General features: G+C 43.8%; 2 protein-coding genes across 3 annotated transcripts; both read left to right on the top strand.

Annotated features, from left to right (window-relative positions):
• Window positions 1–1045: 1045 nt before the first annotated feature.
• On the top strand, window positions 1046–38879 carry DENND2C (DENN domain containing 2C; the record flags this gene model as incomplete). 2 transcript variants are annotated; one of them, XM_080915953.1, is made up of 18 exons in its annotated part: window positions 1046–1842; window positions 3093–3223; window positions 3616–3728; window positions 5544–5714; window positions 8587–8683; window positions 15869–15913; window positions 18524–18711; window positions 22720–22829; window positions 25840–25909; window positions 26721–26798; window positions 28207–28347; window positions 28966–29114; window positions 29794–29971; window positions 33108–33149; window positions 34092–34197; window positions 36016–36252; window positions 37432–37518; window positions 38789–38879. In XM_080915953.1, 18 exons carry the CDS (start codon window positions 1046–1048, stop codon window positions 38818–38820), a joined length of 2772 nt encoding a protein of 923 aa, XP_080772079.1. In that variant the 3' UTR covers window positions 38821–38879. The 2 variants fall into 2 exon arrangements, with proteins under 2 accessions (XP_080772079.1, XP_080772080.1); XM_080915954.1 differs by lacking the exons at window positions 1046–1842; window positions 3093–3223; window positions 3616–3728; window positions 5544–5714; window positions 8587–8683 and having other exon boundaries at window positions 15875–15917.
• Window positions 38880–42725: 3846 nt separating this feature from the next.
• BCAS2 (BCAS2 pre-mRNA processing factor) lies at window positions 42726–51044 on the top strand. The gene is made up of 7 exons (XM_080915597.1): window positions 42726–42864; window positions 42947–43039; window positions 44358–44428; window positions 44912–45073; window positions 47555–47605; window positions 49147–49227; window positions 50310–51044. The coding sequence occupies exons 1-7, from the start codon at window positions 42772–42774 to the stop codon at window positions 50434–50436; spliced, it is 678 nt and encodes a 225-aa protein (XP_080771723.1). The 5' UTR covers window positions 42726–42771; the 3' UTR covers window positions 50437–51044.
• Window positions 51045–71710: the final 20666 nt, after the last annotated feature.

The raw sequence follows: 71710 nt of genomic DNA on the forward strand, positions 1-71710 counted from the left end.
TATGGAGCTGACTGAAGCTCTGCGGAAGGAAGGATGAGAAAAGTGACTTCAGATCTGAGTCAAGGGTGGCAGATGTGGGAAACCCAGCCAGGACAGGATAATGGCTGCCTCTGTCTTTGGACTGAGTCCCTGTAGCAGCTTGTGTGAAAGCCTGTGTGCTAATAGGCCAGCCAAAATAAGTAAGGATACACGTTCGGCTGATGTTACCTAGTAACAGAAGACAGGAGGAGGGAACTAGCTACTGATGTGTTTGTGAACTGGTTCCTGTCTAGACTTGTAAATATACTTTTCAATTATGGGGTGCTGTTCTGATTGTTTGTTTGTTTGTTTTTGAGACAGAGTTTCACTATGTAGCTCTGGCTGTCTTGGAACTCACTACATAGACCAGGCGTTGAACTCACAGAGACCCTCTGCCTCCTGAGTGCTGGGATTAAAGGAGTTCACCACTATGCCCAGCCTTATGAGTGAATTTTGTAATATTATATTGTTTCTTGTCTATTCATAAAGACTAGATTTGTGGGCTGGAGGTTTTGTAGCTCGGTGATAGCGTGCTTGCCTAGCACACACAAGGCTCTGGGTTTGGTCTCATACCTTATACACACACACAAAAAAAGAATTGATTCATTACAAAGTAATGCATATATTTTGCAGAGTATTAAATACAGCAGAGAATTAGAGCTGACAGCCTGAGCAGTAGCACCAGGAATGTTTTCTTAGCTTGACTTCATGGAGCTAAATTACAGGCACAGTTTTTACAAATGCCATGTAAATTCCTTAGTGGTGGGTAGGCAGTGTTCAGTGGAGTTTAAAGTAAGAAATCACAAAACTGAGTTAATATTCTTGTCTCATTTTGATAGGACTGTTCATGATACAACTGTAGCTGTTTCCAACAAAGTTCGGTGATGAAAATTGCTATTTTTAACAAGATAACCACCAAGTTAAACATGAAAGGAAAACACTGGGGCCATTTCCATTCTGAGAAGGTGAAGAGTACAGCGTTTTCCAGCTAACTTGTCATGGCACCTTGCTAAGAGTGACTCTTGTCATGCACCCCACCGGGAACATGGATGTCGGCTTTACACGGTCTGCTGTTCAGACCCTGTCCAGAAGCCACTGTAAAAACATCAAACAAAAGATTTCCCAGTGGGAAGGAAGAGCTAATGGTGTCACTAGGCCAGCTAAGCTTCACCCAAAGGATTTCGGGGTGGGGTACAGTAACTGCCACCAAGAGAGTCCCCCTCATAAGCGTCCCACTGCTGAGGAAAGGAATGGGGGTTTACCCAGAAACACAGATGCCAAAAGCCGGGATCAAAGTGAGGATGAAAGCGAGAGTCGAGAATGTAAGAACTCCCACCCCGTGGAAGCTGAACCAGACCCCAGCCGGGTATGTGCTCGGATCAAACAGATCGAAAGCTGCCAGCCTGTTACCGTGGATCCAGAGGCTTCGTTACCTCCAGGAAACTTCTATACCTCCCAGATAACGTGGGAAAGCATAAAAGGGCTTCCCCCAAGTAAAGTCTTAAATTTGACCTTAGCAGCGTGTGACTCTACAGAGAAAGAACCGGATTTCAGTGTCCTGGATAGTTCTTATGGAATAACCAAGAGCTTGGAAAATATTTATTGTGAACCTGAGGGGCAGGAATGTGGCCCCTCTATAAATCCTTTGCCCAAGCCCCGTAGGACATTCAGGTATTTATCTGAATCTGACGGTGCGCCATACAAAGAAAGGAACTGTGACCAAAAGTACTGTGAAAGTATTTCCTGTGCGGACTCCTCTTTAGCCTCCTCTCAGGATCCGGAACCAAAGAAATACGGTGGAAAGATCAGAGGGAGGTCCAAAAGGTATGTACGTGTGTTTACCTTACAGTCCATGAGTCACTGAGCTGCTTTGCCCTTCAGCCTAAGCTTCCTTTCCTTCTGTGGAATCTGGGCTTCAGCTGAGCAGAGATATGGATAGCGTGAATCAAAGTAGGAGGAGAAAGCAGACGTGTTGAAACATACATAGGTCATACCTGTGACATTCTACCACGGAAGAGCACGGGAAGACTGTCCAAGTGGCATCTTAGAATTCCTAAGGTTGGATAGGGTGGTGCATATCTGTATTCCCACCACTGGGAAGGCCGAGGCAGGAGGATCAGCTCAATTTTGAGGCTAGTCTGAGCCACATAGCGACTTAGAAATCAGGTTGAGCCCCATGGCAAGACATTATCTTATCCCCTTTGCCCAACCACCCACAGAGCTCTCTGATAAGCAGATCCATTCTTTGACATCATTTGGGACATGCTGACCTCAGCTTCACTTTTTTTTTTTTTTTTTTTTTAAGATTTATTGGGCTGGAGAGATGGCTCAGTGGTTAAGAGCACCGACTGCTCTTCCAGAGATCCTGAGTTCAAATCCCAGCAACCACATGGTGGCTCACAACCATCTGTAATGAGATATGATGCCCTCTTCTGGTGTGTCTGAAAACAGCTACAGTGTACTCACATATAATAAATAAGTCTTTAAAAAAAGATTTATTTTATGTATTTGAGTACATTGTAGCTGTCAGACACACTAGAATAGAGAGGACGTAGGATCTCAGTCAGCGCTCTTAACCACTGAGCCATCTCTCCAGCTGCACAGCTTCACTTTTAATTAGGGAGTATTTCATGGGGCTGGAGAGATGGCTAACCATATAAGATCACTGGATTCTCTTCAGAAGGCCCAGGTTCGATTCCCAGCACCCACATAGCATGTCACAACCATTGTAACTCCAATTCCAGAGGCTCTGACACCCTCTTTTGGCATCTGTGGGTACCATGCACATAGGCATGCATGTAGACAGAACACAACCATGTTAAATAAAAACAATTTTTATTATTTTGGGCTTTTTTTTTTTTTTGAGACAGAGTTTCTCTGTAGTTTTGACTGTCCTGGCTGGCCCCCAAACTCACAGAGATCCACCTGCTCTGCCTCCTGAGTATGATTAAAGGTGTACACCACCACTAGCCACCTTTGTAATTTTTACACACAAGTCTTTTCAATTTCTGTCTTATCATTTAGAGATCAAAGTTTTCGAAGGTATAACTTTAAAATATATCTTCTTTCTTAAGGAAATCCTTCGAATTTGAAGATATTCAGCACTTTCGGAACTCACGGAAGATTCATGAAGAACTTGGAAGAAATGCTGGTTCAGCACTTTATTACACACAGTCCGAGGATAATATCTATGAGGATATTATATGTATGTATTCATGCTTTGAAGTTAAATTTAATGCATGTTTGGTGGTGCTTATCATTGTATGGGGGGATCCTTTATAATCAAACGTATCTTGTTTAAACTTTGTTTTTCTCATATGAAAACACTTGGTGTATGCATTCTTTCATCATTAATGAATTTTACAGCTAGTATTATAGATATTCAGTTCTAAAGTAAATGTTTGCAGTATAATGTTTTGAAAGTTCTTTGGCTTGGATGAACATTGGAGTGATGTATAAATTTAAATCACCATTGGTCTTACAACCTTACATCCCCCATGAGAATGTAGAAAAAGAAAATCAGTTTTTTCTTTATCTATAATCACCATTCCCACTTAATTGTGTTCCTCTGATTAGTGTTTATATGATTTTTTAAAGATCCAGCCAAGGAAAATCCCTACGAAGATATCCCAGTGCAGTCCTTCCCCATTTGGAGATCCCCTTCAGCATGGAGGCTGCCACCTGCTAAGAGTGCCTTCCGAACACCCAAGGTATCACCAGAGGTCTCACCGAAGAGCTGACTCACATGTATGGTCGCACAGAAAAGGTTACGGTGGTTTAGCTTAGGCCCAAACTAAGAGGCACTGAATATAGATTTTATTGTCAGTGGGAGTGTTTTCTTTTAAAGATGGTGTACTGGTTTCTTTTAAAATATCTTTGCTTTGCTATTGGTTGGGTAATCAGTATTTAAAACATAACTTAATAAGAATAACATTGGTCCAGAGCTCCTTAAATTTTTCTATTGGCAACTCCTTTTCACCCAAGAGGGATAATTGAGATAGGTCTCACTATGTAAACGCCCCCCCACCCCATGGTCTAGAACTCATTTTGTAGACCAGGGTGGCCTTGAACTCACAGAGACCTGCCTATCTCTGTCTCCAGAGTACTGGGATTAAAGTTGTGTGCTACCATGCTCATCCACCCAAGAAATTTTTACATGACCACAGATATATAGGTATGTAATTGTACTTGTAGACAATAAATCATAAAGAAATATGTTTTATAACTATATATATAGTTATTTATTAAAGACAAAAGCAAATATTTATACTAATGAAATGGGTGTGTTTATTTTTACATAAAAAAATTGAATCTTGGCTGGGTGTGTGGTAGGTGGATCTTTGAGGTCAGCCTGGACTACATAGTGAACTCCAGACCTGCCAAGGCTACATAGTGAGACCTGTCTCAACCTTGCCTCTACCCCAACCTCCGAAAAAAGATGAAATATTTGCTGCATATTTGGAACTATAATACAGAATGATAGAAGTTTACGGCTATCTTTCCTAATCTAAAGCCAACATTTATTACGTGATGTTTACATTTTTGTTACGTATATATGTGTTTATCATTTGTTCATGGGTATGTGCACGAAAGTGCAGTGTCCTTGGATGGCAGCAGGAGGTACAGACTGTTGTGAGTTCCCCCGACACGGGGTGGGGGGTGGTGAGAACTGAACTCAGGCCCTCTTGGCATCAATAAGCACTCTTAGCCACTGAGGCATTTCTCCAGCCCCATCATTTAATAACTTTTGTAAAACTCAAGTTGTTGACTCAAATAGGAACTTTTAAATCAAATATTTTAACATAATAAAATCCACTAACGACACACACTGAGGCACAAAAGCAGGAATATGTTAAAGGCTTTGCTTTCTGTAATTAAACCATTATGTTTGCAAAGGCAGAAGGAACACTGAGTGTGTAAAATGAGAACATTGCAATTTATGACAGGCAGTCGTCTCAAGTCTGAGCCAGGTGTGTGCTGTGTGCTCAGAGCAAAGGCTGCAGGACTGTCACCACGCAGCACAGGTGAGCTCTGCCAAACTCAACCCAGACTCTTCATGGCCGGGATTTAAATTAATTTTGGTTGCTCAGAAACTTTTTACTGTTAACTGATTTTTTAATGACTTCCCCCATTTGGTCACATTATTGTCACAACCCATGGCTTAAGTAACTGTGCTTCAGACAGGCCAGGCACTTTTCCCTTCTCTTAGTTCCCAGTGCTATTGAGCTCCTGTCAGCTGGGCCTCAGTTACTCAAGCCACTCCCTGAAACTCAGAGCCATGGTTTTGAGTTGGTCAAAGGGATGAGTTATTATCCCTTGAGAATTTGGTCATGGCACTGGGTAGAATTTTGGGTTAGAAAACAAAAAAAAACTACATTCCTATGATGAGAAAGAATTGTAGAATCGCCATTTGGGATAAGTTTAAAGGAAAGATAAGCATTTATTTTCCAGGGGAGCTGTGACTTTGTTTGAAAGCCTAGGCATTACCTAGACGTCTTATTTTACCAGTGTGTCTCCTGTTTCAGCTTCCCCCCAAGCCCCAGTTCCTTCAGCGGAAGACTATGGAACTGAAGAACTCTCAAGCGTATTTGCGATCAAAGTTCACGAAGGACACTACTTTGCCTGTCACCTTAACGGAATGGAAACTTTTCCGAGCTGGAGAAGTGGCTAACAGGAAAAAGAGGAATCTCCCACCGGTGAGGGGTCCAGCACACTCATCCTCAGATTTTGCCCCAGCATTTTAATACAGGGGAATGACTAAACATTAGGACAAACTGAATAGTAGGTTAGAACTTACCTGATGGCATCAGATGTGGAAAGGCTGTCGTCTTGGCTGTGGTTGTTAATCAGCTGCCTTTCTCAAGGGAACACCAGACTCTCAAACACCGGGAGAGTCTGTCTATGCCAATCCATTTATGTACCAGAGTGAGTGCAGCCTTGTGCCAGGGTTTGCAGGGTTTCAGTAATGATGAAGTATATGCCTTTTATTAGGATGAAAATAGCTACTCAGAGGTGGAAAAAAGGAAACCAGACTGTTACTTGTATTGGAGATTATTAGAAACCATGTGAAGTAAAGGACCTTGCCCTCAAGGGAGGGGAAAAGAACTATTATTAAGCAGAATATTTTTTAATGAGATTACTTGTAGCTCTATCTTCTTTTAGGAGAGACTTTTATGAGGTTACATGAAGATATTTTCAGGATTGGCATAATAAAATAGCAAATGAATACATAATGAAGAAATCAGATGATGGAAGTATGTTTCCTTCCATGATGAAGGTGAATTAGGTCATTTATTCAGTTACCACACACATGCTGTACCTGACTTTCAGATAAACAAAAGTTGAACCTGTTTCTTGGGTTAGTGACTACAAACAGATTGGTCCCTTGGTAAATCTGTGTTTCATAATTAATTTAATCCTTCTGGTCTGTTTCCTGCTAGGCTTTTGAGCAGGCATCCTGCAGGAGCTTCCTCCTCAGGAAGATGGCTCTGGCACCCTGAGGCCTCCCTGTGACTCCAGGGGATCCTGTGTTTATAAAGCAAGGGTGCAGACTCTGAAGGCCTTCTGCTCAAGATTTTCTGACCTTGAAATGACATTAGCAACTGTTTCCAGAAGCTTGTGGGCCTAGGGTCAAAGAGACAGAAGGTGGTGGAGTGTGGCTCTGAGTTAAAGCTTTTGTCCCACTTGTGTGAGGTGGACTGAGTCTTCTGCATCACAAAAGGACAAGCTGGAGAGCAGGGAGACTGGGTGCTGTTTTAGTTGCATTGCCAAGTCTGTTACCAGACTTTCCCCTTTCCAACAGCTTTGATAGGATCCCCTCTTTCAACTTTGGTCTCCAGGTCACTTTGAAGATGAGGTTTTAGTTTTGTTTTTGCTTTTTGTTCTTTTGCTTACAGAGTTTCTCCGCATAGCCCTGGTTGCCCCGGAACTTGTTCTGTAGGCCAAGCTGGCTTCAAACTCACAGAGATCCACCTGCCTCTGCCTCCTGCACCACCATGCCCTGCCAAAGCTGGGTGTCCGCCACAGCATACATACATTTAAAAATGACGAAGGCAGAATCTTACAGAAACATTGACGTTCTCTTAGGATGTCCCATGTGCAATCCAAATGTTGGTGTTATGAGCATCTTCAGGAACATTCCACAAGAAAAGCAGTTTTCATTTATGTCCTCTTTGATGGCTCCAGCTGTTCCTGGAAGGGAAATTGCTTTCAGATCTAGTCCATATGCCTGGTCCCACCCTTCCTTCCTGCCTTTGCTCTGGAAGCCTGTGTGCACTGGCTAGTGTGGCTCCCTGATGCTGTAGTGTGCGTGGCTGCCCAGTAGAGCCGCTGCCCGTTATTCCTTACAGCATTCTTTCGCTGCAGCCGCAAAGTAAGCGTAGGCCCCTACTCCTGGATCATAACTGGAATTTTAGGTTGCGACTTGCACTGATAATATTCCCAGAACAGTAGTTTCCTTCAAAGCACACGGGCGTACTTTTGATTCTCCTTTGCAAATCCACTTAACGTGTCTGCTACCGTGGGTGTTGCTGCACCTAAAACTTGTTTGCTCCCAAAGGTCTTCTCTGTACTCTTTTGGGTTCTCCTGCTTGCTTTTGTAAAAGCAACAGTGGAGAACACTGACAATGTTACGTGAATGGTGGCTACAGAAATCCTGTAAGAGAACAAACCCATCCGCAGATGTGGGGAAGGTCTGCGCATGCCTCCCCCAGGCCTTTGCTTTAGCCGGAGCGCGCTCTCCTCAACTTAACAGTTCTTTCCCAGTGTGCTACCTCAGGATGAGTACTTAAGAAAAAAGAAACAGAAGTTACTCAGCCCCTTGTTTTAAAATGTCTGCTGTTGTCACACTCTGCTCTTTCTATTTCTCCTCAGTCTGTATCTCGGTGCCACACACACACCTTCTCCCCAGCATTAGGAAAGAAGTCTGAGTCTCACATACTAAATAGAAACTGCGACGAAACAGTTTAGACATAAATAATCGAGTGCCGATCGATGAGCGGGGCGGGAGGAGACATAGCTTTGTGTGGAGTAATTTGAATCCCTCGTTTCTATGACAGCTCTAAAATTAGTGGCAGCGTTTATACCTACACTGGCAAAGAGTACGCTCCTTTTGACAAAAGCTCCACGAGCAAGATTATCTCCTCTTGGGAGAAACTCCTGAGAGCAGAAATAACTAAGCCCCACCCTGCAGTGGGTGACTGTTCCCCTTCCTGCTCTCAGCAAGTGAAAACTTGAGCAGTCTTAATCACAGTAGGGAGAGCAGGAGCCGCATTCCCTGCATGTTGTGGCTTGGAGTGACACAGAATCTCTCCGTGAAGCTGTGCTGGGTTCATCTGGGAGGGTGGGGTGCTCTGCACCTTTCTTTCCTGGGTTGTAGACATTGGTATGAGAACATATATCATCTCTTGGTACCATCTTAGTCCAAAATTGAAAATGTAAAGGATTTTATTATTCAGGCTCTTCCCTCTAAAGGAGAATTTAATGTATTAATGCTAGTCATCCAGACACCACAGTGCCATGGTGGCGGTGGCTTTGACTTGTAATTTTCTTTCTTTTTTTGTTTAACAGCTTGTTTTGAAAATAAATGATACATTTGAATCTAAGAGAGGGAGGAAGCGGGTAAAGTTACAGCCTTACACTGGAAAAGAAGCCCCTTCCTCAAAAGGTAAGAATGAAGATACGTGTTCTTCAGTTTGTAGCTGTCGGTGTGTTAGCTTCCTACTGCTGTGACCAGCATATCCGAGAGGAACAGCTGGGGATGGGAAGATTTGTTTGGGCTCATGGTTTCAGAGGGCTGTCAGTCATTTCAGCTCATGGTGGTGGGAGCATCCGGCAGACCAGGAAACAGCAAGGCAGCCAGGGCTGGGGTTCTAGCCTGCTTCTGTCAGCTAGGCCCCTCCTCCTAAAGTTCCCAAAGCTCTCCAAAACATTGCCAGTAGCCTCAGAACACTGATTTAAAACATGAACCTCTTGGGACATTTTGGATTCAAACCATAACAGTCCATTGCTACGTGACTTGTTTGATTGACCAGAGTCTCACTCTCCAGTTCTAGTTGGCCCGGTACTTACCACGTACCCCAGACTGGCCATGAGCTTGTGATGAGCCTACTGCTTGAGGCTTCCAGATAACAGCCACTACACTCAAACCAAGTGCTTCAAGGGCCATTTTCAATTCCATCTTATTTAATTCAAAGTAAAAACTTTATGTAAATAAATAAACAAAACAATTATAAGCGATGAGACAGAAGTAATTATTTTGTCTTTCAACGTTGGCTCTTGTTTGCTCCTTTCTTGAGATAGGATCTTGGTCTGTAGCCCAGGCTGGTCAGGAACTTGGAGTCCTTTGGCCTCAGCGTCACAGATGCTGGGGTACAGACATGGCATCAGTGTAGGTCAGCAGACATGCAGTACCCAACTTGCACCGCATCCCTGAAGTTCAGTAGTTTATCATGCAGGTGGCTAGAAAAACAGATACTATAGCTTAGTTCAGAAAGTTCAGTATTTACAACAAATTGGAAGTGTTTCCATAGAAACTCTCAAGAGAAAGGCTGGGTGTGGCCGTGCCACTTGTAACCCTGCCTTTAGGGAGGGTGAGGCAGGAAGATGGACGGTGCAGGGGCCGTGCTCCCTAGGACGGTGTTATTTCTCACAGACCTACTTGCCTGCCTCCTGGGATTCAGACCCAGCGCTGCCACAGTGAAGTAGCCTTGTGGGCTCTCAGCTTGGTTGTATAACAGAAATATGTAGAACTTAGCAATTTCAGTTTCTGCTTACACAGTTCCTAAGTAAGAAGGCCCTATTTGAGGACAGACAGATTTAAAGAGAAGTGCCCTACATTCACTTACAATCTGCTCTACATTGAAACAACTTAATTGTGTAACAATAAAATCATCTGGGTTCCAAAGACTGTATTCTGCTGGGTAAGAAGGATTTTGATACAGAACAGCACAGTGAACTGGTTACCATGTTTAATGTGTTTTCCCAGGTCTTTTCATATATGTGTGCTGTGTATGTGTGTTCATGTGTGTGGGGAGCACATATGTGTACATTCAGGTGAAGGCTGGAGATGGATGACTTTCCTCTGTTCTTCTGCCTTTCTCCTCTGAGGCAGGGGCTCTTAATCCCGCCCAGACCTCTGATGCATACTTACAGGGGTGTGCATCTGTCTCTGCCCTCTGAGGCTGAGTTCCAGGGGTTCTGGGAGCCGGACACCAGGCCTCTCGCTTGCATGGTAGGTGTTTTCAGCACTGAACCAGCTCTCAGGCCCCTGTTTTCATATTTCAAAGGGAAATATTTACACATTTCATTCTCCTCTGGGTATGAAATACCTTTCGCTATTATTATCAGTAACACCTACTATCTATTTAATAAAATAATTGTTTAATAAAAGGATTTTATCTAGTCTGTGCCATCTGTAGTGGGACATGAGGAGTTAGGCACTACCTGTGACAGAGAAGCTGAGCCAGAGGAGGAAGTGTAGGTTTGAGTCAAGAGCCATGACTGTAGCTCTTTCTCTCCTCTGTGGCAGTCTCTCTCCAGTGTCCCCATTAACACTGACTTTCAGACAGCTGTCTCTTGTGTTTGCTCATCCCAAGCAAAGGCCTCACCAAAGGGTTTCTCATTAGTACAGTTCAGAGCTAGATACAGAACATGGGAACTGAGACAAGACATGTGTTAGACTTTTTCTAATGCGTTACTGTTACTTTTCTAACATTTCTAATATTGACTTATAAAGGAAGTAAAATTTAAGTTGCAAGTTTTATAAAATTTGAAGACACTGGGGCCAGCATGAGTGCTTGCAAACCATCGCCATCATCCCTGCCCAGGGAGATGCTTTAGTGTAAGGCAGAAGTGCTAGCCACACAGGCCTGGTGGCCTGGATGCGACTCCTGGAACCCGCATAAATAAAAGGCTGGGTGCTATAAGTTGACTTATGGATATTAAATACAGGGTCTCTCCATAGCCTCACCTGTCTGTCCTAGAGTCACTTTGTAGACCAGGCTAGCCTCAAACTCACAGAGTTCTACCTGGCTCTACCTCCCAAGAGCTGGGATTAAAGGTGTGTTCCAGCATGCCTTGCTGAGGCTGGCTGCAGTGGTGCGTGTCTGCAGCCCCAGCATTCTGACAGTGACATGGGAGGTGGGGAGACAGGACAATCGGTCAGAGCTAGCAGTGGCAGTGGAGTATACAGTGCAGTGACAGGAAGCATGAGAGACCCTGTCTGTCCCCAAAGAACAAAACAAGGTAGAATGAGAGAGAGTTCACAAAAACTCATTCTTGACCGCTCGCTGCCTGAGTGCCACAGCATACAAACTCACACACACAAAATAATTTCTTTTACAATTTAATTAAATTTTTAAGTTTTAGCGTAAAACTTATTTAACTTAGAAATGAAAATGATTGCCATTCACATTAATAACAGTCTAAACTTGATAACTGCTTTCGGCATACAGCATTCTGAGTAGATTATCTCTTTATGCTTTTGGGATTTTAGTAAATTTTGACTCTTCAGATAAATTTGGCGTGTCGAGATGTAGCTCTCTGTGTTGACCATGCTGCCTGTAAACTCTGAGGCTCGAACAACCCAACTACACCACACCTGCTGAGGACAAGGTCCTGAGGAATCAGATTTTGCTTTTTTATTTTAAATTATATTATTGGAAATTTTTTTCGGCAGCTTAAGTTGCTAACTTCTAGCACCCAAACCGAAACCAAACAGACTGACAGTCCCTAGATGTCCCATGGAACCTGAAGAAAGTTAGCAACCCCCAGCTTCTGTGACAGTCCCTCCAGTGATGTGAGTTCCGTGGGAGGAGCTCCTGACTGTCAGCACAGCGCTCTGGTTTGCTTTCCCCTTGTCTGTGTGTCAGCACCACCTAATGGACCTGGAGAACTGTATATGCCGTATATGCCAGCTCTGCGCTTCAGAGGTGCCTTTACCTCCAACCCGGGCATTTCTTAACTCCCAGTCTCAGTTACAAAACGACACTGCCTTTCTTCGACTTTGTTATAATGGCATGTGTTGAAATCAAAAGGAAGACAGCCCAAGGCTTTTCTTACTCTTGAAGGTTCTCGGTGCTTCATTCATACAGCTCATGTATACATACTCGATGACTGCAGGTCTTCAGACCTCTAAGTGACCTTTGACAAGACCTCTGGCACTTGAGTTGCTCTTTCTCCCCTTTTGGCTTTCTTTCTATAAACTTCACAAGCTCACAAGAATACTTGATTCTAAGGATAACACTTTAAGCTGAACATGGTAGGGTTTAATCCCAGGCAGAGGCAGGCTGATCTCTATGAATCTGAGGCCAGCCTGGTCTACTTGGTGAGTTCCAGGACAGCCAGAGCGAGATAGTGAGACCCTGTCTAAAGCCAACAAAACAAAACAGACTTTATTTTTAAGTATGTGCCTTTATGTGTGCCACATATGTTTAGGATTCCGAAGGAGAGCAAAGCGGGTGTAAGCTCTGCTGTCCCTGAGTTATAGGAGCTCGTGAGTCACCTGACATGGGTGCTTGGAACCAAACCAAACTCAGGTCCTTTAGAAGAGTAGAAAGTGCTCAGAACCACTGAGCCCTCCTCAGCCCCCAACGGCCTTTTCTACTCAAGTGGTTTTATACTGTTCAGACTTTTATTCTGTGCTTTTCTTTTTAAAGGACTTCATTAGTACACCTTAAAACTCTCTGTGTCAACACAGAGACCCTGAAAGCGCTACTGTACTTCATAGTGGTAAATAGGACTCCAGTGTGGATGACTGTGCTGCTCACTGGGACCCTCACTCAATCCCCAGCACCTCAATTGTTAAAAATCTAGGTGATGGGCATTTTTGATGTTTCTAACATACTTCACCTGTGTTAAGATAAAACTGTAAAGACACACACACACACACACACACACACAGTATCGCAGTGCTCACTCATGTGCTTACTTGGTGTATTGCATTTGTAAACTAAGTTCCTTGTAGTAGTCTCACTTGACCAAAGACTCTATGGACTTAAAACTATCCTGTCACTGAGTGAAGCTCATGCCTGCAGTTCTAGAACTTGAGAGACAGAGGCAGGAGGATTATGCAGACTCGGGGCCACCCTGAGTTACCTAGTGCGTTCCAGAACAGCCTGAGTCACAGAGTGAGACTCTGTCTCTAAAGAAACTAAAATAAAACATTTTATAGCTATTGTCCCACAAATGGCTGGTAATAGCTGGTCTAGCAGTTTTTTGAGACAGTTTCTGACTGTTCTAGAGCTCATCGAATAGGCCGTGCTGGTTGGCTAGTGAGTCCCCATAGTGGGATGATAAACACATAGCACTGTAGCTGGCTTTTTATATGGATTCTGGGAATGAAACCCAGGTCCATGTTTGTGCTGTAAGGACTTTATGAATTGAGCTATCTTCCTGGACCATGTGCCCCTTTCCCATTTGACTTGTAATAGCTATTTGAATATCAGGAAACTTAGTTTTGAGTCAGATAGGGTGGCATATGCCTTTAATCCCAGCACTCAGAAGACAGAGGCAGGAGGATCTCTGTGAGTTTGAGACCAGAATGATTTACATAGTGAACAAAGTTACCTTGGCTCAAAAGAAAACAAAAACAAACCAAAAGAAGAGGGGAACTTAGCTTTAAGTTGCTGATCGTAGTGGCCATGTCTGCAGCCCCAGGTTTGGAAGGCTGAAGCAGGAGGATTGCTCCAAGTTTGAGGCAGCTTGTGCTATATAATGAAATTCTGTGTTAGCCTGGGCTATCAAACGAGAACCTGTCTTTAAAAGCACAAAACAAAAAAAAAAAAGAAAAAAGAAAAAAAAAAAAAAAGAAGTTCTTGTGTCTTCAGTAAACAAATTTCCCAGTTTCTTTTTCAGTTTTAAAATTTACTACTGAGCTTTTGTTTTGTTTTGTTTTTTATTAGCTAGTAAACTTCATTTCTTCCTTTCTGGTTTTTGAAATAGGTCATGTAGCCCTGGTTGTCTTAGAATCACTCTGTGTAGCTGAAGCTGGTATTAAACCCCTGATCCTCTTGGGTCAGCCTCTCATGCACTAGGTTACAGGTATGGCTTCCAGACCTGACTGAATTTCAAAAAAAAAGTTAATATGTATATTTTAAGGGTTTTTTAAGATTTATTTTTATTTATATGATTACACTGTAGTTGTCTTCAGACACACCAGAAGAGGGCATCAGATACCATTACAGATGGTTGTGAGCCACTAAGTGGTTGCTGGGATTTGAACTCAGGACCTCTGGAAGAGCAATCAGTGCTCTTAACCACTGAGCCATCTCTCCAGCCCTCAAAATGTTTTATAATCAAATTTACATGTTTTAATTTAATTTTCCTGATACATTTAAAGATTTTTCTTTGCTTTTGCAGTTTCTAGTTTGCTTTAATTTTTGTAGACTTAATCTAGAATTTTCTTAAAAGATTGCATTACATTTTATTTATTCATTGCATTGTGGGTGGGTGATGCGTTGGTGCTGTGGTATGAATTTGGAGGTTAGAGGACAATTGAAAGCAAACAGTTATCCATATGGTCCTGGGATTTAGATCACAAGCCTCTCTCTCCCTCTCTCTCTCTCTCTCTCTCTCTCTCTCTCTCTCTCTCTCTCTCTCTCTGTCTCTCTCTGTCTTTCATTTCTTTTTTCTTTTGAGAAAGAGCCTTACTATACATAATGAACAATTTCTTGCCTGGCCTGGAACTCTATAAAGACCAGGTTGGCCTGGAATTCACAGAGACCTGCCTGTCTCCCAAGTGCTGGGATCAAGGGCCTGACCCATCATACCCAGAGAAGAGTTTTAATTTACTTATTTAAAATCCCCTTTGAGGATCTATGTGCACACACTCTGCATACGGGCAGTGCTCTTCCTGAGTCTCTTGCCATTTGATTGGATTTCAAGGACAGTTGAAAGTGGCGCTGTCCTGTGGACTTGAGAGCAAAAGGATAGAGCAATGTGCTCACAGGTAGAAAAGGTGCCTTTCACTGCCTAGGCCCTGGTCATCTCCCACGGCGACCACACTGCATGTTTAAACTTATGGTATTCAGTTCTTTGCTTTTCATCCTAGTGTATTTAAAGCTGCTCAGAGATGTCTGAGTGGAAAGTAGACCTCTCTCTGAACCAGACTCAGAATTGTCCAGAAAGCTGGCTGATCCTAGGGCTAAGGCCGAGAGCACCCGAGACGAGCATGGGAAGGAGGGAGAGTTCAATTCCTTCCTCATCACAGTGCGGGCCGCTCTCTACAGCTGAGAAGAGTCTAGAAAAGCGTTGAGAGGCTTTAGGCTAAGCGCTGTTGTAAGCACATGGTGCAGTTGCCTCTGTCCTGCTCCTTCTTGCTCAGGATGTGAATCAGGCCTTTGTCTAGCCCTCTGCTGTGTGCCGCCCCCTGTCAGCTTCCCTGAGTCACAGAGCTTGTGTCCAAGCCTCCCTTTCGTCATAGCCTACAGCATCCCTCAGCGCCTTCTCCATCCCTCACGTCATGTCAGGACATCCCCTCAGTCCCAAGTCATCCAGTGCACGGTTAAAATATAGGAAGAGAGACATGCTCACAATCACACAGTGCACAGCTAAAGTATCAGGAGAGACATGCTCACAGAACCCTCCTCTGTGCTGTGTTAAACTTGCTGCATTTTGACATAAATTACTAATTTCTTACTGTGTTTAATTTATAAATAATGTCAAACACTCACACTTAGAGCAAAAACCCCATTGTGTGTGTCAGATTTGGTGCTGTTTCAGATCCTATGTTCTTTCAACAGCTAGGCTAATTTGACCTTTGCTAACTCTTTGGGGGGCTGGGGGAGTAGACTGTGGCAATTTCCACTGGGAGACAATACCAGTGAAGCTCTCCTCTCTTCCCTTTCTCCAGGTGAAACCAGTGGGAACGAGAGCGATGCTGAGTACCTGCCAAAGAGTGAGTGAGTCAGCGCGCTGCTCCCTCCCGTGATGCTGGCTGCGGGTGGAGCAGCGCCTGCCTTTGTGATTAAGAGTGTTTTCTCCATGTGAAGTTCACGTTGTAGGCCATTGCTTCATTCTCAGACCCTGTTGAGATTTGCGGAGCTAAACAGTACATTCAGCTGTTTGACAACATGACAAATCTCTCCTAGTGGAGTGAGGTAAACCAGGATGGTTCTGAGGACATCTGAGGAGAAAGCAGGCCAACACCACATGCCCAGGCATGTGCACACGCTAAGAGTGTGCGAATGATCCTCATCGGCAAGCCTGATATGGCTGGTTTCTCTTCAGTAACTCAAACACAATTATTCAGTGAATTTTCCATCTCTGACATTAAGAAAGGAGATAGGTATTTCCATATTGCTGCTTCTGTTTCAGATTATTCAGCTCCTATTGGGGTAGAGAATCCTTGCATGTCTGGCTCTTGCTTGTACAAGCACTTTTAATGTGCTGTGCGTCTTCGTGAGATGAACTGTCATAGCAGGTTTCGTTTTATTTCTTGTTTAACTGGCTGACATACAGCACCACAAAGAGGAGTCACAAGGTATCAAAGCTGAGCCAGTTCTGACGCCCTGGCCTCATGAGTAACCGCCTTGTGCTCCGGTCTGGCCTAGGCTGCTGCAGGTTTTGGATTTTGTAGCCTGACTAAAGATGAAACTGGGAGCATCCTGGGGCTCAGTGCTGATGTGGAAGGATGACTGATTTATCACAGTTGCTAATGAGAAGCCGAATGTGTCTTGACTTGAGCTCAGCCCTTTGGGGGGTCAGCGCACTTTTTCCTAGAACATCCAGTAAACTGTGTGTTTCTATGGAACCATTCCTGGCTGGACGTGTAAAGATTTCTTAATATTTGATTCACAGTGTAACATATTTAGTGGCAAAAGTCACCGTAGCTGGTGGAGGGGCTAACGGTTTCAGTGTGGTTGTGATTTGTATATTTCTGATGTTGAACATTCTTTCACATACCTTTTTTTCCGCCACACGTATTTCTTGGCTTGAAAAGTGTCTGTTCGGTCTATTGCCTGCTTACTGGTTGAACTGTTGTCTGTTCTCTCCTGTGTTGTAGGGATCACTCTTCTGTCAGATGAGTGTGAGGCAGGGCTTCTTTCTGTTCCTGCCTTCCTCCCCACCTTTCCCTTTGCTGCTCAGAAGCTTTCTGATGTCTCTCAGTCCTTTATCCATTCTTGCTCTTACTTCTGAGCTGTCCGTGCTCTGTTCAAAAGCTATTGTCTGTGTCATGGGGTGTTTTCCCCATGTCTTCCTCTAGCAGACTCAGACTTTGTTTTTGTTTTTCTCTGTGTAGTTCAGGCTGTTTTGGTTTCACTCTGTAGACCAGGCTATCCTCAAACTCAGAAATCTGCCTGCCTCTCCTCCCAAGAGCTGGGATTAAATGCATACACCAGCACTTCCTGGGCAGACTTTGTTTTACCTTACAGTCTTTGATCTATTTGAATTGGTTTTTATGGAGTGGTAGGTCTAGTTTCGGACTCTCTTATGGGATGGATAGCCCACAAGTTTTCCCAGCATCACTTGTTAAAGAGGCTTCTCTCCCCCACCCCCCAAAGAGTGTTTAGTTCCTTTGTCGAGCAAGAATCAGGCAGTTGCGGCCTCTGGCTTTACTGCTACAGCTTCTGTCCCAGTCTGTGCTCTGTGCTTAGTTCCTAAAAATCGTTTTAGATTTGTTTTTGTCATTTTTAATTATGTCTGTCAATGTGGACGTGAGTGCATCTGAGCACAGGTGCCTGCTGGCCAGAGGTGACAGGTCCCCTGGAGCGCCTGACATGGGGCTGGGGACCAAACTCAGGCCCTCTGGAAGAATGGTATGTGCTCTTCACCCCTGAGTCATCTCCCAGCCATCATGAGTCTTTTTTGAAGAACTGTCATTCATAAAAGCCACACCTCTTAGTAATGTGTCCAAGGAAAACAGGGAAAGGATGGCTTCCTTAATGGAAGGCTGCCTTTGGTTTTGATTTGTCCTGCCTGTACTTAGTCTCCATGTAGGACCCTGTTCTATTAAATCTTCCCTCTTTCATGCTTTCACAACATGGCCAGAAATGCCATCTATTGTCAGTCTAGTATTTTTCCATAAACATTTTGTGTGTGTCCTGGTGCTCTGCCATGAGGGATATATATTTTTTCACACAAACATGCATACATATATATACATACATACATACATACATACATACATACATACATACATACACACATACATATATACATACATACATACATACATACATACATACATACATACATACACATACATACAAACATACATATATACACATACATACATACATACATACATACATACATATATATATATACATACATACATACATACATATATACATAGAGTGTGCACTACAGATCTACAGTACACCAGTTGGGACATGGATGTGAGTCCCAGTGCTTACTAGAGGCGGAATAGGACCGCTGAGCATGTCCTCTGCTATGTCATAGCCCAAACTGGGATATTTGCGTAGAAGACATTATCTGCTCATCCAGCGAACGACCACAGAGGATTCTCCCAGTGAGAGCCATGACTTGTGTGACCTCGTTGCAGATCGCCACAAGCGCCTGGCACAGCTGCAGCAGTCCTCCAAGAGGAACCCCCACTACCAGACCTTGGAGCGGGATCTTATTGAGCTGCAGGAACAGCAGCTGTTTGAACTCTTCGTGGTGGTTTCTCTGAAGAGGAAGCCATCGGGGACAAAGTACATTCCGCAGGTCATACAGCAGTTCCCCAGCAAGGTAGGTGCGAGGTGGCCGAGGGCCTCGGAAGGCCCTGTAATGCTTGTTCTCTCGTTTACCGTTGCCTCTGCCTGCCTCCACCAACACTGAGACAGGATCTTACCCGGGTTCTCCCTGAATGGGCAATCCTCCTGCTTCAGCGGCATCCCAGGTTTGGTGGCCACCAAGCCAGCCTTGCAGTTGTTAAGTCTCTTCTTTGGTCTGCTCTGCCTGTCTCCCAGCGGTGTTTGTGTATTTCATTAGTTACTGCAGCACTGGTGGTCTGTACGGTGTCCGTGGTCTGTACTCGACCTCCTTGGGCTCTGGGCATGTGACACTAAAGGGCACGTGAGGCTCATAGCAGTTCCCGGAGCACACAGGAAAGGAAAAGGGGTTCTTTTCATCTCTTACTCTTGGTATCCTTTTTTAGTCTGTTTGTTGGTTTCTATTGTTGCGTGTTTTTGAGGTGAGGGTTAGTCAGCTCTTCTGTCATAAGATTTCTAGGGGGGTTAGCCTCGGCTCACCAGGCAGCAGTAAGTGCCCTCACCTGCTGAGCTAGCTCACTGGCCCTTAAAGTTATTTTTTATTTTATGTTTAATTTTTCTCCCTCATTGCACAGAGACCCTCTTTGAGAGTTGTGTACTCAGCTGAGGGACTCTTCGGAGCTCTCGCCCTCCACTCTCTGTCACTGCGGCACGGCACTTCTTAGGGTTGTTTGTTCTGAGACAGTTTTGTTGTGTAGCCCAGTCTCTCCTGGAACTTACTATGTAGCTTAGGCTGACTTTGTGCCCCGACTTCCCATACACAGGGAATTTTAGACGTGAGCCCCAGTGCCCTGGTAATTCCTCTTATTTTGGATGACGACTTGGTCACTGTAGGACTGGGGCTCTCTAACCCTGAACTGCGTGTTTCACCAGAGCCAGGGAAGCCCAACCGTACTGGATCTAAGAGACATTTCCTGCAAATGGCCTCAACAGAGCCAGGTAGAGTGACACACCTGTCATCCTGGCACTTAGGAGGCAGAGGCAGGATCATCAAAAGTTTGAGGCCAGCCTGAGATACATAGAAAGACTGTGTTTCAAAGAAGAACCAGGAGGAGAAGAGAAGACCTTAGCAACATCCCAATAGTGAATAACCACACAAGTCAAATTTTTATAAAATTCTTCAGTATTGCATCTGCACCATGTCTGAGCAATAGTCAAGTAATACTATTGTGATATAAATACATATCCTTTGAATAATCAAACTTCCTATCGAGGATCTTTTTTTCCCTTTTAAACGTTCTTACACTGTAATCTAGGTTAGACTTCAACTTCATGTGTAACTCAGGCTGGCCCTGACCTCATGACCCTCTGCCTCAGCCTCCTGAATATTAGGAAGACCTTCACTTCCCCCCTCCTAAGTTTTAATTAATATTATAGCAAAGCTGAGCCTGAATTAATAGGTGTCGTACCAGAGAAGGGCACACTTATGCGGGCAGATGCATCAAGAATGCCTTCAGTGGGGCTGGAAATATGGCACATGGTTAAAAGCAATCACTGCTTTTGCAGGGTACCAGAGTCCAGTTCCCAGCACCCATCTCAGGTGGCTCACAACCACCAGTGGGTCACCCCACTATCCAAGAATCCAATGCCCTTTTCTGGCCTCCGCAGACAACTGCACTCCTACACATAGCCACATGGGGATACATAGGCACATACATACCTAAAAATAAAAACAAAATAGAAAAAAGGAAACAGGTGCCTCCATGTAAATTGCTTGCTGTTTTTGTGCCTCGGATGCTGTCAGTCAGAGGGATGGAGAGGGGCCTGCGGAGCCCTGTCTGGATTGTTGTGGAGCACGTTAGCTGAAGATAACTGAACACATTGTGTTACAACTAATAAGTTATGTTAGAAGCATGTTTTCAAGTGCTGGGATCAAGGCCACCTGCAGGTGCTCTGGAAGCCAAGCCCCCAGTCCTGCTGCTGTCCTGAAGCTGTCCTGCTGTCCTGCTGTCCTGAAGCTGTCCTGCTGTCCTGCTGTCCTGAAGCTGTCCTGCTGTCCTGCTGTCCTGAAGCTGTCCTGCTGTCCTGCTGTCCTGATGCTGTCCTGACACTTTCCTGCTGTCCTGCTGTCCTGACACTGTCCTGCTGTCCTGCTGCTGTCCTGACGCTGTCCTGCTGTCCTGCTGCTGTCCTGCTGCTGTCCTGCTGTCCTGAAGCTGTCCTGCTGTCCTGCTGCTGTCCTGAAGCTGTCCTGCTGTCCTGAAGCTGTCCTGCTGTCCTGCTGCTGTCCTGCTGCTGTCCTGCTGTCCTGATGCTGTCCTGCTGTCCTGACGCTGTCCTGCTGTCCTGCTTCTGTCCTGCTGCTGTCCTGAAGCTGTCCTGCTGTCCTGCTGCTGTCCTGCTGTCCTGACACTGTCCTGCTTCTGTCCTGCTGTCCTGATGCTGTCCTGCTGTCCTGCTGTCCTGAAGCTGTCCTGCTGTCCTGCTGTCCTGAAGCTGTCCTGCTGTCCTGCTGTCCTGATGCTGTCCTGACACTTTCCTGCTGTCCTGCTGTCCTGACACTGTCCTGCTGTCCTGCTGCTGTCCTGACACTGTCCTGCTGTCCTGCTGCTGTCCTGACGCTGTCCTGCTGTCCTGCTGCTGTCCTGCTGTCCTGAAGCTGTCCTGCTGTCCTGCTGCTGTCCTGCTGTCCTGAAGCTGTCCTGCTGTCCTGCTGCTGTCCTGAAGCTGTCCTGCTGTCCTGCTGCTGTCCTGCTGCTGTCCTGAAGCTGTCCTGCTGTCCTGCTGCTGTCCTGCTGTCCTGCTGCTGTCCTGCTGTCCTGAAGCTGTCCTGCTGTCCTGCTGCTGTCCTGAAGCTGTCCTGCTGTCCTGCTGCTGTCCTGCTGCTGTCCTGAAGCTGTCCTGCTGTCCTGCTGCTGTCCTGCTGTCCTGACACTATCCTGCTGTCCTAATGCTGTCCTGCTGTCCTGCTGCTGTCCTGAAGCTGTCCTGCTGTCCTGATGCTGTCCTGAAGCTGTCCTGCTGCTGTCCTGCTGTCCTGCTGCTGTCCTGACACTGTCCTATCCTGCTGCTGTCCTGACACTGTCCTGCTGTCCTGATGCTGTCCTCCTGTCCTGATGCTGTCCTGCTCTCCTACTGTCTTGATGCTGTTCTGCTGTCCTACTGTCCTGCTGTCCTGCTGGTTTTAGAGTGGAACATCCTCATGACATAGGATAGATGCATGTTTTTTTAAAAAAGAATTTGACATAGAACTTTGATTTATTCTCTTAAAAGCAATATCCCAATGAAACTTCTGTTTTTTCTAGATGGTTCTACTCATCTCTGAATGTTCTTTTGCTTAATTAAGTTTAGATTACCTTTTGAAGTACAATATCGCTTCGCTTTTTTGTTTGTTGTTTTGAAACAGAGTCTTACACATCCCAAGCTGATGTTGAGCTCTCTGTGTAGCCAAGGTTAGCCTTGAATTCCTAATTCTCCTGCTTCCATCTCCCAAAAGATGGGGGTGCAGGTGGACAGCACCATATCAGATTCACACCACACTTTTGTAAGAGTCTTCTGTGCTAAAAAGTTACAGGAAGTTACAACCTATAATTAGGTAGTAAAGCTAAGGGAATGATTATAACAGGGTAACATTTAAAAATAGTATCTCTAAATAACACCTGTTTTTTCTAAACATCTTTGATTATTAATCAGATAATGATTTCTGCTGGCTAGGTTTTTGCTGTACAGTAAAAGGAATTTTTATTTACCTTAAATTCCATGATTCATAAGATACTGGCCTCCTACCTGTTGGAGAACTGAGTCTAGATCCTCCTCTGGATGAGAAACGTCAGCACTGCCTCCCTAGGTTATGGTCCTCGCTGGCTCCTTCTGTCAGGTGGGGTTCTTAGCACCTGTCCTCGGTGTGTGTGAGAATTGTTGGTCTTCTGTGTTGTGAAGCGATGCTAGCCTCCCTGAGAGAAAGCTCTGCATGGCTCGTCGGGCTCAGGTCGTGAACTTCCGTTCCCTGTTTCCATAGGCTAAGGTTCTGTACTTTGTCTTTCAGAGTGACCATGGCTACAAGCAGTCCAAAGACACTGAGGAGAGGCTCAAAGTCATCCCCAGATTTTGTTTTCCCGATTCAGAGGACTGTGCACCAACCTTAGAACTCAAGAGGTAAATTGGCTCCTTCTGATTTCAGTTTACCGGAGCCATAAATAGAATCCCTTTCCGACAAATGGCCCGAGTCAGGAGCCACACAAGTAAAGAGCAGGTCAAGCTGTTATGGAGATGGGGGAGAAAAACATTAGTTTCAGTGTTAAAGAGAAACAAATTTGTGAGTGTCCTTAGTTTACCTGTCCTGCAAAGTGGGTTCACATCACCTTCAGTAAGATGATGGCTCAAAATAACCAGGATTAAACCTAGAGTTGTCTTATTTTTTCTTTAAGTTGACAGAAAATAACACAGCCCAGATTCTATGTTCCTGTGTAGGGCATTCCTTTGTGTGTCTGGTACAGAAGGAGACCCCCAGCCTGATAGCTATGGGTAACTGAAGCATTAAAGAATCCTGTGGGACAGGAGGGATGGCTCAGTAGTTAAGAACAAGCACTGTAGCAGAGGACCTGAGTTTGGGTCCCAGCACCTATGGTCCAGTGCCTCACAGCTGGAATCACAGCTCCAGGATGATTCCATGCCTCTATTCTCCAAGGAATTTATTTAAGGTGTCTAGAGGAAATTATCAGATCTTTAAAAATGAATTTAATAGAATCATAGAATTTGAGGTGTAGAAAAACTTTGAATTATTTACAATCAAAGAGAATAAATTCACCCGTGTGAAAGGTTACTCGAGTTAGTGGCAGATTTAACATTGGGACCTTGGCGGTCTCAGGTCTCTGGGTGAGGCTGTCACACACACACAGTATGCAGCAGCAGGCAGGTCTGTCTCCACCAACACTTAGGAAGCATCATTCATGGACTCTCATGGTCCTCACTGTGTAAGCATTTTCACAGCACCATCTCCTCCACCGGCCAGCTCACAAGTTATAGTCACACTCAGTGCTGCCACATGATTGATGTGTGTTACCAAGTGTGCTGCCACATGATTGATGTGTAGCAGAAAGACTGGAAATTTACTAGTGGAACTTCAACCAAAGCCTGCGATCCTGATCTTGAGGCTGGGAGATACAAGTTTCTGACCTGGATCGTGGCCTGGAGATCTTGAGGCACAGTGGCTACGGATCCCATGACACTTGGAAATTACCAATTTTAATTTCTAAAACCATTATCACTTCCAAATCCTACTTGGTTTTGTTTCGTTTTTGAGACTGAAAAAAAAATGTACTTGGCCTGGAACTTGATATGTAGACCAGGGTGGTTTCAAACTGGGAACTCCACTAGCCTACATCAGTAGGCTGAATTCTGGGATTAAAAGCATGTACCACCAGGTCTAGCTCAAATCCTGCTTTTATAAGTAGGTATCTTCATTCAAACTGTAATCTGAGCACATTAATTAAAACAAGTCTGTACTGTGCACTATTAGCTACTTCGGGGTCCGAAGACAAGAGGATCACTTGAGCCTAGGAGTTGAAGACCAGGCTGGGAAACATAGTGAGACTTTGTGTACAAAACAAGCAAAAGGCAGGAGAGATGGCTCAGTGGTTAAGACCAGAGGTCGCAGGTTGGATTATTGGCACCTACACGGCATCTTATAACCAGCTCTACCTCTAGTCCAGAGGACCTGATGCTCATCTCTGGTATCCACAGGCATTGTATGAATGTGCCTCATCTGCACACATTCATCTATACACATAAAAAACCTTAATAATGAATTACGAGGAAAACTAAATTGCCATCATTAATTATGTCATTTAGGGGAAAGCGTCTATAATGAACCATTCCTCTGCTGCTGACATACAGGCTGGTAGTCTCCTCAATTGCCCAGTGCCCCGTCTCACCTCCTGACTTAGCTGAGGCCTCCCAGAACCAACTGAGCCGAGTCACAGCTCTCTCTTAGCTGGCAAGGCTGATGCTCCCATTTGTCACCGCTGTCTGTGGGTGCAGAGTCTCCCGTTGGCCTGGGTGCGCCATGGTTGGCTTCTTCCTCCTGCGTTATACGTATTCTAGAATGTTTAAGAAATGTAGAAGAGGAAGTAAAAAGCAAAGGCAGTCTGTTGCTCAGAAATCACCACCGTAAATACTCCTTTGCAATAATTTCTAGCATATTTGAATATAGATTCATCACTGCTGGATACTTGGCTCAGGTTAAAGAGCACTCGCTGCTCTTGCACAGGATGTGGGTTTGATTCTAGTACCAACATAGGAGCTCACAACCATCTAAAGTTCCAGTTTCAGTGAATCTAGAACCCCTATCTGGTCATAGTGTTACACAGACAAATATACAGGCAAAACACTTACACATAGAAAATAAAAATAAGTTAAAACATTGATTTATATTTTTTTCAGTGTTTTTACTTATTTATTGTTTTTGAGTACACTGTATAGACAGACCAGAAGAGGGCACCAGATCCCACTATAGATGGTTGTGAGCCACCATGTGGTTGCTGGGATTTGAACTCAGGACCTCTGGAAGATCAGTCAGAGCTCTTAACCACTAAGCCATCTCTCCAGCCACGATTCATTATTTAAAGCTAAGGTTCTTTAATTATTAATACATTTTGTTTGGTAAATCCTTGGGTATTTTGTAAGTGATGCTTATTTTTGACCCATATTTATAATGAGGAGTTAATATTTTTCTATGATTTGTATGTCCAGGGCATAGTAGCGTGGCAAGCGATTTATCCAGTGAGCCATCTCCCCAGCTCAGGATGTAATCTTTTTCTGTTATTGTTCCATATGTCCTCTCAGAACCAAACTGAAGAATTTGCAAGGGAGAAATGACATTATCAAGACCCTTTATAGCTTGTTTACCTATATGGATGGCTAAATTAAATGTTCAACAAAAGGGAAACAAGGTTGGTTAATAGCTAGCAAGCATAAATGAGAAAAGGGGGAAGGGATGCCAACAGTTAGCGATGCTGACCCTAACCACGCACTCACCAGGACGAGGCCTGGGCCCTCTGCAGGGAAATGGGAAATAAAGGGGTATTTCTGTTTCCTCCTGGACCACATGTCTCCTTCCACTTGCCCATGAGTCACGCCTTAAGCAGCTGTGCTTTGTTTTGTACAGTGAGACGTTCTCCTTCGTGTTGACTGGGGAAGATGGAAGTCGGTGGTTTGGCTACTGTAAGAAGCTTTTGGTGAGTTCTAGATTGGTGTCACAGAGTTGGTTAAGGAACAAGAAAGGTGGACTAGCAACTTGAAAAGTACTGTCTCTACATAGCTTTAAGGGCTCCTTAATTATTTGCACAACCAAGAAACTGCATTAGGCTAGAATGACTCAGTGAGTAGAAATCCTGGTTGGTCTTCCAGATGGCCCAGGTTCCACTCCCAGCACCCATGGGGAGTGGTGGCTCAGGTATCTGTATATAACTCCAATCCCAGAGGATCTGGTGCCCTCTTCTGGCTCTTCACAGGCACTGCACATACAGGTCCATAGACATACATGCAGAAAAAAACACATGTACACATCAAATAAAGTTTTAAAAAAAGAAGCTATGCTAGCTTCACATAGTAAGAGCAAGGTGAAGGTTGGCCATAGAATGATCCAGAATAGAAAGGCTGTGGGTTTCACTGACTTGTTTCTTTGCAGTATAGGAGGTAACATAGAGATTCAATGTCAGTACAGCACATTTGAAGAATCCTGACCAGAGAGGCAGATGAAGAATTCGAGTTCCTCATCACCTATCTTGCTCTTTGCTTAGGCACTAAGCCTGAGTAAACACATGCTTTCCTCCTGAGTACGTCTCCCGCCTTTAAGCTCACTCAGGACAAAAGGTTCAGCTCCTGTGCTCTGACTTAAATAGAGAAAGAAGCCTGTGCACCTTGTAGTCAGAAGTAAAAAAGAACGTTGCTTGATCCCAGAAGTTCGGAGCAAACATCAGCCATTGAATAAATATTAATAGTTAAAATTCATAAATCCTTGCTCTGTTTGATTTTTTGTTTCTGTAGCCAGAAGGCAAAGGAAAGCGGCTCCCAGAGGTATACTGCATGGTTAGTCGCTTGGGCTGCTTCAATCTTTTCTCAAAGGTGAGTGAAGCGAGGCTCTGGGGAAGAGTGGTGATCCTCCGGGTCTGAGGCGGCTTTGTTGCTGGCGGCTTCACCGGAGAATGCTGAGAGACACAGACTTTAGTGGACTACTCGAGAAAGTTCCTCCCTAGTAGGTTAAGAACCACAGGCTCAGACTCTCAAGATGGCTCAACAGGTAAAGGAACTTTCTATCAAGGCTGATGGCCTGAGTGTGACCCCTGAAACCCACATGCTGGAAGGAAAGAAACGTGTCCACTCCCTACGTGTGTGTACTGTGACATGTGTGTGTCCTTCCCCTAACACATTTAAAAATGAATAAAAAATAGACTTGAAGACTTAGACTTGGACCCCTTATTAGATTCCTCCATTATGGTTTTAGTTTGCAAAAACTTCCAGGTCTGGGTTTTTTTTTTTTTTTTTTTTTTTTTTTTTTTTTTTTTTTGTCTTGTTTTGTTTTGTTTTTTTTTTTCAAGACAGGGTTTCACTGTGTAATAGCTCCAGCCTGGAACTTGCTTTGTAGACCAGGCTGGCTTCAAACTCACAGAGATCTGTCTGCTTCTGTGAGTGCTGGGATTAAAGGTGGACACTCAGACACCGGCTAGGGCTTCTCTCTTCTAAAGATTGATTTATGTTTATTTTGTGTTTACGTGGTGTTTTGACTGTACACATGTCTATGTGCAGCACTTATGTACGGTGCCCATGGGGCCAGAAGGTGTCAGATCACCGGAGAGTAGAGTTATAGCTGGTTGTGAGCTGCCATGTGACTGCTGGGATTTGAACCCAGATTTACAAGAGCAACAAGTGCTCTTAACCACTGCGCCAACTCTCCAGCCCCCAGACTCACAGTTCTGGAAGAACCTATCCTGACATGTTCTCGCTTTTCTGTAGACCAGCTCACAGGACATCATTGTCCTTTCGTGAAATAAAAATGGTCTCCAGAGGCTGGTGAGACAGCTATGTGGTAAAGGCACGTGCTACCAAGCCTAAGAACCTGAGCTCAATCCCCAGGACCTACACAGTGAAAAGAGAGCAGCTAACTCTTATGAGTTGTCTTCTGACCGCTACACCTAAGCCATGGCATGCCACACCTACACACACACCTACACACACACACACACACACACTCTCTCTCTCTCTCTCTCTCTCTCTCTCTCTCTCTCTCTCAATAAATGTAATAAAATTGTTTTTTTAAGATAGAAAAAATAGTTTCTAAGTAAGTTGACATATAATTTAGGGTGTAAAGATACCTCAAGATGTGGTGCTTTGTTTGAGCTTTCATGAGGCGCAGAGCTTGCCTGTCTTGAATCCCTGCTATAATTTATTTACAGGAGGATTTCTTTATGTTTCTGGTCTGAGGCCTTAATAAACTGTGGGATGTGTTTGTCTCTGTGTGTGTGCCCATATGCAGATTCTGGATGAAGTGGAGAAGAGGAGAGAAATGTCTCCAGCGCTTGTTTACCCATTCATGCGAAGTGTCATGGAAGCTCCTTTCCCGGCTCCCGGCCGCACCATCACAGTTAAGAGCTACCTCCCTGGGGCTGGAGATGAGGTGAGTTAATTTCATCTCATGAGGTTTAGTAGCCACTTCATAGCAAGCCTTGCAACTGTAGGCACAGTTGCCAGAGCTTGTTTGTGAGGAGGAATCGCTTTTCCCTTCCAAGGGAATGTCCTAGAGACCCTGAAGAAACACTGAATGTGTGTATGAGGTAGTTAGTGGATCTTCTGTCCCAGATTTTCTAGATTAGGTCCCTCTATGGTGGCAGTCTCAACATGATAAACAGATGCACACACACACACACACACACACACACACACACACACACGTATGTATATATGTATTTACAAATGGAATGATTTTAACAGCAGCTTCAAAACTCTTTGTGGCAGACCTCCCTGCCTGTCCCCCCACCCCTCCCCCATGGTATCACTATGTTACCCTGGCTGTCCTAGAACTCTCTGTAGTCCAGGCTGGCTATGAAGTCTTAAGAGATCCACCTGCCTGTGCCTCTTGAGTGCTAGGATTGAAAAATTAGGAGTGTGCCACCATACCTGACCCCAAAACCAGACATTTTTAGACTAGAGACTAGAGAAAGAGCAAGACATTCGGTTAATGCTGACATTCGGGGTAAGGTCCAACATCAGCTCTTGGGTTTTCCTTGCCTTCCAGTCAATTGAACTCTGCCGACCACTCGATTCCCGACTGGAACATGTGGACTTTGAATGTCTTTTCAAATGCTTGAGTGTGCGTCATCTCATCCGGGTCTGTGCCTCTCTCCTTTTAGAGCGGAGGGTAATCTTTGTTGCCAACAGCCTAAGGTAAGAAATGAATGGAATATGTTACTTCATGCTGGTGTTTGGCTTGCTTTTATTTTTTTACAATGGAAATATATTTAAAATATCCAGAACTAGGGCTAGAGACCTGGCTCAGTAATTAGAGTACTAGTTCTTGCAAAGAACCCAGGCTCGGTTTCCAAGACCCAAAAGGAGAAGAAAGAAATAGAAAAGACTTGTACAAAATCACAAAGATGGCTGGGTGTGATGGTGCACACCTTTAACCTGAACACTAAGGCAGCAGAGTTAGGCGGATCTCAGAGTTTGAGGCCAGCCAAAGCTATGTAGTGAACCTCTGTCTCAAAACAAAAAGCAGACAACAAAACGGGGAAAAGGTATTTCTAGCTTTTGGTTCACACTCGTGGTCCCTACCCAGGAGGCCTGAGACAGAAGAGCCCAGCTGAGCCCAGGAGTTAAAGGACAGCCTGGGGTTGCCCCCATATCTTTTTAAAAATACCAGTATTGTTTTTCATGTACACGTTGTTTTTTTTAGCATACTATATTGTAGTGAACCAGACTGAGATGACTCTGCTAAAAATTACTGCATGTTTACAGGGTTGTTCTGTGAAAGCCAATGTGATCACTGTGTCATTCTTTGACAGAATATCTGAAATTCATTCTCTGTGTTGCTTCACCTGTGACATCATGTGCTTTCTCTGTCCAGCACCCTTTCTAAATGTGGCCATGCTGTGGTGGCTACGCTGTACCCATTCACCTGGCAGCACACCTACATTCCAGTGCTGCCAGTGTCCATGATTGACATTGTGTGCTCACCTACTCCGTTCTTCATTGGGATCTTGTCTTCTTCCTTACCCCTGCTCCGGGACCTTCCCATTGAAGAGGTAAGATGGCGGGAATTGTGCCTATGGGGAGCACTAGAGTATCAGCAAAGGGAATCAGTCTTTGAAGAGGGGCAGAATTTTTATTAATTGAGTGATTTTATCACTTGGGCTTCAGAATTGGCTCAACAGTTAAGACCTCTTGTTCTTGCAAAGGACCAAGGTTCAATTCCCAGCACCCACATGACACTCACAACCATCTATAGTTCCAGTTCCAAGAAAAACTTTCTTAAAATGAAAATGATTCCATGGTACATTTGCATCTAACACTCTTTTTAGTAGTGAGCAATAGACTCATCTATTTATAAAAAAAAAAGTTTCCTCTTTTAGAAAATTTGCCTTGCTTCTTTGTGAATTTCACATCATGCATCCGAATCCCAGTCATATTCATTTGTATGTGCTCTCTGCCATTGCAACCTCCCCTTGACAAAATATTTCTTTAAAAAGTCTTGTCATGGGTGCTGTAGTGTGTGACAGTGTGCCCCACAGTACAGCCCTCTGTCCACACATCTTCACTTGCAAATGTTCAGAGTCATTGCTCTGCTTTAAGGTTTCTGGCTTCTACTGCCTTTTTCTAAGCTGGGTATTGGTGGCTCATGCCTTAGTCCCATCACTCCGAAGGTAGAGAGATCTCTGAGTTCAAGGCCAGCCTGGTCTGCAGAGCAAGTTCTAGGACAGCCAGAGCTACACAGAGAAACCCTGTCTCAAAAAATAACAATTAAAATTGTGTGTGTGTGTGTGTGTGTGTGTGTGTGTGCAGTATGGCACACATATGAAGGTCAGAGGACAATTTGGTGGGTCAGTTCTCTCTTTCATTTTTATGTAGGCAACAGGGATGGAGCACAGGTCATCCAATCTTGCTGACCCTTGTTTTCTTTTTTAAAACCAACACAAAATTTCTCTGGGTTTAATAAAAAAAAGTTGTCTCAAATTTAGCACGTGTGTAGATAAAGTGCTGTGAGCAGAGGTCGTCTCCGGGAAATGTTATTACCAAGTGAGTACTTACATCATTCATCATTGGATTATAATGGGACATAACAGCACAAGAGTCAAGGCTCCTAATCTCAGGGTCCCTTCCCCATGCCCCAGAGCAGGTCACACTGTCTTAACTCTTACAGTCTACTCATCTGTGCTGTGGTAAATATTTAATCAAGGGTTTCTACCCTGCCTTAGATCATTTAGTTCCCAAATAAAGACACCAAACCTTTACACCTGTGATAAGCCTTACACACTAGAGCTGAGCAGACACCAGCCCTCTGTGCTGTTTAATCTGCTTCCCCAGCAGGAACCCTGAGATATCCCTTGCCATGGTCTGCCTGAGCCGCCCCTACTTCAGCTGGCCCTCATGGCCACGCTCTCTCTCAGTCCACCAACCCCATGACATCCTCTCTCTCTCCTTCCCAAGCCTGGCAACTGAAGCTCCTCCTACCTCTCTGTCCAACTGTAGGTTGTAGACATCTTTATCCAACCAATAGTTTTAAATCAAGGAGCATGGTTACTTAGTGTCACTTGGTGTCTGTGAGAATTTCCTTATTTCCGGGGGCAACCCAACCTCAGGGGCCAGTATTTAGCATCACAATATATGACATCAGATCAAACTTTAACAAATCTGTTTGTATTTCTTTATCATTTTATTTCCAAATATGTGTGGTGGCTCAGCAGGTAAATGTGCTCTAACCTGACATCCTGAGTTCCAGCCAAAGGTGGAAGGAGAAAACAGACTTCTGCGAGTAGTCCTCTGTGTACCATGGCATGCCGTAACACACACACACACACACACACACACACACACACACACACACACACTGTAGCACGTCTTTAACTTGAGTAAATGAAATAGAACTTTTTCACACTAGGGCCAGTTTAAACTTCTCTCAACAGTATGGGAGAGGAACTGTGGCTTCACATGTCACCAGCACAGTTAACTTGTGGACCCTCCCCTGGATGGTCACTGCAGAGCTTTGTGCTCGCCGTTGTGTAATTGGTGTTCCCAGATTGCTTCTGAGGTGTGTTTATTAGCTACTGAATGTCATCTATTGCAAATCATTTTCTATCTTTCCCCTGGATTATTTATCCTCCATAATTTGTAAGATGTCCCTGTTATTGTTTATTTTGTTTGATGGTTCTGAGGATCAAGTTCAGGCTACCTAGCTGAGCTCAACCCAATGTTCTTATATTCTAGGAATCAGCCTCTTGGTTTGTTTATTTTATTTTATGTTATTTTACTTTGGAGAGGGTCTCAGGAAGCTCCGGCTGGCTTCACACTCATTTTATAACTATGCATGAGCTTGAATTTCTGATTGTCTGACTCAGCCCTCCTAGTTCTAAGGTTGCCGGCGTTAGACAGCACGCTTGGTTTATTCAGTGGGAAGGATCAAACTCCCAGCAGGGCTCTGCATTTGAGGCAAGCACTCTGGGGCTTGGCCTTTCATTTTCCAAAACAATGTTCTGAATTTGTTTTCCGGGGTGTGTGTGTTTTTGTTGGATTTGGGGGTGAAGGTCATTATATCTCCAGGGTCTCACTCTATCTCCAGGCTGGGCTAGAACTTGGAAGCCATCCTGTTATGGCATCCAAACTGCTGCTTTTATCTTGCACCACCATACCCAGCCCAGAATGACATTTTCTTAATGTGAAGGAATTGTTCATTTTGATATGGTTAAGATGCCAACTTTTAAATTTATGACTGATGCTTTTGTGAGCAACTTACATTTTCACATTAACTTAATGAAGAGGAAGATTCCCTCCTCTATTATCTCCGTTAGTTTGCTTGTGATTTTGTCTCTGACTCCATCTTGTACTTTGATAGTTTGCAAATAGTATGGTGTAGAGATGACGTAGGGACTTCCCATCTCTGGCGCTCCCACCTCTTCAGTATCTCCAGCTGAAAAGGCAGTTCTTCCTCATTCACCACACTGACCCAGTAAATCCATGTAATGTGTAATTGTGCACACCTTTTTCTTTTTTAAATTCAGTAGTTGTTTTGATGGATTAACTTTAAAATTGGCTGCAAGGTTAAGTTAATTTTGTTTGAGACTATTCCCATGGCCTGAAAGAATCAGAAAGCCCATCCCGGCCCAGCGGTGCCAGGTCTCTCTGTGAGTATCTCTAGTTTAACCTGCCTGCGCCTTTATTCCACAGGTGCTGATAGTTGATCTCTGTGCAGACAAGTTCCTACAGGAGGTGAGTGACAAAGGAGATGGTTACATAATGCTTGGGGACATAGGTGTCTCTGTAGGCAATTACAATTAGACAGAAAATACACGAAAGTACTTAGAGAGTGTGACTCAGGAAGAACTTCCAGTTCATACCCATATCTGAGTTGACATTGCAGCTAACCATACAAGATTGTCCTGAATATTTTGGCTTGGGTGTGTAGGTGTCCATCCCAAAGGAGGAAGGAGGAAACAGCATAAATGTCATTCTTAAAAGAAATAATCACCCCTTCAACTCCAGAGAGGTTGACATATAAGCCTCTAAGTCAGTAAAATTTATTGGACTGAGAAGCAGCTCAGTGGTAGAGTACCCATCTAGATATATAAGCTCTCATGCCCAACTCAGCACCAGAGAGAGAGAGAGAGAGAAGCACTTGGGAACTCTGGCTCTTTGTAGATACTCAGCAGTTAGAATATAAAGATGAGTAAACCAGAGTCTGGGAGTCTGGGAGATAAGGTCCGTAGGCATTTCTGTAATGCGTTAGAGGTGGTATAATAATGATCTGAACAAGGATTGTCGGCTCTGAAAGAGGTGGTCCTATCTGATGGATGCTCTGAAAGAGGTGGTCCTATCTGATGGATGCTCTGAAAGAGGTGGTCCTATCTGATGGATGCTCAGGGGAAGGGAGATTTAGACTACCATTTGTTGGGGAATAGCCTTGGAGGCAAGGAAGGAAACTTGTGGGTGAGAGATTTTGTAGAAAAGCAGAGAATTTTACAAGATGTTGCTTGATTTCAGAAAGTAAAGCTAAAATACACTGTAAACATCATGCATTTTGGCTGTATGTAGGTGATAGAGTTTTAAATGACTCTTCAGGGAGAATATCCACAAAGCCACCTGTGACGGGGGCTGAAGCTTGAATGTGTTTGACCCTCTCATAAGGCTCATGCAGAGTTGCTTCTTTCTCAGGTATCTGACGAGGATGAAATTATGCCACCTAAACTTCAAGCTGCCTTGGTGCAGATTTTAGAAGATCGAGATGAAGTCTTGGCCCAGGAGCGGCATTTTTCACAAGGTGTGAAACTTATGGGCTGAGGACTAAAGGTTAAAGCAGTGAGCACTCACCACAGACCCAGCACTCGGCTAAAAGATGTGCCAACGTAGTGCACCTTGAAAATTCACACCCTTTCTTACCGATCCCCAAAGTGTTAGCCCTGCTTCTGTCAAAGGACCTTTGAAGATTACATTTGTAGAATGCTTTCTTCCTATAGGTCTGTCTCATAGGGCATCTTCTCTTTGAGGTAGTCCTTCCTTTAAAAAAGAAAAAGTCCTCCTTCACAAGCACTTGCTCATTTCTGCCCTTCCCCTCCTCATGGCTCTTATAAAGTATGTGTCATTGACATAGTCACACTCGCCTTTAATCTCAGCGCTTGGGAGGCCGAGTCTGGGTCTCTGTGAGTTCCAGGCCAGCCTGTTTTACACACTGAGTTCCAGGCCAACAAAGGCTACACAATAAGACCTTGTCTCAAAAAAACGAAACAAGAAAAAGTGGTGTCATTATGGGCATTGCAGATGGCACTGGGGCTGTCTACTGATAGGAGCAGGGTAAAGGGGCAGAATTAGAGGTTGTGAGAAAACTGAGGTTCTGAGGTGCAGTGTGGTGACAAGCCTTTAATCCCAGGTGGATCTACACAGCGAGTTCTAGGCCAGCCTGGAGAAAGCAGGTCTTAAAAACACCCCCCCTCCAACTGAAGTGTTATTTTGCCAGGCACAGACGTTCAGTCCTGTAGTCTCAGCACTTGGGAGGTTGTGAAGGATCTGAAGTATGAGACCAGACCAGCCTGCTGACACAGAAAGAGCTGAGAGAGAGGTGCATGTGGCAGTAAAAATGTCTGCACAGACAAGTAGCTAGAGAGCAATGGAAGTATTTCTGATCATTATCTTTTAAAGAGTTCTTGGTGTAGTGCCAATGCACTTAATACTCAATAAATTTTTACTGCAATAAATCATAGTGCAATATGAGGTGAAAAAGTGGAGAAAGCAAGTAATTTGTAGAAAAATATAATACATTTGTGTTTTGACATCTTATTTTAATTGGCTCATAGCCTACCAAGTTTTGTATGTTTTCTGACCTTTAGATGGATAAAATTTATGCACTTTATAAAAGTGATGCAGTTTATAATGGAACAGCCAAATGATGACAGCCATAGACAGCCTGGGAACAGAAAGGGTGACGTGCCGGTCTCGTGATCATGACTGGGAATGCACAGCCTGCTCTGTCTGCCAGTTGGCTTTGTTTGTGCTGCTGCTTCTGCATGACACGGGATCTCGGGCAGCCCAAACCCGCCTCAAAGTTCAGCATAGGGCTGAAGATCTTGAACTCCTGATTCTCCTTCCACCATCTCCCAAGTGCTAGGATGACAGGGTTGAGCCACAGACCTGACAGGCAGTTTGAAGAAACAGAATAGAATGTTGAAGAGACGTGGTCAAAGGACTGCACTCTGGAGGATGAAGAGAAAGAGAAAACCAAAGAGTCCCTAGTCTTACGGTCGAGACAGGAGCCGAGACCGGGAGAACACAGCAGCGCACAAATGCAGCAGGACTGAGAGAGGCCCAAGTGGAGAAGCAGGCTGCCGTGGAAGAGTAATGAGGCCATGGTGTGGAAGCCAGACTGCAGGATGCAGTGAGAGTATTGAGGGAGGAAAATGAAGGTCAAGACAGAAGCCATTTTCTTTTTGCATGCTATGGGCTGTGTTGCAAGCTAGGAACGCGCATTCCTAAATCTAGACTCAGTTTTTCATGACTCTTTAGACATGGCTTCCACAACTAATGTCAGGATTCCTACATACACAAAACTAAGATTCTCCCCTTTATTTCTTTCATTTTGAGACAGATGTGACACTCAGTTCTCTGGTGTCTGAAGCGTTTGTCAGGTTCTTTGTGGAGCTCGTGGGGCATTATTCTCTGAATATGACTGTCACAGAGCGTGGGGAGCGCGTGTTCCTAAGGGAGCCATTCCGTAAGTCCCACACTTCTCGAAGTGTCCGCCACTTTCTAGATCTCTTCATGGAGACGCAGATGTTTGCAGGATTTGTCCAGGACCGGGAGCTTCGGCAAAGCGGAGTTAAAGGTGGGTTTTACCAGGAACTATCTTATCTGGTGTCTTAATTAGGGTTCTGTTGCTGTGAAGAGACACCATGACCACAACAGCTCTTATAAAGGACAGCATTGAATTGGGGCTGGCTTACAGTTCAGATTTAGTTCTCATGATCGCCGTGGCGGGAAACATGGTGGCATGCAGGTAGATATGGTTCTGGAGAAGATGCTGAGACGTCTACATCTGGATCAGCAGGCGGTAGGAAGAGACTGAGACACACTTCCTCCAACAAAGCTACACCTATTCCGGCAAACCCCTATCTCCTAATAGTGCCACTCCAAGTAAGCCTGTAGGTGCCATTTTCTTTCACACTACCACATTTGGTGAATTCTTAGAAGGATTGAGTAAGATAAGATGTGTAGACTATCAAGGCACATCTGAGTTACTGTGGGATTATCTGTAATGTTTAACTTAAGAATAATACACTGTAGTAAGAACAGGATTAGTAATACAGAGAGGGATCATCCGTGAAAGGTGCTTCCTAGCAACCGGGACAGTCTGAGCTCTATTCCTGGGCTCAGTGTGATGGAAGGAGAGAACAAACACCCACAAGTTGACCTCTGATGTGTACATGTATGTTGTGCATACCCACTTCACACACATATATAAAAAGCATGAACATACACAAAGTTAAGTAAATAAACAAGTAAAAATAAAATTATTAAAGAAAAGACCCATTTTAGGCTTGGGGTATAGCTCAGTAGTAAAGAACCTGCCTAGTATGTACAAAAAGCTGCTATGCACCCACAGCACTGCCAAAAAGAGAAAGAAAAGTGTATTAGTTAGGGTTTTACTGCTATGAACAGATACCATGACCAAGGCAACTTCTAAAAGAACAACATTTAATTGGGGCTGGCTTACAGGTTCAGAGGTTCAGTCTATTATCATCAAGGCAGGAGCATGGCAGCATCCAGGCAGGCATGGTGCAGGCAGAGATGAGAGTTCTACATTTTCATCTGAAGGCTGCTAGTGAAAGACTAACTTCCAGGCAGCTAGAATGAGGGTCTTATGCCATGCCCACAGTGACACACCTACTCCAACAAGTGCCACTCCTCAGGCCAAGCATATACAAACCATTACACAAGGAAAGGTTTCATTTAATTGGTTTCCAGACTGGAGTGTTGAGCAGTTTCACTGATGTCTTCTTCATAGGTTTGTTTGAAGTCCGGGCTCTTCAATATTTGGAAACGATTCCTGAGTCGGAACCCAGTGGGGTGAATAGAATTTTACGGAGTCTTGGTGAGTCGCTCTGCCCTATTGGATACTTAACCTTGTGGTATAGTCCCCAAGTCATGACCATGAAGCTTCTCTAGGTTGCACTCTTTGGGGATACTTAAAAAAAAAATGGCTCTATTTACCAGAAAATAATGTATTTAAATATACAGATAAATGTTGCATATAATTTTAGGGAGTCTATGGACTTCGGACTTAAAATCCCTAGGGGATGAGAAGCAGAAGAAGATGCCTCAGTCTAATTCTGCATTTTATATACATAGTTCTTTATTGTGTTTAAATTCTAGGATGATGTGTGGACAATGGTGTGCCTATCACAAGACAATGGCCTTAAACTCTGAGCTTTGGAGTATATGCCCCTGACTAGACCCTGTCCTTAACTAGCTAAGAGGCTGTGGGTAAATTATGCCACAGGCTGTGATTTCATCTGCACCTTGGGTTAAATTAGATCAGATGATAATCTTTATGGACTTTAAAAAGGTCTCCCTCAAGTGTTTAGACATCTCCAGGGAGTAAGCTAGGTAATTTGAAACTTCAGTCCAGTTGAAAACCACCTGTATTAGATTATGTCTTGAGTTCTTTTCTGCCTCTACAATTAGACATTCATGGGGTTTTTTAGTGGCTAAAACCATCAACTAATAGCTTTCCATTAGTGGAACAGAAAGCCTGAAGTAATATAAGTGAGGCTCTCGAGCAGTGGTTCTCAACCTGTGGGTCACGACCCCTTTGGCAAACCTTTGTTTCCAAAAATATTTACATTACAACTCATGACAGTAGCAAAATTGCAGTTATGAAATAGCAAAATTATTTTATGATTAGAGGGTCACCACAATGTTACACGGTCTCGGCATTAGGAAGATTGAGGACCACTGTTCTGGAGGCTTATTTGGGGTTCTAGTTTGGGAAGTTTCAGCTAATGACTGATTGGCCCTGATGCTTTTGGGCCTGTGGCAAGACACAGGTGAGAAGAACCTGCTTGTGTCATGGCTGCAGGAAGCAGAGCCAGGGAGGAACAAGGCAAAGGCAGACTCGTGACCAGGTCTCCTCCCTCTAGGCCCCATCTTTTGAAGGTTCCATTACTTTCCACTGGTGCCACAAGCTGGGGCTCCTACACATAGGACTTTAGGGACTCTTATATAAAAATGACCTGTAGCCAGCACTTGACAAGGCAGCTAACCCTGGATGGTTCTGAAGGGTTGGGTTAGAAGTCCCTGACTCAGGTGTACATTACAGCAGATGAAGATGGAGTGAGCTCAAAGACCTCTTCTTTTACCAGGAAGCAAAATGAGATTTCTTCACAAGAAGTGAAATCTTTGTCTTCATTCTAAGCACAACTGAAAGTGCCAAAGACAGTGTTTTCCCCAAGGACCTGGAGGCTTTGAGGAGTCCTGTGACATCCTTGTGACTGTAAAAGGAGAAAGACTGTCAGAGGACTCGCCTGTTGCTGCAGACCAACTGGGAGCAGTCTACAACCAGTGCACGCTCTTCTTCTGATTTGGGGACTGTTTGTTTGTTTTTGAGACAGGGTCTCACTCCATAGCCCTGACTGTGATGGAACTCACTCTGTAGATCAGGCTGGGCTCAAATCCCGATCTCACAAATCTCAAGGGTCTTACAGAGGTGTGCTGCCTCTGCCTCCCAGTGCTGGGATTAAAGACGTGTGCCACCATGCCTGGGCAAGTTACTTTACTGTGGTGTTTTATCTTTGATTATTGGGTACAAGCAGCTCTGCTTTGTGCTTAGTCTATGAAAGAAGTTGTCTTTTTGCAAGAAAAAGACTCAGAAATACTTGGTGTTGCATTTTCTAAAAACAATGCAAAGCTGAGATTGAGGAGAGAAATGAGAGTTTCAGGTACTAGGGAGGTAGACACAGGGGACACCGTGGTCACATGGTTCTCATCACTGAAGCATCTTGTTGCTTTAAATCCATTGACCGTTTATGCTTTCAAATTTTAGTACTGTTGCCATTGATAACCCCCTTTTGTCCCATATCCTATCTTGGAGAATTTCACTCATGTTAGAACTTAAAAAATCAGACACCATGCAGGACCTCCTCAGAAGATGTGTCCTGCAGGGATAACTTGCTTCTCACATGTCAGCATTATGCTTTATGGAATGGAGCCAATATGAAAATGTGCTTTTAAGGACATAGCTATCTGTTTATTGAGTTTTGGTATCTACAGTTTGCTGCACTGTGATAATCTATATGTCATCTTATTGGAGCTTTAGATCAGCTTCGTGATATTTTACAAGACTGGAGTTCAGAGAGGCTAAGTAATTTGGCCAGTTATATACAAGATAGAACTAAGCCAAACACTTGACTTATGAACACATACAAAGCTGGTTAGTCCTATAGGTGTAAATGAACTCTTTATAGAGATGTTTAAAGTTCTCTGTAGAGCACACCAGAGCTTCCTCTTGGAAGCTATGGGTGTCTAGGCAAGGTTTGTTCCTTTGTTTTTTCTTCTGCTGCTGGGGATAGAACCCAGGGTCTTCTGTGTATTCTGCCATGCTGGTTATTTTTACATCATTGTAAGTTTAATTGAGTGTTTCCTAAGCCTATACCTATTCATCAACCAGATGCTGAAAATCTAAAGTCAGAGTAGGGCCTGGGGAAGGGCGTCGTCAGTGAGGGTGCAGTTTTCATTGGTAAGTGATAGATGTTGTGGTAAATGTCAGTTAATTTCTGTAACCTTTGCTCATGGCTCTACCTGGCATGGAAAATATTTATTCAGACTTGGAAAGTGTTTTGCATTGTGTTGGGATACAACTGACTTGTACAGTATTATCATTGTCACTAGTGCAAGTGTGTCTGAATGAATCCATGTAAGACTGGTGCTGTGCAATATAGTTCCTACATGTGGGTCCAGGGAAGAGAACTGAGCCTCTTTTAAAACGTTAGTGCAGCTTACCCCAGTAGAGCTCCTCCCAGACATCTCTCTCATTTGGTCTCTTCTTACACTCCAATCCCAATGGAACAATTCATAATTGTGTATAAGATGGGGTAGGAGGGTTTACTGGGGTTAGTCATGACTGTCTCTCTGCAGGGAGACTTTACTTTGGGGAGAGCCTTACCTTCTTACAATCTGAAGCTGCTTCCGTTCCTTGAGTTTGTTTTTGTAAATGTTGTGAATTCTAAATATGTTTGTAAAAAGAATTGTTCAATATTTCTATCAAATGTTTACAGATCTTTTAATGAATAAAGGCATTTAAAAAAAATCCCACAGATCTCTTGGAGAATTTAAAATAAATGCACTTAAGATATGTAGTAGTTACTTTTCTGTTGCAGTGATACAACATTGGCCAAGCAAGTTAAAGGAGAGTGTTGATCTTGACTCTCCTTTAACTTCCAGAGATGAGTCCATTTTGGTGGAGAAGCATGGCACCAATAGGAAGGCAGGAGCGGAAAGCTCCCATCTTCAAATGGCAACTTGGAAGCCAAGAGCATTTCCAGAGACTTCTCCAGTCTAAAGATCTGCAACAGCACCACCAGCTGGGGACTGAGTGTTCAAATCCCTAACCCTGTAAGAGGCAGTTCTCATGGAAACGTGAAGATACTGCACTTTACATAAACCTAAAGACAGCACATGTACATAATGTAAACTCATAAATACTCAAATCCATCGTAGCCTAACCAGCCTTATAACCGTGATTTCCAAAGCTCTTAACAGATTTGGCTGAATGCACATTGGATAATATGTGTAGTCTAACAAAGCTTTTTGCATTTACCTCTTAGTCTGGAAGATATTTTACAGAGAATGTTTACTAATTACAGTCTGAGGAGTGGAGAGCCAACATGGAGCAATATTCTATTACCACAAATCCTAAAGGCAAAATTATTGGGTTTTTTATAGGCCCTAAAGACAAAATGGCAGAATCTTATCATTAATTTATTTACATCCTGATCACTGCCTCCCCTCCCTCCTGTCCTCCTACTCCCTCCCTTTCACCTCTCCTATCCCCCCCTCCCTTTATCCTCAGAGAAAGGGAGGCCTCTCATGGATATCAACCAGCCTTGGCATATCAAATTGCAGTAGGACTAGGCACATCTCCTACTGAGGCTAGACAAAGCAGCCCAATTGGGGGAAAGGAATCCAAAGGCAGGCAACAGAGTCAGAGACAGCCCTCCTCCAGCTGTTAGGGGTCCCGCCTGAAGACCAAGCTGCACGTCTGTTACATATGTGTAAGGGGCCTAGGTCTGTCATTGCACCCACTTTGGTTGGTGCGTCAGTCGCTGTGAACCCCTACGGGACCAGGTTAGTTGATTATGTATGTTTTCTTGTGGTGTCTTTGACCCCTCTGGTTCCTTAAGTCCTTCCTCCCCCTTTTCCACAAGATTCCCGGAACTCTGCCTAATGTTTGGCTGTGGATCTTCACATCTGTTTCCAACAGTTGTCTGAGCCGCACCTGTCTGGAAGTATGACAGAACGTCATTAATAGTGTTAGGGGTGGGCTTTCTCATCGCCCACACATCTTGTAAGCAGGGCAAATTTTGGTTATGTGGGTGGGTTGGTGATCCCACCTCTCCATTGGTAGTTCCAGGAGGTGGCCATTTCAGGTTCCACATCCCCTGTTGCTTCAAGTCTTAGGGTCATCCTTATATATTCCTGGAAGTTTCCCTTTTCCTAGGTTTCTAGCTCGCCCCAGAGTTGGCCCCGCTCCGGGGCAGAGCCTTTGAAATGAGACATTTTGTAGATATAATCACAGTTCCGGAAGGGATGAGGTGTTTGCATTGCTGGGGACTGAACTGGTTTTGCCATTGAGCCGCACCCCTCGGGTTGCTCGATCTAAAATTTAATTGGAAAATAGGCTCACATTTCTCGTTTCTATAAAAGAACATTCTTAAGGGACCGGCTGCGAAATGGGGATAAAGCAAGGGATTACTAGAAGTCCAGCACTACACGAGTTTAAACTATAAAAGGTTAAAGGATGTGGGAAATATATTTCTCCCCTCTAGCCAAGTCCAGCAACCGCCTCTTCTGAAGTCTGTCCAACCCACTCCTTCAAAAATACCCACAGGGTACCCATACAAAGAAAGGCACTCTAGCATGTTCTTCAAAAATACCCACAGGGTACCCATACAAAGAAAGGCACTCTAGCATGTTAGCACGTGATGCCTACAATTACCAACTGCGCGTGCGCCAGAATCGAAGCGCCAGAGCCAGCGACGTGCATGACGTCATTCCAGACGCAGGCGCAGTGGAATACAACTGAGGCTGCGCAGACTCAGAAGGAGCTCTTGGAACCAAGTGCCGCGCCATGGCGGGCACGGGTTTGGTAGCCGGGGAGGTGGTGGTGGATGCGCTACCCTACTTTGATCAAGGCTACGAGGCACCCGGCGTGCGGGAAGCGGTGAGTGCGGGGCATGTGTGGCGGGGCCGCCGGAGACACGCTGCCCTTTCCCGCCGCGACCCCGGCCTGTTCTCGTTCTTAGGCTGCAGCCCTGGTGGAGGAGGAAACGCGCAGATACCGACCTACCAAGAACTACCTGAGCTACCTGACAGCCCCGGATTATTCTGCCTTTGAAGTAAGTGTGGTGTCCTGAGCCCAGCACTCCGGCCCGGAGGCTTGCCGACTTTGATTTCGGATTGAGGGCTTTAGCTGTGTAAAATGAACTTCACCTTCCAGGTTAACTGATGTTTGCTGCTCATACTGAGTGCCATGTAGGTGTCAGTCAATTCAAAACCGTCAGGTGAGCTTTCCACAGGGCTCGTAGTACAAGAACCCGCGAAATACTTTATATTGGTTTCTGCAGATTTGTTTAAGAGTGTGCCCCCGCCCCGCCCGAGTGTGTGTGTTAATTGAGTCCATGGTAAATTTCACAAAAGGACCCTTTGTCCTTTATTCTCTAAGGTCCACTCAGAAACAGTTATTACTCGCGAAATTTTCATATTTATAATCTTAAGTACCTGTACTCTTTGCCACCACTGGAGGGAGATTTTTGTACCAAGACTCAGTTGGCAGGTGTCTGAATGCCTGAACAAAAGCATGTCTAACTGCATACTATTTTTAAATGGTTATCCTACAAGTGCAACCAAAGCACCATGTAGGCCCTAATCAAGTAAATGTAAGGTGTCATTTCCAGATAAATGAATTTGGTTAAACATTTCAGTCCACACCTGTTCAGAGTTTTTCCCCGTTAGAATACGAAGATGTTAAAACCCTCAGTTTAGGGAGACTGCTCCATGCTCAGGGCTGTGTGATACACTTGGATCTAGATACCAAGTTTTTAACTGGGTTGTGACTCCTGGATGGGGTTTCATAACAGACGTGGGAGCTGCAAGAAATATGGCAAAAATTAATTGAAAAAAAAAATCAAGTCCCAGACCCAAGTATTGGTCCTTGTTACATCATGTGACCTCACAGTTTACACTGTGTCAGACCGTCCTGTAACACCAGAGATTTCTGAAATGATTCAAGGCTATTGTATGTTGTGAATTACAAAGTGACCAGGGGCTGTGGTTAAAGTTGTCTTCAGGGCTCTACAGCTGATTGCAGTGTTTGGAAAACTGCTGATTTAGGGCTAATCCTTGACAGGTGGGCTCTTTTGTGTCCACCTCCTTTCATGCCTAGGTAGAGTGTGGAATTAAAGAGTATGCCTATTTCTTCAGACTCTAGATAGAACTAACCTCAGAGCAAAACTGTGGTGGGGGAGGGGGCTATGAGAGTGTAGCATAGTGGCCCTGGGTTCAAATATTCGTAACCTTTTTTTTTTTTTTTTTTGAGTAGTAATTGAGAGAAGGGAAAAGATTCACTATAATTCACTACAATGTATAGTATAAAGTAAACTGCATTCATTATTCTCAGCATGATCCCTTTACTAATTCTTTGTGTTTGTGCACCAGACAGACATAATGAGAAATGAATTTGAAAGACTGGCCGCCCGACAACCGATTGAATTACTCAGCATGAAGCGGTAAGGAGGCCAGAGGTTGTGGAGAGTGTTGGCTGCTGTGTAGGAAGTGGGAGTGAAGAAGAGCACTGTGCACTGTAATCATGAGTTCAACATTTAAAAATGCCAGCAAGTATATATGAGAGTTTTAAGCAACTTTTTAAAAAGCTAATAAAAAGCAGACTTTACCTAAGAAGGGTCATGATAGACAAGCAGGAACAAGAGACATCAGAGTCTCTGACTTTTACAGCTTCTTTAACTAGTTCACATTTATGGAAATAGTTCTTTGTTATAGTATATATGTTTTAATCTGTAAATCAGTTTCCAAACTATCAGGTTTCTATGTACTGCCTGGTCTACATTATATCCTTGGTCTTTTGTGCATGTATGGTCAGGGGTTGATAATGTGTGTCTTTTATGTAGTGGGCATATGTCCGTGGAAATTCTGTTGGAAGGAGTGATGAAGGCTTTGTAAGATACATTGGTTTATTTGTGATGTAATTTTAGATATGAACTTCCAGCCCCTTCCTCGGGTCAAAAAAACGACATCACTGCGTGGCAAGAATGTGTGAACAATTCTATGGCTCAGCTGGAGCATCAGGCGGTGCGGATCGAGAACCTGGAGCTGATGTCGCAGCACGGGTGCAATGCCTGGAAGGTGTACAATGAGTAAGAGGCCTGGCTTTCTCTTGTCCTGGCCCACTCAAGGCTGCCAGTGTCTTTAAGTGTGTTATGCACTTGCTTGTAATTCCAGCACTTGGTTTGGGAAGTTGAGTTGTGGAGGAGGGCCTGCCTGCCTTATAGTTTAGTCATCCTAGGCTCAAATAGCAAAAAATATCCGTATCCAAAATAATAACAGCAGTAATGCTAGATTTGACTTACGGTTGTATCAGAACTACACCAGCAAAAGGCTGCTACCTCAAGTCTTACCTTAGAGTTCACTAATGCTAAGCTATAACTCACACTACCACATAACTGCCACGTTCACTGTACAGCATAAGAAAACGAGCTCTGAGGGTGACTTGCAGAATACATCTTGATAGAACGCAATCGTTAACACGGACTCTTAAATACTGGATTCTCATATTCACATGCCCTGTTACTCACATCCTGACCGGGGTGGTGGCTCTCCTATAGCCCAGCAATGCCCAGGAGGCTGAGGTATGGGAATTACCATGAATTTCTGGTCAGCCTGGGCTACAGAGTGAGATCTTCCCTCAAAAAAATAAAACAGTAAAGTTTCCCCTGAACACAGAATCAGGGAATACCATACCATTTCTCCTAGGGGAAGTATCTATACACACACCTCTTAAAACTTTTAAACAATGAGCTGGATGCACAGAAGTGTTGCTGTGCATTTGGGGCTAGCCTAGGCACACAAGTTAGTCCCTGTCTTGTTAATAGATTAATACCCAACACTAAGATTCTACACGCTAATGCTTGCTGAAGAGCTAAAATTAAAGAGTGGAGTGGGCCTTGTGTAGCCTTAACTATGGGCCAGCAACATGTTTATGAACAAATTGGTAAACTGTGGTTTAGGCAAGCTCAGCAGTGTAGAATTTGCAAATAATGAGAATCAAAATTGTAAAAAGATTCTGCCAGAAAGGATTCTGTTGAGTTGGGCTTACTGGTGCCACCAGTTTAGCTCCAGGTTCAGTGAAAGAACCTTTCTACTGACAAGCTAGAGGGTGGAAAACACCCAGATCCTTTGATGTCCTCATGGGCAGATGTAACCAAACCAAAAAAGAATAATGATCATTAGCCAAGTACGGTGCTACGTGCCTGTATACCTATAAACCAGCACTTGGGAGTCAGAGCCAGGTGGGTGGATCTGTGTGAGTTCCTAGCCAGCCTAGTCTACATGGTAGACCCTGTCACAGAAGAAAGTCCTTTTAACAGGACAGTAGAACTGGACCGTTAACACCTTTAATCCAAGCACCTGGGAAGACCAGGAGTCAGTGCCAAACTAGACTGAGACCCTTTCGAAAACAGATTCCACTTAAAAAGAAAGGTGGAGTCAGATGGTGGCCCAGTGGTGGTACAGTGCACCAAGCATGCACAGTTTGAGTTGGATACCTAATGCCCACACCCACACGCCAAAGTGAGATTGGATTCTTAAAACAGCAAGGAAACTAAGCACAGTAACATATATATGCTGTGCCTACAACGTATAGTGGAACCTTATACTTCCTCAGACAAAAGAGGCAGACAGTATGGAGAGCAAGGGATAGCCTTATTGAGAAGAGCATAGTGCGCACATTGCTTGTCTGCCTTTCAAGCACATAGCACTCTGAATCTTCAGAGCAGTTTTGCTTCCTTCAAAACCACCAGCTACTTCTCCACAGGAAGCTGATGTCATCAAGACAGAAACATCCTTTTCAGTAACGAGAGGCCAGAATTGAGCACAAGAATGACACTCCAACATGGGGTTGGTGAGGCCTCTGAAAGTGAAGAGCAGAGGGTAGGAACTAGAAGGGCACAGCTGTGGGAGGAAACAGATCGTCAGAGGAGAAAGATGAATGTGAGCAGCAGCAAATCCACCGTGAGGAGTCCTGGTGTCCCCACCAGCATCACACACCCTGGATGTGCACAGTCAGGCCAGGGTTGCTCAGGGAGACCTGAACTGTGATAGAGAAAGTTGATGTGATATTTGATTTCTATCTTCATAGCCAAAGGAGTCATGACTAGTATGGTGGCACTGTCTTTAATTCTGCAGCTAATTTAACACAGGCTGAGAGGCAAAAGGATTGCCTAAGCCCAGGAGTTCAAGGCCAACCTGGAGAGCATAGTGGGGCACTCTCAAAAACAGGTCCTGAGAGTTTAAGACATCACATCGGGCAGGCAGTGATGGTGACGCACAAATTTTATCCCAGCATTTTGGAGGTGGAAGCAGCCTGCTCTACAGGGTTAGGTTCAGGACAGCTAGGGCTACACAGAGGAACCCCGTCTTGAAAAATGATGTTACATTATTATCTAAGATCAAACTCAGTAAAGTACTGGATTAAACTAATGTTTATGAATTATCTGACATTCTAGAAACATATCCCCAGATTTTAGATTTTTAGCAGGAAAACCTGACTTGATATAAATAGGCAATTCACTTTTCCTGGGTGTTACCAGATTTCAAGGTGTTTGTGCTCTCTTCCTTAGAAATCTTGTTCATATGATTGAACATGCACAGAAAGAGCTTCAGAAGTTAAGGTAAGTTGTTTTTTTTCTATTTGATTAAAATTTAGATGAGCCTCTGATAGAAAGGGGAAGAAAAACTATTAATACTATGTAGTCCTATAAAAGTAAAAATTCTACTTTTGTTAAGCAATTAATTTTTAATTATGTATGTTGTTTGTGTGTGTAAAATAGTTACCTTTGAGAAAAATAGAAATTCATAATATTCTAAGAGGTAGATGTCAAGGAATAGCAAAAATCAAAGCTTGTATCTTATGGCATATATTGAAGGAGGCTTTGTATGTTGTGGCATGTGTTGAAGGGAAGCGTTGGATAGACATCGTTAAATGTCTGGTTTATGAGAAGTAGGTTAGGAAACCTCTGAACAACTATAGATTGAACCAGGGGTATGGAATACAGCTGTAGCCCTGGTGCTTCAGAAGCTGCATGATTGTGGTCTGAAAGGACTTGTCCCTGAACATACTTCAGTCAGCAGGGGTCATTGAGCAGACATGGAAACTTGGAAGAGCTACCTTTGAAGAGCCATCTCCTTGTCTAAGGGCTGGCAGATTTGTGTTGGCAGGGACAATGGCTGGACATGTACTGAAGTCTGCTTCTGAGTGTATTGCAAGTGTAAGACATTGTCTTCATCCTGTGCTTTTTTTTTTTTTTAAGTGGTTTTGGTTTTAGACAGTAAGTAAGCCATATAACAGATAGCTATTAATACACTAAGTAATGTTAATAGAATTTACTGTGGTATTTTTGATCTACTGTGTCTAGCATCTGACATTGAGTTTGCTGTACCAAAGTGGAGGTAAAAATAAGCTTGAAACCTGAAAATATTCTTTACAACTCACAGATCTGCAAGCCTGTAAAGAACACTTTGTGAGTTAGGCAGGACATTAGAATAACACACCGCACACATGCGCACATATGGGAAAGAACCTGGAAGGACACCCACTGTCTTAGTTCATGTCTTGCTAATAATACCACATGCTCGGTAAGGTGGAAATTCAAGGTTGACGAACTGAGTCTTTGATAACCCCCTTAGGGACAAATCCCAACAGGGTACTTGGAATCACATGACAACGGGCAAGAGGGGTGCAAGTGTGTGATTTAGACTGTCTATGAAACCACTAGTATTCAGATTTTGGAGTTCTGCTCTGATAACCTTATCAAATCCAACAACCACTCTAAAGCGCACCTCTAACCCCTGTAATTGGATCTGTGATTCATGCTATTAGTCTCTCAATGGCTGTTAGGCTCCAGTGTGGATGTTGGCCAGGATAAGCATTCAAAGTGTAGTTCTCACTGAAAACCCCACAGCTGCTACCAGGAAAAGTCCAGGAAGGAGGAATTTGTAATCTGTGTGTTTGTGGGTTGGTTGGTAGTTTGTTTCCTCCCACAATGAATACATTTTATGAATTTGTAATTGAAAAACAGTTAAGATAAAGTTAATTCCTCGAATTAGCTGCAATGTGCTTGTGAGCACTAAAGAGTTTAAAGATACTCTATTATTATTGTTCTGTTGATTTTTATCGTGTTAAGATGTCACTGGATTGTATAACTTTCTACAGGAAACATATTCAGGATTTAAACTGGCAGCGAAAGAACATGCAGCTCACAGCTGGGTCTAAGTTGAGAGAAATGGAGTCAAAGTGAGTGTGACTTTGTCGTGTTTTACCATCGTGTTTAATACGTCGTGTGTACATGGGCTGCCATGGGAACTCCAAAGGGGCCTTTGTGTGAGTGCTGTGTGAGAGGCACATAGAGTAACGTGAGATACTGCTCAGTGCTGGCGTTGTAGCTAACATGAGGCCAGCAATCTTGTAGAAGGTACAGTTCTATACTGTGCCTAATTTGTGCCTTTGTTTGCCCCTGTTAATCCATATTTTATAATATTCTTCACATACACGTGTACACAGATTTATAGAAATCCCTAAATATAAGCTGTGTGTGCCCATAAACACCTTAGTCCCCACATGTTGGGAATAAGGAGGAAAGATAGAAACTTTAAGGCTAGCCTTGGCTACCGAGTGACGCCCTGTCTCTCTTTTTTTTTTTTTTTTAAGATTTACTTATTTATTAAATGTACGTACACTGTAGCTGTCTTCAGACACACCAAAAGAGGGCATCAGATCTCATTACAGATGGTTGTGAGCCACTGTATGGTTGCTGGGATTTGAACTCGGGACCCTGGGAAGCGCAGTCAGTGCTCTTAACCACTGAGCCATCTCTCCAGCCCACCCTGTCTAGAGGTTAAATACCTCAGTGTAGTGATGAGTGTTTGTCATTTGTTTGCACTGTCCCTCTGCAGTGTTCTCTTCATCGTGAGAGTTGTCTGTGCCAGGCTCCCTTCACAGTTCTCTCAAAGCTCATGCATCAGTCTGTCCTGGAGAGTTACAGGAACAGTGACCTCAGTCTGGGGTTTGGTGGTGGTTTGTTTGTCCACCATTATTTAAACCTCTGCCTGTTTTCTGCTAATCTTATGCTGTCTTGTCTCCCTTCTCACTATTCCTCGTGTCTGCTTACTCTAAGGTGACCTGTATAGCACAATTGTTAACTCACTTACAGTTACAAGAAGGAATGCACAGAGCTTTTGTACCCTCCCCTGCTTTCCCATGATGTGTTTCATGTGGAAAGTTAAAAATGTTAGAGCCCTTAGTGAAACTACATGTTTAAGATCAACTCTGCAGGAACTTTACATCAGCTCATTTCCCCCTCTTGTTCCCCTTCCTAGCTGGGTGTCGCTGGTGAGTAAGAACTATGAGATCGAGCGGACTATCGTACAGCTGGAGAACGAGATCTATCAGATCAAGCAGCAGCACGGGGAAGCAAACAAGGAAAACATCCGCCAAGACTTCTGATGGCTGGGCAGCCAGGAGGAGAAGTGGGCTCCACCAGACTCCACCAGACTTTCCCAGAGTGACTGTTGCTGACTAGTGTTTAGAGACCAAGGACTATGTGAACTGGTGTGTGTCTTACAAAATAAAGATTGTCAACACGTTGCTATTTTTATAGCTATAAAAGCCCGGGTTTTTAAAGTAAGTATGACTTTAGAATAATCTTGTCATATTTTGTAGCCAAAGTCTTTTTTTTTTTTTTTTTTTTTTTTAAGGCTTCATTCACATTTTGCAATGAAGCTCCTTTATTTTTAAGGCTTCCAACATGTTCAGGAAGCTGGGAACCTTGAATTTGTTTTTGTTGAATCAAGTTCTAAGTGTTTTTGTGTGTGGCTCCAGTGAACTTTATTGATGACAAAGGGATGAGGCTCCCTTCTAGGGATCTGTGACAGAGATGGGTGTAGTGAGAATTCTGGGATTTTAATCCCAGGTGTGGGGTACAGGGCTGCTTTGAAGCATCTGATTTGCCTGGTGCTCTAGCCGAGGTGCGGTTTGCCAGCTGCACATAGTTTCTGCAATTGGGTGACATTCGGAATAATGAAACTTTTCAGAGGGGCAAAACGTCTGGGGCCCTGAGGGGCAGTGTTGGCGGCTGTGGTTTGTTAGTCATGCTCACGGAAGCAAGAATTAAAATTAGATTCAAGGATGCTTCTCTCCCCTTTCCTTCTTTCTCTCCTAACTAGGGATGGGGGTAAAACTCAGGAGGATAAAGGGTGGGAGAGAGAAGGACCCACAAAGTAGCAAAGACCAGCTTTAATAGGAGATGCTCATCGTTGGGGGCTGAGTTGGGACAGAGACTTCAGTGGCAAAGGCCTCTGTTTCCCTCTCTGCTCCTGCTGGGATGGCTGGTTCGGGACTTCTTACTCCTTGGAGGCCATGAAGGAAGTGAGCTTGACCAAGATGCTGAAGTAAATCAGATTCTGCGTCAGAAATGGGGGAGTGGGGAAAGCCTGGTCCTCAGGATGCCCTTCATGTGTTCACCTTATTGATGTCATCGTACTTGGCAGCATCGTGGCATGTTAGAGCCACAGTGGACATGCAAGGGGAGGGAACACAGATGACCATACCAGTGAGTGATTCCCCATTTAGCTCTGGGATGACCATGTCTACAGCCTTAGCGCACTGCTCAGTGCCAGTCTATGTAAGGATGACGTTTTAGCCCTGTGGACAGCCCAAAACATCTATGGTCCTCTGCGTGGTGGTATGACTTGTGGTCTTAAGTCCCTTGTGGTGCTGGGGGTAGGTGGTAACCAGTTGGTGATGCAAGAGTTATTACTGACAGTTTTGAATATTCACACTTCTCATGTTCACACCCATGACACAAATGAGGGCATCAGCAGAAGGGGCGGAGACGATGGCACTTTCAGCTCCGCCCTTCAAGTGGGCCTTGTTCTCCATGGTGCTAAAGATGCCAGTAGACCCTGTAACATGCTCAGCACTAGCATCACCCCTGTGATGGTGGAGTGTCACTGCTGGAAGATGGAAATGGCCTTCCCTTTGATGACAAGTGTCCCATTCTGAGCCTTGACTGGTGTGGAGTATGCCATGGATAGAATTGTACTGGAACATCTACACCATGTAGTTGTGGTTAAAGGGTCATTGATGACAACAGTATCCACTTTACCAAGAGTTGAAGGCAGCCCTGCTAGCCAAGAGTGCATTACAGCCAAAGGCAGTCACTCAGACCATCATGGTGTCTCAGACTAGACTGGACTCCACAAGAAAATGCTGCTATCTCTGTGATGGGAGTGTTTTAATTAATGCTGGGTGTCAATGTGACTGATTGCCAGAAGTTGTGGAGTGATGCTTTGGTGACCCCTTAATAGTATGGACTATTCAGACCCTGGAACTGGTTTGTCATGTGGGTTGCTGTGGATCTGCAGGTGAGGACAGGTATAAGACTAGAGTCTGGGCAATGAAAAAGGAAGGCAGGCTAAGAGCTTCAGAGACAGAGAATGGGATAGGACAGGCAGAAGATGTAGGAAGAGGATGATGAACCCAGTCCACATGGATTTAATTCGTTACCGGTGGCTATGAATATCGGAATAGAATAATATTGGACCATTTGTCCAATCTAGGTGGGCAGCTTATATCAAAATCGCTCTGAGTTCATTGAGTGGACATTTGTGGGTTAAGAATTTACTGATATAAATCTGATTAAATTACAAGCCTCTAGAGTTTTGATTTTACTGGGTTACGGGGATTTGTGACAGCCATAGGGGGCAGATGACTGGGAATGTGAGCAAGGTTCCATGGCAACCGAACCTTGAGTTGGGCAGCTGCTGCATAGGGACCATGGGAGCAGAGAAACTGTCACTAGAGCGTAGCTGGCAATAATGGATTGTTTCTTAATATTACATGCAACAGTGCCAAATCCGAAGGAAACTCTAGTTCCCAAAACTGCAGTGGACAGGCCTGACTTTGCCCAAGCTGGAGTGCAGAAGGACTTTTGGCAGTTAGGTGAAACCAGCATTTCTCAGGAACTTGTGAAATAGGCTCAGCTTAAAAGTCATTTCCCTTAGCTCTGGCAGAAGGGACATACAGCTCTTCATTTGACATATTCCTGTGGCTGCACATCAAAGCCCATGCTGGCCTCCAGGCCCCCCTCAGTCCCTATTCATACATACCTCAAAGCCCACACTGGCCTTTCACTACAGTCTCTCCCCTGAACTCCCTCCTCCAGCTGCTGGTCACCCTAATTTTTCCACTCCAGCTTTCCTGTCCCTGGCCACATTTAGTCTGCTAGAGAAAGTCTCCTCAGGGAAGCTGGAGGCTGTGTTTAAGGTAACAGTCTCACTCCAGTGAAAGGCAAGACAAGTGTTCAGGACTTAGCCTCAGTGTTTCTGGCTTCTTGTGAGCCGTTTTTATAGTGGGAATCAGAAGCAACATAGTGGAGCAGAAACACTGGGAAACCCTGTAGTTTGGCCAAAAGAGAAGCAAGTTTAAAGGTCCTGCCTAAGGAGTTCGAAATTACTAATAGTGCTATTCAAAGGGTGTGTGGGAAAGTCAAGGTGCGGTTGCTCACCATGAGGCCCCTCCCAGCACTTAGAGAGTTGGTATGAGTTTAAGACCAGCCTAGACTACAGAGTCTCAAAGGAAGTGCTTTTCACTAGGACAATATTTTTTTTTTAAATCTTTGAAGTGATTTTCCATAATTAGCAAAGGCAGTCCAATATAAATCAGTTTCAAAGACTTTAGGAAGGGCCCTGGGATACCCTGACTGCACAGTCATCTAGGGTATTGGTTTTTGATGGGTTTTAGCCTTCAAGGTATCTGAGATTGTTGCTGAGGTTAGGGCAGGTCCTGGTACACTAGTACTGTGGTCCCACCCCCACCCACCAGCCCCTAACCCCACCATCATTCATCTTATGCCAATGTTGCTGAAGAATGCAGCCAAAGAAAGCTAGCCTGAGATTGTAGCGTAGCTGGGTCGTGACCCACAGCGGCCCCTGGTGGTAAAGCATGAAACTGGGCGGGAGGACAAAACTGTAGTGGAGAAAAACCTGCCAAATCTGAGAGACTGGCCTTGGCTTGCAACCAACAAGGCAGGAGGTGGTACTATTCAAGTCCTTTGGAGTGCATGCCACACCGCTGGGTACCCCATTACTAGCCACTAAGCCATAGTTAATGTTAGCCCCACCAAGTTTCTATTTCTGAGAATTCTAATCAAACCCTCCCTTTCTGAACTATTCCGGGTACCTATTTCTACTGGGAATGGGAATGTTTGGCCAGCACTGATGTATAAGTTTGTTAACTGGATTTTCACAGTGCTTCAGAACTGAAAGTATTGACTGCCCAAGGAGATTTTTGAACCTGGACTTCAGAGCAAGGGAACTCTTAAGACGTCGGTAATTCTTGTCAAAGAATTGAATGCCTTTTGCATTGTGAAGTAGGCTTGAGCCTTCGAAGCCAGAGGCAAATGCTGTAATGTGAATCTTGAATGTGTGTCCCCTCCAAATATCCACAGGTTGGGCTCATTCCCCACTATCAAGGGTTGGTGGAACCTTTAAGGGGCAGAACCTGGCACATAAGCATTTGGTCATGAGGGATGTGCACTTGATGGAGATGTTAGGGTAATCTGGATCTGTCACCCCTCCTAACACTGTTATTCCTTTCTTACCCTGTTGGGTTAAGGGCATTAGAAGCCCAAAATGACCAGAGGGAAGTTCAATGGAATGTTTTTGTTGTTGTTGTTGTTGCTTTGGTTTGGTTTTTTTGTTTGTTTGCTTTTGGTTTTGGTTTTGTGTGTGTGTGTGTGTGTGTGTGTGTGTGTGTGTGTGTGTGATTGTCATTTATTGGCACTATATAAAAGGTAGGAGCTTTAGAAATCAGTGTTCAGCTCACCATATGAGGAAGAATCTTATTAGTTCTTTTGATAAACTGAGGTTTCTTGTTTTGGGAGTATCTGTTAATTTTTCTCAAAAAGTCATCACAAGCTTTTTTTTTTTTTTTTTTTTTTTACACATAATGATGTAATTTCGGCATTAGTGTAAGGCACTCCAACCTGCTGGATCTATTCCTGCTAATTGACAAAGTCTTATTCTCTCCTCCGCAATCAAGTCAGAAACCTTTCTACAAAGGTTTTTAATTGTTTATATGTTAAAAATATCCATTCAGGGCTGGAGAGACGGCTCAGTGGTTAAGAGCACTGACTGTTCTTCCAGAGGTCCTGAGCTCAAATCCCAGTAACCACATGGTGGCTCACAACCATCTGTTATGGGATCCGATACCCTCTTCTGGTGTGTCTGAAGACAGCTACAGTGTACTTATATGTAATAAATAAATAAATCTTTAAAAAATGTATCCATTCTAAGACATGATCTCTCTGTATAAGAATCCCTGTGGCATTTGCCGCAACAGTGCGGGAGAAAGAATAGAAAGCAAATAAATAAAGTGCAACCCAGTGTGGGACCCAAATGCTCAGCCCTTGTATCCTATAATCTCATTTCTACCAGCCATTCCTTTTCAGCTTCAGCTGATCATTTTCTTAGACTACTTAAGTCTGATTCACCTTGTAAGGTTTGAAATAAAAAAACATACCTCTTGAGGGGTTAATCCACTTGTGAGCCTTAGGCAATTAATATCTCCCAACATTTTTTGAAAATCATTAAGAGTTTGTAATTGTTCTCCTCTGATCTGTAACTTCTGTGGCTGGATTTTCTGTAGATCTATCTTATATCTTAGATAATTAGTAGAAATCTCCTCTTTGTATTTCTTCAGGAACAATTTGTAATCCCCAACAAGGCAAAATTCTCTTACTTCATTAAAACATTTTTTCCTAAGTCATGTGCATCTGAATCAACCTGCCAGATATCATCCATAAAATGACAAATTATAGATTGAGGAAACTGTTTACAAATTATTTTAAGGGCCGTTGCAAATAATATCGATGCAAGGCAGGACTGTACAACATTCCTTGTGGCGTGACTTTCCAGAGATACCTCTTAGTTGGCATGGTGTGGTTAAATGTGGGCTCAGCAAAAGAAAATCTCTATCTTGTTTCTCAAGGGGTATTGAGAAAAAGCAGCCTTTTAACTCAATCACTATAGTAGGCCATGCCTTATGTAACAAGGAGGTTAAAGGGATTTCGGGTTGTAAGGAAATCATAGGCTGAATGATTTTATTAACTGCTTTCAGATCTGTTACCATCCTCCACTTTCCAGATTTCTTTTTAATGACAAATATGGGAGAATTCCAAGGGCTGGCACACTCCTCTTTATGCTGTGCCTACGGTTGCTTTCGGACCAGCTATTCTAACGCCTGTAACCTCTCCTCATTTAAGGACCATTGATCAACTCAGACAGGCTTGTCAACTGACACTACTGGGCTAGTGGTAGGGCAGTTGGTATCCTATCAGCAGTGGTTCCCATCTAAATTTGGGGAGCCAACCTCTGCTGTGTCCTGCCTATGACAGCTTGGCCAGTCTGTAACTGTCTTTGATAACAACTCATTATGAGAACATCACCTCTTTTACAATTTGTCTTTGAAATTGGAGGGACATTAATCTGTGCTTCCCACTGCTGTCCAGACCTCTTCCCATAGGTTTACGGCTCCATCTGCCACATGTCCACATCCCGCCCTCTGCAGGGCACAGCCACTTGGGGAGGCAGAACACTTCAGGGAGTTTAATTGCACTGAGCAGCCGGGGCTTTGCAGGTGCCAGGCTGTAGGGAAGTACTGAGACACTGCTCTGGGTGTGGGAGAGCAAAGCCAGGGCTGGTGGGGGGTCCCCAGGGTTGTTTTTGTGTGTGTGTGTGTGTGTGTGTGTGTGTGTGTGTGTGTGTGTGTGTGATTACACTGTAGCTGTCTTCAGACACACCAGAACAGGGCACTAGACCCCACTACAGATGGTTATGAGCCACCATGTGATTGCTCGGAATTGAACTCGGGACCTCTGGAAGAACAATCTGTGCTCTTAACCACTGAGCCATCTCTCCAGCCCCCATTTTGAAATTTTATATTTTTTTAATTGATGTTCAACCAAATCTTAATTGTGAACATTAGACTCATTCTCAGTAGTTTTAATCCATTCATAAATAGGTGCAGAACTGGCCCTTAAAGGTCTAACAGCCTTTTTGCATTCATCATTAGCATTCTCAAAAACTAAAGATTTGGTTAAAATTTCACAGAATGTCTGATATTGCTTTATTTGGAGCTGTAGTTAAGCTTTGTATAAAAAGTCAGTAAAAATTTCTTTTGAATTCTGGGTTTATCTTTGTATGATTCTGATCGTCCATGTTGTTCAACCTTGTCCCAAGCATTTAAAGTTATTGTATGACATTGTTCTGAGATGGGATCATCAAACATAATCTTTACTCTTAAATCAGAATATTGACCTTCACCTGATCTATGACAATATTAATGCCTCTAGCTCTATCTCATTGCTCCACACTTGAAGTTTCATCTTTCCACCATGTTAGCCATTGTAGTTGAGGTCTAAGATAGCTGTCATCAAATTTCTTCAATCTTTTGGAATTACACAATTTTGCATAGCCTAGTTATTAAGCATCTGTTTTATATGGCGACTGTAACCCATACATCATTATTGCTTCTTTAAATCTACCCAATAAACTCATGCAAATAACACACAACTCAGTTATAATATTTATAATCTACATACCAGATTAGGCAGATTCACCACCACACTGCTCTATTCCCCAGCTATGAGCTCTGTTGTTACTGTGGCTTCTCCAGGCCATGTGGTTCTGCTCCACCTTCCTTCCACCTCTTCTTCCACCATCTTCCTCTTTCTCCTTAGTCTCCTCATCTCCCCTCTTCCTTCCTCTCTCTCTCTCTCCCTCTCTAAAACCTCCAGCCCCACCTTTCCCTTCTACTGCCCAACCACAGGCTCTGGCCTTTATCTGACCAACTAAATGAGGAGAAAATTCACATGAAATCACCTTAGTATGCAATCTACTCCTCATGGGGCAGGCCCTCTTGGGGAAGGAGAATTAGCATCAACATACAAATTGTGCCACAGCAGTCTAGAGCCTCTATGGGATGCCACTGAAATTCTTAAAATCCTTATACATTTTGTCCATCTGCATCTAATTACATTATCATGACAGGAAAAAAAATCATTTTAGGGTTTTCAATAAGGCTCAAGATCGAATTCATCTGAAAATTCTTTCTGATTCAAAAGATTATATAATTTTTGTTCTATTGTTTGTAATTTAGCATAGATTTTTCAGCTCTTTCCTTACCTAATTCTGCTGTACTATGATTCTTTTTAAAGATTATATGTAAATTTGCAATCACTGCCAAAAATATACTTCTTTTCTAATAATTCTTTTCAAATGTGCATTTGGTGTTTGTCCTACATGTCTGTCTCTGAGAGAGTCAGATCCTCTGGGAGATACAGACAGTTGTGAGTTACCATGTGGCTGCTGGGAGTTGAACCTGGGTCCTCTGTAAGAGCAGCCAGTGCTTTTAACCACTGAACCTTCTCTTCAGCCCCTCCCCCAACTATGCTTATTTCTATGCTGATAATAGAAACAAAATTATACAGGGTCCAAGTGACCTCTATCATTGTATTTTCCATTTTTTAACATAGAAAATATTTTCTTTTTAATTTCTTTAACTCTCACCTTCCTTTGAAAACTTCACTTTATTATTTTCTTTCTTTTAAAAAAAGATTTATTTATTTCATGTACACTGTTACTGTCTTCAGAGACTCCAGAAGGAACATTGAATCCCATTAGAGATGGTTGTGAGCCACCATGTGGATGCTGGGAATTGAACTCAGGACCTCTGGAAGAGCAGTCAGTACCCTTAACCACTGAGCCATCTCTCCAGCTCCCATTTTATTATTTTCAAACTAATTATTTCTTGTAAGGTGGTTCTGATGCTATGGTTCTGTTCCCCAATTGGTTCTTGATCTGTCAGTAAAGAGATCCATGGGCCAGTTACTGGGTAGAAGGGATAGGTGGAACCTCCGGACCCTGGAGGCAAGCAGAGATGATCACAAGGGAGAGGAGGAGAGTTTTCCATGCTTCTAATGAAGAAAAGTTGACCAACCATGTGAGATCTTGAAATGGAGTGTAGATCAGTGTGTTTAGCAGGAACTAGATTCATCTGACCAACTCAAGTCAGGGCAGGTGGGAGGGGCAGAGCTAAGAGTAGTAATAGGGCTGCTTTTCCAGGTGGGAGATAGCACCCAGCAACTGTGCCTAGAAGGCACGTGGAAAACTAGCAGCTGTGTGTGTGTGTGTATGTGTGTGTGTTCGCGCGCGTGTGTGTCTTTTATCTGTGGATTCAAAGGAAGCTGGGTGGTGGCTGGTAGTGCAGCCCACTTCCTGGATCAGAGGCAGGGTAGTGAAAAGTTACATGCAACAATTTCTTTCTATGATTATATATATATATATATATATATATATATATATATATATATATACCCAGTTTTTTTTTTTTTTTTCTCTCTTGCACTTTTTTCAAACTTAATACCTTCCCTTTTCAGACATTTGGGGCTTCTCAGTCACACTGCAGCTCCAGGAAAATGTTCCTTTGGCCCTTTTGTCTGCAGGCTCCTCAGGCCAGCATGAGTCTATGTCAGCTGGTTCTGTCCCTTGGCTCAGGCTGCCCCCAAGCAGACTGCCCTCGCTGGTTCCTGCATTCTGCCTGCCCGCTCTCTACAATTCCCCACTTGTCACCCTCTTCTCGGGTGTAGGCTTTATCCTCTGGCAGCTGCTCTGCTCACAGAGAAGGGGTGAATCAGTCATTGGAGAAAGCAAGGCTTCCATGAAGGGACTTATTCAGCCGGCTGTGTCAGCTCATAGCTTCTTTCTACCGGTCAGCTCTGGCTGCAGCCATTGTTTGCCCACCCGCACAGCAACAGAAGCAGCGTTCCTGCTTCTTAGGGTGTCGACTGTTCCCACAGTTTGCTGATGCCTATCCTGAATCCTGGATCCAAGTGCTGCCGCCCTAGGCAGGACTATTCTCCACCTCATACCTCCACTTGGGGGATCTTGTAGAAGTTGTGCCCTAAGGCTCTGCTTCCCTGCTTCCTTCCTGGGACCCAGCCTTACTGCTCAGCAGGGACTCTTAAAGGAGCCACTCTAGGCCTCTCCCCACGACTTGCTAGCTTTATCAGTTAAGAACCTGTCTTCCCAGCTGCTTACTGGGTTTCTGTGCCCACTTGGCCTAATTCCTGAATCAGGCTGCCTATATTTGGCTTTCAAGCTCCATATTGGGTGCCAAATGTTGCCAGACTGTCTCAACCTGCCAGCTTCCTAATAATGAAGCAGAGACTTATATATATTTATGAACCCAGACCTTATAGCTTAGGCTTGTTCCCAACTATCTCATACTACTTAATAACCCATTTAGTCTAATCTACATTCTGCCACATGCCCTGCTACCTACCAACACCTGCTCTTTCCTTCGTATCTGGCTGGTGAATCTTCCATGGCTGATTCTTTCCTGGAGTTCCTATCTCTGCTCAGATGCCTGACATTTCCTCTCCTGCCTTGCTGTAGGCCACCAGCTATTTATTGAACCAATCAGAAGATGATGGGGAAAATGTTTATGAAAGGCTGAAATGTGATGCTTCATAAAAATAACAATACCAAGCTCTGGCCTGTATTCAGCTCTCCGTGGGTAGAGGAATTAGTGTTTAAATCCTACAAAGACTACCTTTACACAGTGCACAAGATTATCTCAACACTTGATGAGTATAGAGTATCACATTCTGGGCTAACTTTGCAGCCTTCCTGTCAGGCCTTCTGAACCTCTCTCGGCCCTGCTCTCCTTCGTCAGGAGATAACATAACAGGGATGTTTATGTCCGACCCCCACACTCTGGAGGCAGACGTCATAAAGTTGGGAGTTCCAGGCTAGTCTTGGCTACAGAGTATTATCTTGTCTCAATTTTATAACAACAAAAAACTTAGAAGACTTCCAGAAAATGGAACCAAAATAAAAATATGGAAAACAGCAAGGATAAGAAAATAGAATCAATCAAGAATTCAATAGATTCCAGGTTCAAGAAATGAGAAATCCAAGGGGAAAGAACTCATAAACAAGACAGTTAAAAAACCTCTTAATACAAAACATGGGCCTATCTTCAAGGGAAATAAATAGCATTTTTTTCTGGGTCAAACATGAGTGAGACTGGAGCAGAAACACGAATTCAAGTTGCCTTGAATGACAGTTTCAGTGAGGAAGTGGCTAAATGAAGTTCTCATAATGACAGGGCAAAGAGAAGGTCATCAGGGCATTTACTACCTACATTGGTGGGAATATCACTAAAGTGAGTTAGCATGAATAAAAAATCCCTGAGACATGCTAGATATGACCAGAGGACAGTCTTGGCTTTGGGCTTGGTAGAAGTAAGTGGTCTGTTAGTGCATTTCAGTACGTTAGATCAGATGTAGAAGTGGGGAGGAATTGCTATAAAGGGAACCCAAAGCAGACCCAGGTGATCTGGCTCTGCATCTGCTACATCCACAATCTCCAGGTTCCTGCACGTCATTATGCTTTGTGGAATTTCAAACACAGATATGGCTTTTTTTTCTGGGAACTTTACAAACGCTATATCATAAAATCCAGATTCAAAGGGTTCCAGTACAATAGATGATAAAAAGCAGGTTCTAAAACATAGTTGCTTATGTTTTTAGAATGCCAAGCACAAAAGAAAATCCTATAAGCTTTTCAGTAAGTAGAAAACTGTTCCATAGTAGGAATCGAGAATCAGACTGTCTATCTGTGGTATTGGTGCATGTCTTTAATTCCAGCACTCAGGAGACAGAGGCAGGTAGATTTTTGTGAGTTCAAGGCCAACCTGGTCTACAGAGCAAGTTTGAGGACAGCCAGGGCTACACAGTGAAATCCTGTCTGGGAAAAGCAAACAAACAAACAAACAAACAAAACAACAATAACAAAAACAAAAGAAAGGGAAAAGAAGAAGAAAAGAATCAGGATATCCAACACTGAATTACTATAGAGAAATTTTAATCCAGCAACATAGCTACTTTAGCAAGGGATTAAATCAAAAGACCTAGGTCTGTGTAATAAGGTTAAAATATAGACATGTCTTTAGCACACATCTTTAATTCCAAATAATGACAACTAATTGAGGCACAGATAAAGTGACACATCAAATAGATTTAGCAGAATGAGTCAGAGATAAGATATGCCCAACTCTCATGAGAGCAGATAGGAAAGAGAGGCTACTTAAGAGTAGTATAGAGAAAGAGTTGTGCTGAGTTCAGTGAAGTTCAGCTGATGCAATCCTGTTGAGTTTGTGCAATTAGTACAGTTCAGTTCGTGGGCTTCAGAGGCTCCTTTTTCTAAATAGAACAATTCAGTCAGAAGCCGAGAGAAGCCAGCTTGCGTCTGTCAGCATGGAGAGGAATTTGATCTAGAACAGCTGAGTTGAACCAGCCAGCCAGAGTTCAGAAAGAACTAGGAAGGGTAGGTTTGTGCAGCAGTAAGTCTTGAAGATTGAAACAATCTAGGTCTAGGAAGCAAATGGAGGTGCAAGCTGAAGCCTCAAGGTCTGAGCTTACAGAAAATTAAACTGTATGGAGGCTAGAAGCTTCTAGGTCTCAGCCTAGGGATAGTTAGATAGGAGTGTACTGGGCTAAGCACAAACAGTACATTCATAAAACGTGGAAACGGTTCTTAATTCATCACTCCATCAGAGGAAATAAAAGCAACATTTACAAATTACACCTATAATCTCAACAGTTGAGACAGGAAGATCCCAAATTACAGGCCAACCTGGGCTACATGGTGATATATGGTGTTTTTGTTTTGTTTTTCCAGATAGACCTGGCTGTAGACAGGATATTCTGTAGACCAGGCTGGCCTTGACCTCAGAGATCCAGGACTTAGCAGATATAGGTGAGACCCAGTCTTAAAAAACAAAAGAATTAGGTTGGCCTTGGATTTCTCCAAAGCCGCTTGGGAGGCAGGAAGACAATGAAGCTGTGCCTTCAGATTCATACACAAATTTATTTTTAACTAAGATTCTGCATATAAACCTTATTAGTGTGACAAGGCATAATTTTATCATCTGAGATGTTGACAGTATTTTCTTCTGTTAAGTCTCAAGCACTGAATGAATGGCTAATTCAGGTGCCTATTAACATATCAGAGCAGAACTGGCCACCAGGTTCTCCTAACATCCCTCAGTCTTACCTATGGCTGCCATATCTGGTCCCTTCTCCTGAACTCTCCAGTACAGGGGCTGGCCTGCTCTTCTGTGTCTCCTCCAGATAAAATCTAGCAATTTTGGCTATGCTGGTCCTTTCTTACCATTTTCCCTCCTGGTCTCTTGGTGGTCTACAGATCCCCCTTTCTTTACACAGTCCAGCTCAGGGTCTACTCTGGACTCTTCCAGATGTCTCTGCCTCTGGCTTTGCTCTCCTTCACATCTACAGTAAACCTTCTCCTCTACTATGCCTAAGAGCAGACATGGCCTCCTTTTTTTTTTTTTTTTTTTTTTTTTTTTTTGTTTGTTTTTTTTTTCTTCTTCTTCATTTGCCTTCTTTACTATCACTTGTCAAAGAGCAGCTGCAGAGGGTGTGCATAGAGAAATAGTAAAGAGAGACTGCCAAGGAGAAGGATGAGAGAGGATCATAAGACTGTATCTGCACATGCTCAGGAGGGGGCCATTTCCAACAGGAAGAGTAACAGCTGCTCTCACAAAGATGTCTACTACCATTATTCATCTTTCTCATTGAGAAGGTATGCCAGGTAAGCCTGGTATGCTGGCCCAACCTACACCTGGCTTACTCCAGCTCAGCCTTGGCAAAGTTCCTGTTCTCCTTTCTCCCGTCCCTCCACCCTGCTGGAAATGACCCTCTCAGTCTTATTCTTGGCGTGGTGAGACATAGAAAATTCTCAGTTCATTCATGACCTATTCCTACCAAATGTGAGAACCAGACTAGCCAACATCCTTGCCAGGACTTTCAGAATACACTGAGCTCTTTGTTCTTCAGTAGTCAGGTATGGTTTTGTAACCATCAGTGAAACTAAAATAGACCATGACCTATTTTTATTCTGCTTACCATTATCCATCCATACATATAGTGGCTTTTATTTTTCTTATTTATTTACTTTTGTTTCTTTTGGGAGGGGGCTGTTTGTTTGAAACAGGGTCTCTCTACATAGCCCTGGTTATCCTAGAACTCACTACTCAGGGATCCACCTGCTTCTGCCTCCCGAGTGCTGACATTAACGGCATGTGCCACCAGGCCCGTCTACTTCTCAGCATGCCAAAGCCTTGTGTGCATCACATGTTGTCTAACTGCTCTCTTTCGTGTTCTTTTAGAAGTAGATAATTGTATTAGGCTTAATACTGGTCCCTGAAGATGACCAGACCTAAGTCCTTATGTCAAAAATCTTTCTGAGATTACCTAGGTAGACACGAAGTAATGACGTGGGTGTTTATAAAAGGCAGGTGAAGGGGCTGGAGAGATGGCTCAGTGGTTAAGAGCACTGACTGCTCTTCCAGAGGTCCTGAGTTCAATTCCCAGCAACCACATGGTGGCTCACAACCATCTGTAATGGGATCTGATGCCCTCTTCTGGTGTGTCTGAAGACAACTGTAGTGCACTCATATACAGAAAATAAGTAAAATAAAATAAAAGAAACAAAGAAAACAGAGGATACTGATCAGCTAACTTTGGAAATAAAAGAGATCTTTGGGCCAAGGAACTCAAGGTAGCTTCTAGAAATTAGAAAATCTTCTGGGAAAAGAAAACAAAAAGAACTCTACCACATATTCCCAAGAAGTTATGCTTTGTAGCTGCTTCAACTGCCAGACCTGGGGGAAATTTGTTTTAATGGAAGCCTCACAGTTTATGATAATTTGTCACAGCAACAGTAGGAAACTAATCCAAGTAACTGGCAGATAGTAACTGGTTGATTAATATGTTTTAAAAAATGGTGTTTGAACAGGGCATGGTGGCACACTCCTTTAATCCCAGCACCCTAGAGGCTGAGGCAGGTGGATCTCTGTGAGTTTGAAGCCAGCCTGGTCTACCGAGTGAGTTCTAGTTAGGACCAAGGCTACACAAAAAAAAAAAAAAAAAAACTTAAAAAAACCAAAAGAAAAAAAAAAGCAGAAAAAACGTTGATTTTTTTTAGGCAGCTCACAAAATGCTAGCAGAAAAAGAAAAGTAAAAAATGAATGAATCATTTATAAGTTTGCCAAAGGTAGCCACTTTTATACCAGAGACAATGTCTTCTTTACTTTTTGGTACCAAGGTTCAAACCTAAAATCTTACACATGCTAGGTGAGTGTTTTGCCTGTTCTAACACCCAGATGGATTTGTTCGTTTGTTTGTTTTAAGATTTATTTATTATATGTAAGTACACTGTAGCTGTCTTCAGACACACCAGAAGAGGGCATCAGATCCCATTACAGATGGTTGTGAGCCACCATGTGGTTGTTGGGAATTGATTCAGGACCTCTGCAAGAGAAGTCAGTGCTCTTAACCGCTGAGCCATCTCTCCAGCCCCATTTTTGTTTTGTTTTTTAATAATATTACAAATAGAAACACCATGTTTCTTTCTATTTAAATAAAAATGTTGGATATCATGGAATCAAAGATAGGACCTGGGGTCTTAGCTCAGTGGCAGAGTTCTCTCTGACATGTATAAGGCCCTGTCTCCATTCTTGGCATCAACCAAACCCATAATAAGTTAAGCTAATGAGACACTTTGAACGGAACCTTTATGTTTTTGTTTTGCCATATTTTGTGCCCTGAGGGCTTATTCATATTACATTAGATCTTGTTTCTTCTATTCTTAGAATACCTTTCTGTAGATTGCAACTCTCTTTGTGGTGACAGTTTAAGCTTTTAAATTCCCTGTAAGCTAGAAAAGGGGATTTATTAGCTTGTTTGGCTGTTGAGGACAAGGGCAAAGCTGACTGTAGGGTAAACCAAATTCAGGCATTCATTTTACTCTTTCTCATCTGCCTCGTGTTTCTCTTATTGTCTCTTCCTCCTACCTGTGGCTTCCTCTATGCAATGTGTCAAAGCCACAGGCAGAATCAGACTCCATCCTGAATGTTAGAATCTAAGAGAAAGGTGGCTATGTCAACAGACATGAGTCCAGAGAAGGCATAGATTCTGTTTAGTCCTCGGGTTTAGAAGTGTGGCTGGGGCCTTGGCCATCCTGGGTCAGGTATCTTACATTTGGTCGTGAGATGGAGCACTATTAGTGTTGATTAAACTGGATACAGTTTTATCAGAATAGGCGGAGTGGAAGGAGGAGGCTGGCAGTTGAAGATAGTAGTCTGTTACATGCTGGACCTTCCCTGGGTTGAGAGATAACCCATTTCTCTTAGCTGACACAGTATGATAAACCATCAACACCCTTGTACCTTCCATGTTTTCTGTTTTATCTTCTTTTGCTTTTTGCTTTAGTATGTGTGTGTATGTGTGTGTGTGTGTTCTTTCTCTGTTCTATGTATGTATGTATGTATGTATAATGGGGATTTTTGTTTGGTGTTAGAGACAGGATCTCATTATGTATCCTTGACTGGTCCTGAAACTAACTGTGTAGACCATACTGGTCGAGAATTCACAGTGATCTACCTGGCTCTGCTTTTGACCACTTGAGTGCTAGGGTTAAAGGTGTGTGTCACCACGCCTGGGTAGATGTGTTGTATTTATTGTGGTATAATTTCCTTAATGGGAAAATTAGGATGTTTTTACTAGCCTGGGACATGGTTTGACTCGGAAATGGCCAGAGGCTGACAGCTCTTGAGCGCTTGTGAATTGTTGAAAGATAAGTGTTAAATAATTAATTACTAACAGTATCTGCAGGCTTGGGGGTGGGAGAACTGTTTTTTCACAGTGTTAGGGACAGAACCCAAGGCACTGTGAGATTGTGAGTCCCAGGAAACAAGTATTATCCATGCATATCATTTAGTTATACTATGGCCCAGAGACCCAAGAGCCCCTCCCTCCTGTCTGCCTGTCTGTCTGTCTATCTGTCACACACACACACACACACACACACACACACACACACACACACTTCCACTATACTTTTCCTCCATTTCCTTTTCAGAACAAGATCTTCGCTAGATTCTAAATCCTAGTCTTCAGTCTTCAGAACCATGGGTGAGTCAACAAATTCCCGTTTGTTACAATTTTTTTAAACACTCTTTAAATATATTGTACAGGTTCAAGGTTACCCTCTACTGTCTCCTTTTGCTTTGTTAAATTCTTACCTGTTTTGAGGTAGGTGGTAAACCCCGAGCCTGTGGTCTCCATTATAATGTGTCAGGGACTGTTGGTGCGTGCGTGCGTTATTTGCTCTTACATCTCACATGCGTTTACCTGGCTGTCTGCACACCACTGGCTGATGTGGTACTCACAGGTGCAAAATGAACGTGTCAGATCCCCTGGAACTAGATGCACAGACGGTTGTAAGTTGCCATGTGGGAACTGAACCCAGATCCTCTAGAAAAACAACCAGTACTCTTAAGCACTGAACCATTTCTCCAGCCTCCTATTGTAATATAACTTTATAATAAAACTTTAGATGGTTTCACCTAATCTCATCTGACTTTTCACTTAGGGAATGTGACAAGATTGTGTCCTTTAAACCAGGCACTGAAGCTACACAGATAGTTCAGATTGCATCCTCAGTTTCCACGTTTCACCAACCAGGAGCCCTGTGCTTGGGTAGAGGTCATATCTTGTTTCATACAATGAATTCTCATCGAGCTGTAGGCTCAGGTGCTGTGAGGCTCTGAGTTCCTTCATGATGGAAAGATCAGTGGCTTGTAGACTGTGCCTTGCCCTGTGTGAATACACATGCTAAGGCAAAATAACTATGCATCTCTTTAGTTTTATGTGTATGTGTGCTTTACCTTCATGTGGCATACCATTTATATGCAGTAGCTGCAGAGACAAAAAGAAGAAACCTGAGACTGAAGTTACAGACTGTAGAGAAATTTTAATCCAGGAGCAAGGCTGCTCTGGCAAGGAATTACTTCCAAAGATATGATCCAGGCGGCATACAAACATGCTGTGAATGGCAGTATGATCTGGCTGGAATACAAACATGCCCTTAGTATGGACCTTTAATCCTTAATGATGAAGGCAAGTTAGTTTGCAGAAGGAAGCAGCCATGTTTGAAAGTGACATTTAATTAAGGGGCAGACAAAGTGATGAATTAAATAAATGACAAAATGAATCAGAGATAGGATACACCCAACTCACACAAGAGCAGCACAGGGAAGAGAGGCTACTTAAAAGCAGAGAGAGAGGTGTGTGTGTGTGTGTGTGTGTGTCTGTGTGTGTGTGTCTGTGTGTCTGTGTGTCTCTGTGTGTGTCTGTTTGTGTGTCTGTTTGTGTGTCTGTGTGACAGTTTTACTAGGGCAGTTCTACAGAGACAGGTTCCAGAGGGAACAAACTAGACACTGTAAGGCCAAATCTTTTTAAGTTCAGACTCTGTTTTAGAGAACCTGACCTCAGTTTGAACTTAGGTAAACTAACAGGCTAGTACCTAGCATTAGTTCCCAAGTTGCCCCCCAACAAAACCTGAGCCTAGCTCCAGTCTCTAGGCTAATCCCCAAACAAGACCAGTGTTTCCAGGTTACACCCTCAACAAGACCAACGTTTCCAGGTTATTACCCCCACAGACCTGCACCCCCATGTTACAAGCCCACCCCTTGCCTAACAACCACCAATGCAGAGGGAAGCAGAAATTAAGTTTATATGACTCCCAGCACCAGCCAATTATGTTAAGAGCCACAGTAGCTTTCCAATTAGTTGCTTACACACTTATCCCCCACTTGCTGCTTTCTATATAGTCTTCCCCTAATAGACATTCAGGGCTCCACCACCACCAAAATCATCCTGCATGATGGTGGTGCACTGGGGGACCTGAGCTAGCTCAAATAGAATTAAGACCCTGCTGTGAGTTGCATAGGATCAGCTCCTGTTTGCTTTGGAGGGATCACTAACACTTCCCTGGCACTACAACACAAGTAAAAACAGAATGAGCTGGGCTGGAGAGATGGCTCACGGGTAAGAGCACTGGCTGTTCTTCCAGAGGTCCTGAGTTCAATTCCCAGCAACTATATGGTGGCTCCCAATCATCTGTAATGAGATCTGATGCCCTCTTCTGGTATGTCTGAAGACAGCTGCAGTATATTCATATATAATAAATAAATATTTCTTTAAAAAAACAAAACAAAACAAAAAACCCAAAAAACAGAATGAGTCAAGCAATAAGAAAGAGCCAGAAGATTTAGACATATTGCCAAAGTTAGTATATGGCCAGACAGACCAATTCAGTCAGAAGCCAAGAGAAGCTGAGTTGAATCAGTCAGCTTGGACAATTAGATTGTACAGGGGCTAGGGACTTCCAGACCTAGGCCTAAGGATAGTTAGAACAGAGAAGGAAATTCTCTGGCCAGGCCCAAACTGTGTAGTTGCACAGCTATGCCTCTTATCACTTCATCTAAGGAAATAAAAGCAACATTTACAATAGACCATTGTGAACTGCCATGTGGGTTCTTGGAATCAAACCCAGGGCCTCTGGAAAAGCAGTCAACGCTACTAATGTCTGAGCCATCTTTCCAGCCCTGTTAATTGTGGAACTTATTCATGCAAGTAAATTATCTGTCCAGCATACACCACAAAGAACACACTGGCAAAGAATTTATTAATGCAAATAAGAAAACTGCCCCTCTGGGGATGGAGAGATGGCTCAGTGGTTAAGAACACTGTCTGCTCTTTCAGAGGTCCTGAGCTCAATTCCCAGCAACCACATGGTGGCTGTCTTAATCAGGGTTTCTATTCCTGCACAAAGCATCATGACCAAGAAGCAAGTTGGGGAGGAAAGGGTTTATTCAGCTTACACTTCCACATTGATGTTTATCAACGAAAGAAGTCAGGACTGGAACTCAAGCAGGTCAGGAAGCAGGAGCTGATGCAGAGGCCATGGAGGGATGTCACTTACTGGCTTGCTTCCCTTGGCTTGCTCAGCCTGCTTTCTTATAGAACCCAGGTCTACCAGCCCAGGGATGGCACCACCCACAAAGGGCTGGGCTCTCCCCCCTTGATCACTAGTTGAGAAAATGCCTTACAGCTGGATCTCATGAAGGCATTTCCTCAACTAAGGTTCCTTTCTCTGTGATAACTCCAGCTTCTGTCAAGTTGACACAGAACCAGCCAGTACAGTGGCTCATAACCTCTCTCTTCTGGTGTGTCTGACAGCTAAAGTGTACTCAAATACATAAATTAAATACATCGAAAGAAAGAAAGGAAGGAAGGAAGGAAGGGAGGGAGGGAGGAAGGGAGGGAGGAAGGAAGGAAGCTGCCACTGGAGAACCCAGACCAGTGAATGGTGTTTCCTCACCACCGGGACCACACTATAACAGCACAGACACCTGACAGGGCGTGGCAGCACCCCAGACCACCTGATAAATGAATCACCGTCTCAACTCAGAACTCTGCTCCAGGGCTTCCCCTCAGCCCCGTGGTCCCAGTTGATTCGGTATCCAACTTGGCAGCTCTGGCCTCTGTGACGGATCCTTACATCCATCCTGCGGTCACTTGCTTTGCACCTGCAGCAACTCCACCTCTACCTTCCAGGAGGCCCCTTGGATCCTGTGGCCTCTTTAATCCTAAAATGTTCTGAAAACTAAAGCATTACTGGGCATAAGTGGAATGACTGGTATGGAAGCTTGTGATGCTAGTGTTTCAAATTTGAATGGAGTAAAAGAAATTAATTTCCATTGAAGACTGCTAAGCACCATCTAGATCTTGTGAATTATATTCAACAGAACAGTCTGTGTGGCGGTACACTCCGATAACCACAGCTGCTGGAGCGGCCCGAGCAGAAGGATTCTGAGTTGCACAGCAGCCTGATTTAATAAGACATACCTACCTGGAAATTTCAAGAGGAAGAGTAGCCCAGTGGTGTGTGACTTGCTTTTATGTGCCAGGTCCTAGGTTCAATCCTCAGTGAAGAGAGTGTGGTAATAAACTTGATACATCATGTGAAATTATTTTATATGTGTGCCTGTGTGTCTGAATATATGTATATATATAATACATGTGTTCTGGAGCCTGAGAAGGTTAGAAGAGGCACCGGATCCTTAGAACTAAACATATAGACAGTTGTGAACTGCCATGTGGGTGCTGGGAACAGAACTTGGGTGTGCTGGATGGTTTTAGGTCAACTTGACACAAGCTGAAGTATCTGCGAGGAAGGAATCTCAATCAAGAAAACGTCTCTAACTGGGCATGAGGCAAGCCTGGTGGGCATTTTCTTAACTGGTGATGGGTGGGGGAGGGCCCAGCGCCCGGTGGATGGTGCTGTCTAAGTGTGTGTGTCTATGTGCACTCAAGTGTAGGTGCCTGCAAGAGGTCACTGGAGATAGAGTCCCCTGGAGCTGAGTTACAAGTGGTTGTGACCTACCTGATGTGGGTGCTAGAAATAAAGTCTGCGAGAACAGTCCACGTCCTAACCACTGAACCGTCTGCAAGGGCAGCACATACTCTAACTGCCAGACCATCTCTCCAGCCATAAATTAACTAAATTGCAATACAAGCCACAATGTCTGTTTATGGAGCAACAATGAATTGTAAAAATACAAAAGCACACCTGTCTGTGTTAACACAATCACTGCCCAAGTCAACAGGAAAGGAAGGCCGTTAGTCAGGGAATACTGTGCTGAGGAGGAGGATGCTGGGAGCCCATGTGAAGAGGGAAGGAGAGAGCTGACTGCAGAAAATGTCCCCTGGCCTCCACATTTGTGC

This window comes from Micromys minutus, assembly GCF_963924665.1.
Source record: "Micromys minutus genome assembly, chromosome: 4".
Lineage (NCBI taxonomy): Eukaryota > Metazoa > Chordata > Mammalia > Rodentia > Muridae > Micromys > Micromys minutus.

Coding starts and splice junctions, on each gene's coding strand:
- BCAS2 (XM_080915597.1), top strand. CDS start 42,772: ATGGCGGGCACGGGTTTGGTAGCCGGGGAGGTGGTGGTGGATGCGCTA. Junction 42,865..42,946: donor CACCCGGCGTGCGGGAAGCG/GTGAGTGCGGGG, acceptor TCTCGTTCTTAG/GCTGCAGCCCTGGTGGAGGA. Junction 45,074..47,554: donor GCCTGGAAGGTGTACAATGA/GTAAGAGGCCTG, acceptor TCTCTTCCTTAG/AAATCTTGTTCATATGATTG.